Source organism: Semicossyphus pulcher, unplaced genomic scaffold, assembly GCF_022749685.1.
Source record: "Semicossyphus pulcher isolate SPU_LCO1_2020_fin unplaced genomic scaffold, fSemPul1.0.p SCAF_5, whole genome shotgun sequence".
Lineage (NCBI taxonomy): Eukaryota > Metazoa > Chordata > Actinopteri > Labriformes > Labridae > Semicossyphus > Semicossyphus pulcher.
The window spans coordinates 5172543-5244035 of NW_027211726.1; the positions used below are offsets into that span (position 1 = coordinate 5172543).

At 39.9% G+C, this 71493-nt stretch overlaps 4 protein-coding genes and 4 long non-coding RNA genes across 9 annotated transcripts in view; all 8 read right to left on the minus strand.

Moving 5' to 3' along the window:
- LOC138608658 (class I histocompatibility antigen, F10 alpha chain-like) overlaps positions 1 to 1063 on the minus strand; it is an 11994-nt gene extending 10931 nt beyond the window's left edge. The window contains exon 1 of the mRNA XM_069681220.1: positions 913 to 1063. Coding sequence (XP_069537321.1) covers positions 913 to 994 — 82 coding nt within the window. The 5' untranslated portion in view covers positions 995 to 1063. The remainder of the gene's footprint in view (positions 1 to 912) is intronic.
- A 12326-nt stretch (positions 1064 to 13389) lies between these two features.
- On the minus strand, positions 13390 to 26709 carry LOC138608659 (class I histocompatibility antigen, F10 alpha chain-like). The gene is made up of 6 exons (XM_069681221.1): positions 26586 to 26709; positions 19632 to 19898; positions 18607 to 18885; positions 17842 to 18171; positions 16992 to 17131; positions 13390 to 13575 (listed from the first exon to the last, which is right to left on the minus strand). Exons 1-6 carry the CDS (start codon positions 26665 to 26667, stop codon positions 13390 to 13392), a joined length of 1284 nt encoding a protein of 427 aa, XP_069537322.1. The 5' UTR covers positions 26668 to 26709.
- LOC138608416 (uncharacterized) lies at positions 22685 to 26541 on the minus strand. Of its 2 annotated transcripts, none has more exons than XR_011309442.1 (5): positions 26297 to 26541; positions 25555 to 25609; positions 23915 to 23984; positions 23524 to 23700; positions 22685 to 22910 (listed from the first exon to the last, which is right to left on the minus strand). It is a non-coding gene; the product is annotated as an uncharacterized lncRNA (long non-coding RNA). The 2 variants fall into 2 exon arrangements; XR_011309441.1 differs by having other exon boundaries at positions 25555 to 25618.
- An 8505-nt stretch (positions 26710 to 35214) lies between the features above and the next one.
- On the minus strand, positions 35215 to 36264 carry LOC138609223 (uncharacterized). Its single transcript, XR_011309467.1, has 2 exons — positions 36070 to 36264; positions 35215 to 35744 (listed from the first exon to the last, which is right to left on the minus strand). It is a non-coding gene; the product is annotated as an uncharacterized lncRNA (long non-coding RNA).
- A 215-nt stretch (positions 36265 to 36479) lies between these two features.
- Positions 36480 to 41431, minus strand: LOC138608660 (class I histocompatibility antigen, F10 alpha chain-like). Its single transcript, XM_069681222.1, has 5 exons — positions 41019 to 41431; positions 38633 to 38899; positions 37578 to 37856; positions 36799 to 37142; positions 36480 to 36548 (listed from the first exon to the last, which is right to left on the minus strand). The coding sequence occupies exons 1-5, from the start codon at positions 41074 to 41076 to the stop codon at positions 36480 to 36482; spliced, it is 1017 nt and encodes a 338-aa protein (XP_069537323.1). The 5' UTR covers positions 41077 to 41431.
- Positions 41432 to 53854: 12423 nt separating this feature from the next.
- Positions 53855 to 63143, minus strand: LOC138608661 (class I histocompatibility antigen, F10 alpha chain-like). The gene is made up of 7 exons (XM_069681223.1): positions 63049 to 63143; positions 57220 to 57486; positions 55940 to 56218; positions 55259 to 55561; positions 54420 to 54518; positions 54045 to 54062; positions 53855 to 53910 (listed from the first exon to the last, which is right to left on the minus strand). The coding sequence occupies exons 1-7, from the start codon at positions 63128 to 63130 to the stop codon at positions 53855 to 53857; spliced, it is 1104 nt and encodes a 367-aa protein (XP_069537324.1). The 5' UTR covers positions 63131 to 63143.
- Positions 59136 to 62909, minus strand: LOC138608501 (uncharacterized). Its single transcript, XR_011309447.1, has 5 exons — positions 62751 to 62909; positions 62008 to 62062; positions 60365 to 60434; positions 59975 to 60150; positions 59136 to 59361 (listed from the first exon to the last, which is right to left on the minus strand). It is a non-coding gene; the product is annotated as an uncharacterized lncRNA (long non-coding RNA).
- Positions 63144 to 70901: 7758 nt separating the features above from the next.
- The window catches only part of LOC138609186 (uncharacterized), a 1516-nt gene continuing 924 nt past the window's right edge, over positions 70902 to 71493 (minus strand). The window contains exon 2 of the long non-coding RNA XR_011309462.1: positions 70902 to 71431. This is a non-coding gene — a long non-coding RNA (uncharacterized lncRNA). The remainder of the gene's footprint in view (positions 71432 to 71493) is intronic.

Sequence of the window (71493 nt, forward strand, 5' to 3'; positions counted from 1 at the left end):
GTGCAGGAATAAATCTTTTTTGTTAATAAAATACCCAAAGATTATAGTCTGATTAATACTGTTCTTTGAGGCTGATGCTGTTTGGACACTTTCAGAGATCAAACTTTGTTTTTGTGGCCAAAATACAAACTGAGCCCATATTTCAGTTTCTAAATTAACTCGTCAGTGCCCTCTGGTGGACAAACTCTGTAATGGGAATGTTTCCAAACTACTTCAAACCTGCTTTAAGTTTACTGATACTTATCGACCAACGTACAAAGATACCAACAATAAAAATGACGAATGTCTGCGAAATAGCTTTAAGATTCATTTTAATGTAGTATAAGTTCAAATATATATTTCGAGGTAAAACTATATAACGAGGAAAATGTCATATTTAGGTTCAGTATGTTGTCGCTGATTGTGTTTCTATGTGCAACCTTTTTGAACATATGCAACATACATTTTTTTATTTGTTATAAATTCAGATGAAATATAGACACTATAAGACAATTATTATCATTATTAATTAATTTAAAAATATTAACTTTAGTTCTAAAATAAGTCATGATAAATAGCACTAAATTAACACTGTTTCTATAAAGAGGATATGAACAAGTTAAAGACTGAATATGAGAGCTCTATTTATAGTTTGTGAACAGAAACGCTTTGTTTTCTTTATTTATCTGTGACTGGTTCGTGATGCGTAGTTATGCTTCTCAGAAATAGACTTTTTTATAACTACTAGGAGGTAATGACATGAACAGACAAGACTTACTATCCTTACATGAGATGTTTACCTTTAACATTTCTATTATCTGCAAAAACCTCCTGAAACTAAACATAAAATACTATCATATGAACCTTAAATTGATACATTATACAAACATTTTTCTCTTTACAATCAATCGACTCAGATGATTCTTTACTCACCTGCCGTCGCGTCATGTAGAACTGTTCCCAGGAGAGTCAGGAGCATCAAAGTCTTCATTGTGACCTGTGACTTCTTCAACATAGATGAACTTAAAGCTAATAAGTCTCTTTGGTGAGCTAAAGACAAACCGTGCTACAAGCTCGAGCTCTGAGGGTGAAATGAGGCGAGAGAAAATGGAGCTCTTATATCGACCTCCGTCTAAAGCCAATAGGAATTTAGCCTGAGCATCAACGTCACTTGTAACTCGGTAAAACTGACCCAATGAGGTTATCAATGAAAGTGAAAGTAAAGTCTGTTTGTTCCAGCCCATCTGAAGACCCCTATTGCACCTGAAAGCATTGGGGGACGCGCGGGACTTTATTCTATCATCTTTGTTCACATGTGAAAGTCGTATTAAACCTCCTGCTGCTCAGATTTGCTATAATATTCAGTAGGTTAATGTGATGCTATGAGCACAAATGTTTTAACTTTCTGGGAGGTCAGAGGTCAGATACAGATCAAATGGAGTTTGTGAGGATGCATTCGGTCTTATTGTGCTTTTGTTCTGAGATTAAAAACAGCTCTGATCCAAATATAAACAACAAACAACAAGCGAAGTGTTGTTTCATACATGTTATAGAGAGTAAATGTGGGGAGGTGCTCCCCCTAGTGGCTCAAACCTGCAGTTGGTGTGCAGCAGAACCATTGTACTCATGAGGTCTGTTATTATCTGATATTTAAATACATCTGTGCACAATCATAACATTAAATGAGGTTATTAAATGTGATGGAGGGAGACATCTTATATTCTTTAAAGTCAATATCAAATGATTTACTTTTATATCTGTGTTGTGTGTAACATGTCAGTCGAGGCCTTCACACAGGTCTGAGCACAAACTAACTAACTGTCAGGACAATCATTACAATTTAACTAAAGATAGTTTAAATGAAACATTTTGACTCACAGTTTGTCTTTGAAAACAAGAACCAAAGCAGTAAACTGAAAGCAGAAAGAGAGTCAGAGAGCTTCTCAAACATCAGATCAGGTCAGCTCTGTCTGACAGGTTCAATGCTGCTGAAGTGATTTGGAGCTGTGTACGCTGAAAACTGCTCCAACAGGAGAAATGTGACACCTCTGCTGATGTTTGAACACCTGATGCTGGTTTTCATTTCTCTCTGGCTTTGACGCTGTAAACTCTGTTTCAATCCCCACTTTTGAATCATTAAATCAGTCGTTAACAGAACACACACAGATCAATATAAGTGTCACATCTTTTATCTAGATGTTACATTTATATTTTTGTGACATTGACACGTAAACTCTGGTTGACAGAAGCTCTTCATGCTCACTGCGGATCAACACCTGAGTTTATTATAAGCCTGTACATAAGAGGTGAACGTGGCCTTAACTTGAAGAAGTGAAGCCAGTTGTGGAGGAACCTTAAACCTGCATTCTTTCTTTTTTGAACAATATGTTTATTTCCTTTTATCAACATAGTTATAAGACATATCCTATACATAATATATACCTTACACTAACTTAATATCAACAGCGTAAATAATAGGCATAGAAAGGACAAAACGACAAATAAGAATAATAATAACGACAAAAACATAAAAACTGGAAATGAAGATGAAGAAACAAACAAACAGACAGACAAAAATAAATCAAATTAAATTAAAAAACAAAAAAAAAAAAACAATTTTGGGGCAGGGACAACAATTTCCCATGCAACGCACATAATCACATCACTAGAGGTACTTTAAAACGGACCACAGACGATCACCGGCAGAATGGATCTGTTCCAGTTATTCATTTTTAAATGTACATTTATTTGCTTATTGTTCATTGTTTATCAAAAATTCAAAATCTCAAAATCTTTGCCATGTCTGGGGTAGAGCAAAGGGAATGAAAAGTCAATGATCATGTGCAGTCCCCCACAGCTGTTGACCAGATCTCTCATGGATTCACATTGACATCCCTTTGTAGCAGACCTGACACACTAACATTCCCCAGTAGATGGGTGAAAGGGCCCCAAATTTTTTCAAAGGTTTCACCTTTCCTTTTCAGGATATAAGTTATCTTCTCCATAGCATAACAATGACTCATTTCTCTAAGCCACTGGCCCACCTGTGGCCTTTGAGTATTCTTCCAGGATAAGGCAATTGAACGTTTTGCTTGGAGTAAACACATATTCAAAAGAATTAGTTTATTTCTTGAAATGACTAGGGTGGGAGGATATAACCCTAAAATAAACATTTTAGGGTCAAGGGGTAGCTTTACAGCTAACATTTTATGTATTATTTGTGAAATCTCCCACCAAAAAGTTGCAATCTCTTTGCAATCCCACATGCAGTGAAATAGTGTGCCTTTAAACTGTTCGCATTTAACACAAATATCTGGAATATTATTATTGAACTGATGTAATTTGGCAGGAGTTAGGTAGGATCGCATCAGCCAATTATATTGTAGTAATCTTAATCTCATGTTTGCCGTTTGTCTATGTGCATTAAAACATATCACACCCCAGTCATCCAAGGAGATATCCTCCTGAATATCTTTCTTCCAGGCTTCAAGCCGGTCAGTAGAGGATTCAGGTGAGTTAGAAACCAACATATCATACAACACTGAAATACGCCCTTTGCTATGACAATTCCCAGAGATCAAACGTTCCATTTCAGAAAGAGGTGGAGGAGTTAATAACTGATCACGGGAAGCGGTTATAAAGCTTCTTACCTGCAAATATTTGAAAAAGTGGTTATTCAAAAGGTCATATTTAGTGCGTAGCTGTTCAAATGACATCAAATTTTCGTCTTGAAACATATCTCCTAGTTTAGTAAGACCTTTTGTGGCCCAAAGACGAAAGCCTTGGTCCGCTTTACCTGGTTTAAATTGGTCATTACCCCAAATTGGACTAAAATGGGATATTGAGGAGTTTTCTCCAAGGAGATCTCTAACATTGTACCAAACATTGATCATATTCAACACAAATGGGTTAGTTGTTTGTTCCCTAAGCTTTTTAATACTTGCAGAGTACATGTATGCGTTAAGTGTTAGTTTAGGTGTAAGTGAAAATGATTCGATGTCTACCCATGCTGGGGCTGACTCCGAGGAGAAGTAATACATTATAGTGCGCAACTGTGCGGCCCATTAATACCACTGGAAGTTTGGAAGTTTGAGTCCCCCCCTGTCATATGGCAAATATAATAATGTCAAACGTAGCCGGTGTCGTCTGTTATTCCAAATAAAATTCAGACATGTTTTCCTTAATTTAGAGAAGTAGGATACTGGCAGGGGTAGAGGTATATTTTGAAACAGGTACAATAGTTTTGGTAGAACATTCATTTTAAGTATGTCTATTCGCCCTATCAAAGAAATCGGCATATTAGACCATCTTTCTATTGATTTATAAATTGACTCCAGAGTAGGATTATAATTGGTTTGGACAATTTTCCTCACATCAGGAACTATGTGTACACCAAGATAGGTAAAATTATCTGTAGAGCTAAATGAGGAAATATAATCCATAGGGTTGTGCCTTTCTAGTTCATTCAATAACATTATAGAGGACTTTGTATTATTGACCTTATACCCTGATAATAATCCAAATGTCTTAATTACATCTTATAAGGCCGGGATTGAGTTTGATAGGTCCGTAAGGAATAGAATGACATCATCTGCAAAGAGAGCTATTCGATGATCTACCTGTCCTAGCCTGATCCCAGAAATATTCTCGTGTGCTCTAATTGCCGCGGCGAAGGGCTCTATAGCTAATGTAAATAAGAGGGGTGACAAGGGGCACCCCTGTCGAACCCCTCTGTTGATATTAAATGGTTGAGAAATAACTTTGTTAGTCAGAATTTCAGCAGTGGGACGAGTGTATAGTATCTTTACCCATTTACTGAAAGCTGACCCAAATCCAAACCGGTCCAGAGCCGCAAACAAAAAAGGCCATTCAATTCTATCAAACGCCTTTTCGGCATCGAGTGAAAGCAAAGCTGTATCAGGGGCATCTTTTTTTTCATGCAGTATATTTAACACCCTTTGACGTTATGAAAGCCTTGTCTCCCTTTAATAAACCCATTTTGATCCATCTCTATAATCTTTGGGAGTACAGACTCTAATCTACGTGCTAAAACCTTGCAAAGAATTTTTATGTCCGATTCCAAAATGAGATTGGGCGGTAAGATTGACATTTATGGGCCTGTTTGTTCGGTTTTAAAAGTAGAGTGATCATTGCTCCTGTCAATGAAGGAGGGAGTGAACCGTTGTTATAGGATTCCTGAAACATCTCCATAATTGGAGTTATAAGTTTAATTTTAAACTTTATAAACGTCAACTGGCAAGCCATCAGGGCCAGCTGCCTTACCGGCATTCATGGCATCAATTGCTTCTATAATTTCATTCATTGTCAAATTAGAATCTAGATTGGTTTTTGCTTCTTTTGAAATGTTTGGAAATTTCAAATTGTCTAAAAAAAATTTCTGTGTGTCCGAATTAGGAGGGTATTCTGAATGGTATAGAGATTCATAGAACTCTCTAAAGGTGTCATTTATCTCTTTAGGGTCCACAGTCATTTCACCCCTAATATTTTCAATTGCATTAATCGCTCTTTCCGATTGTAATTGTTTAATTTGCCAGGCTAGGAGCTTCCCTGGTTTCTCTCCTTGGTCATAAAAAGTCTGTTTCAGTCTCTGTAAGCTAGACATTTTGTTGTATTCAGCCTTAAGTAGTAATAGTTCCCGATGTGGGTCTGTTGAACCATCCAAAAACTCATCCCTCTCTAAGGAGTGATTTTAGAATCTAGCTGTTCTAGTTTTAGACGGGTGTGCTTTAATTTAGGAGAAGTAAAACTTATCATTTGTCCTCTTAAAAAGGCCTTAAAAGCTTCCCATTTAGTACAAGCCGAGGTCTGTGTTGTGTTAAATTCAAAAAACATATCTATTTGATTTCCAACAAAATCTGTAAAAGCAGCGTCCTTTAGCCACTTTATATGAAAACGCCATCTCGGAGGGCTATTAACCAACTTAGTATCAGAGTAAATAAAAGATATCGGCGCGTGGTCTGATATTAATATACTATCATATTTGCAGTCCTCAATTTTATATCTAATCTGTGTCGAGATTAAAAAATAATCTATTCGCGAATACGTTTTGTGTGTGCCAGAGTGACAAGAATATTCTATATTGTTTGAGTTCAGTTCACGCCAAATTTCAGATAAGCTTAGATCTTTCATGAAATTCAATATAGATTTTCTTGCTCTCGTGTGAGATGTATCAGAACCTGTAGACTTGTCTTTTAGTGGGTCTAGGGTGACATTGAAATCACCCCCTATGATGAAATTCCCTGGGAGTGTTGACAAGGTCAGGAATAGTTTATCAAAAAATGCAGGGTCATCCTCATTGGGACCATATACATTCACTAAGTTAAGTTTCTCGTACACTAAGATGCCCTGAAGAATAATGTATCTACCCTTGGAATCAGTTATTGAGTTAACTACCTGAAATGGAATAGTTGTATGGATTAAAATTAAGACGCCACGGGCGTGGGAACTATAGGAGGCCGAATACACTTGTCCCTGCCACCTTTTTTTAATTTTAGATACATCACATGGCATCATATGAGATTCCTGAAGAAAAACTATGTTTGAGTGTTTTTGTTTCAATCTATTGAGTACCTGTTTCACTTTAGTCAATTTTCCTAAACCCCTGCAGTTCCACGATGTCACCTTAACCTTCATAGAACCAGACATACCTCGATCTCACAAAGCTTTTTGTCCACTTTGTCGTCCTGTGACTGTGCACTATTTATAAGAATATTCATTACTGCCCTCACAAAAAACAAGTAAAAGTAGAAAGACACATATAATGACATACACATAGATCCCAAAACCTCTAACATACATTTCCCCCTGAGAACTACATCTCCCCACCCTTGTAACACCTCCGACATGGCCAACCGACCACTCGACCCACACATGTGAGGGGCCGTCTTATCACCTCCTGTGTCACCCCCACAGCAGGCTACAAACTCCCCTTGGCAGCTTAACAATTAAAGAACCCAGTTATCCCCACATATATCAATACCTCCCCCCCTCTTCTATGACACTGTTTCCCAAAAGTCTATAAAATATTATAACTTAACCAATCCTAATGACAGCAGGATATCTAATTCCTAACTCAGGCATGCGCAGGTATTATAAACTTCACATTCAGGTCCACAACGTACGATTTGGAATCAAATATAAACCAGTGTAAATTATGGCTTGTAAATTATAGAGAAAATGGAAACAAAATATAAAGCCATTTCTGCATTCCAAAATTCAAAATGAAAAATGTTTAAAAGAGAACAGAAATCTGAGACACAAAAATATGTCACTCATCATAAGGGATCCCTACAGATGGATGAGCTATTGGGTTTATAACTTAAATAGCAAACAGATTGGTATGGGGCAAGCCGCCCCATCTACCATCCATGAGGGTGTCTCACTTAGCAAAAGAGAAGGAGAATTAATAAAATAAAATAGAATAAAATAAAATAAAATACAATCAGAGCTATCCGCCCCACTGCTATGTCCAGGGGTGTCTCTTATTTATGGTCAATTCCCAGGCACGGTTTATAAAACATGACCAAACAAATAAACTAGTCAAGTTATCAGTGAGGTAGAGTGAGACATAACCGGGGCAAGACGCCCCGCCGCCTCTCACTTACGTCATCCTCCTACAATCAGCTGGCCGCCGGGCGACACGCAGAAAAAAAAAAGTTTTCACCTGGACACGGAGTGTGCTCAGATGTCATTCTCGCTGTCATCCTTCTTCTGCATCTTTGTGATGAAGATCTCTGCCTCCGATGGGTTGTCAAAAAAGTGAGATCGACCTTCATATGTGACCCTCAATCGTGCTGGAAAAACTATTCCATACTGGACGTTCATCCCTCGCAGCTTTCGTTTGACTCCATCGAATCGTCTGCGTTGTTTATGCAGCTCAGCAGAAACATCAGGGAACAGCATCACTTGACGATCTTTGTAAAGGACTTTACCCATTCGTCTTGCAGCATTCTGGACGCGGACTTTATCCTTGTAGTTTAAGAACTTCATGATAAGCGGTCTGGGAGGTCCATTTCCAACAGGTTTCGGGCCGGAGAGCCGGTGGGCGCGCTCGATAACCATAGGAGAAGCAAGCGGTGCCAGTCCTAAGGCTTCGGGTAGCCATGATTCCAGGAATGCACAAGCATCGCTTCCCTCTGCCGTCTCTGGGAGATTTATCAGCCGTAGATTGGATCTTCTGCTCCGATTCTCATAGCTGTCCAGTTTTGAGGTAAGAGTTGAGACTTTCTCTTCCAGATTCTTGGCTCTTCTCTGTAAGGACACAACGTCTTCGGTGGTGGATATGCGTTCCTCTGTCTCCGCGATTCTATTTTGACAGCTCGCCAAGTCGCTTTTAATGCTATTGATGGCTAAGAGTACCCCATCCAACTTGGATGAAAACTCCGTCTTCATGCCGTTGATTGCTTGCAAGATTGCGTTGCTTTCGTCGGGGCTAGCGTTAGCTGCTGAGCTATCCTCGTTGACCTTGCTAGCTTGGAAGTTCCACCTTGTAGCATGGCCTCGGCGCTTTCGTCTTCAGTTTGGATTCCCTCCTTTTTACCTCGTGTTCTCAGCGGCATGATGTGTATTTAGGGGTTAGAATAGCCAATTCGGCAACTTTAGGTGGGTTAAGATGTTTTAAAATAGGATTTACTTAGGAATTGTAGCCGAGCCGGGGAGCGTCAACCTCTCAGCTCAGCCTCATAACCGGAAGGCCATTAGAAACCTGCATTCTTTCTAATGGCCAGCAGGAGGCGACTCCACTGGCTGCAACATTTTATTGTGTGGAAGCAGATATGAACATGAGTAATGTTTCACCTGCTGCAATAACACTCATAAACAGTCCATAGGTTATCACTGAGTTCACCTTGACAGAGAAGTCAGCGATGTCACAGCGCCCCCTGTGGACGTTTATGTATCTGTCATTCAACTGCTAATCGGAAATCACCTGAGTATGTCAGTATGTTGGTGGAGATAGTGACAGTACATGATTCTACTCACATCACTGATCAGATGTAGAAGAATAGAAACAAACAGCGTCTCTGCTGCATGAAACCAAGAGATAGACTATCTTTGAGAGAGCTGAACTCCTGAGAAATCCTTTAAAGGGAAACTTCACTGAACCTCATGTCTTTCTGTCTGAGTTGGTATAAAGTGTGAAAAGTGTCTGAATGTGTTGCTTGTGTTCTCTGTGTTTCTGGGCTGCAGCTCTAAACAGCAGCATGCTCTGTTGTTACTCCGGCACCAGCTCCGTCAGCTGACGTAGTCTCTTCCCCTGAAAGATTTCAGGCTATTCCAGCTCAGACTTTTAGTCTCTCTTGTATTTCAAAACAAGCTGCAGAAAGCAAAAATGTAATCCCTAAATATGAGCACAAAGAATGTTACAGACACGCATTTACATACAATTTAATATGTAGGCGTATTTCTTTGAGCTGAGTATAACGCTGAAGACGGGCAGCAGAGTGAGGCCAAGGCTGTGGGTTCTGGCTCGCAATGCATCCTGGTACATGTAGGCACTGTCTGAACCACAGCATGAACAAGAGAACCAAGCTTTCTCTGTCAGTATAGTACACACTGAGGAATCTATTACTGCTATTAACTATTTACCATCAGCCTTACATCAGAGTGAACACCTTGAAATCTTCACCTTCACCTTTAAGCTTTCTAATAACCACTGTTGGAGCCACAATTAAGTTTTTATCTGTGTTGATTCTATCTTTGTATGAGCCACTCATTAATAAAGGCTGTTGTGTGTAAATATGTTTATAATTCTGTGAAGAAACACCTGATGAAGCCTTGGTTTAGACTGAGCATAAAGACAAGCTACAGGTAATTGCAGGCAGGTGTGTGAATTGGAGGCAAACTTTGACTGTGTCAGCGAGTTACCGTGAGTTTATCAGCTTTATGATTTATTTCATATTCATTAAATTAAACCTTTCAGTGAATTAAAAGAGAATTTTGCTGATATTAATATGAATTAAAGTGTAAATAAATTGATCCCTGTTGGGGTGTTGGTTTAGCTCAGCAGTTAAATCGTGCGTCCCATGTACAGAGGCTCAGTGTTCGACGCAGCGACCCCGGGCTTGACCCCGACCCTCGGCCCTTTGCTGCATGTCGTCCCCACTCTCTCTCCCCACATTTCTGACTCTATTCACTGTCCTGACTAATAAAAGCAAAGGCCAAAAACATCATCTTTAAAAAACACAACATAAAATAAATGGCTCACCTGTGTAATAAGTGACAGCACATTGGATATTGTTTTTATTGTTTCAACAAGAACAAGCGTCTAAACTTGCTCCAGTTCCCCCTCAGTGGCTTGTTTTAGATAAATGTAGTTGTATTGAAAATGAGTCACTACAACCACTGTTTCATTTCAAAGTTAAACTTTAAAGCTTCTCAAAGGTAGCAACCTCCTGGGCCGTGAGATGAAGAGCTAAAACTGCATTTCCTTGAACGTCCTCACCACTTGAGCCTATTTACAGCCTTTTATCTTAAAGCTACGACAAAGATTTCACCTTTAAAAAGAGTATAAATAATGTCTCTCTTTTGGTCTTAAATGACGTCTTTTCACATCCTTTGGGATCTTGAGGCTTCAGGAGACTTGAGTTACACTGGATGAGCTGTATGGAGCCATTTGTTTTTTTTCTGTTTCCCCAGCTGCTTCAGTTGTTTAGACGAATGCTCCAACGCTGTTTTTCTGTGAAGCTTCAGAAATGTTTTGGAGACAAGAAACGTCACCAGATTTTCCATCAGCATGTGGGTGAGCAGATAATGACTGAATTACTTTTAATTATTGGGTGAACTTTTCCTTTAAGACACAAAACCCGGGGGTTAAAGTTCATTACATGGTATCAAGCTGACAGTCCTAACAAAGAACTACACTTTTGTCATTTGACCTATAACTTAAAGATCATGAAACACTCATGGTCCTGCACTCATCTAACCCTGCGCTACACTCACCTGGATGTCCGTGGTTGAGGGTCTGACTCAGGACTTTGTGGGGGTGTCATCTGTTCAAGTCTCTGCCGTTTTGCTCGTCACCTCCGCCGCGCTTCTCTCCAATACCTGCGCGTGTCTTTGCTGCCACTCTGCCCGTCCGCCCTGCATTTTTCCTTCTGTGTCATCTACAGGTCAGCATCATGCGATGGCCTGTATTTTCATCGCCTCTCAGCTGCTGACAGCTTCATCTACCGAGAACAGAAATGATTACATTTCCTCAACCTGGAATGGTATACCACAGCTGTACTCTTTACAGTAAGAAGACACAGAAACTATAATCATTTTAAAATTGTGCAAAATCCTTAAATGTAGCTCAGCGTAAGTTCAAGAAGGAAGACTGTTTATACTCGGTCATTCATCCATTAGCCATCATTCACCATGTCTCGTTCTCTCTCTCTCTCCCTCTCTGTCTGGTGATCAGCTGATCATGGGCGTTTACAATCCGAGAACTAAATGTCATGAGTCATTCTAGTGTAGTTATGTTGTTGATCTGTATTTTGGTGTTTTGATATTATTTCCTTTTTTTTCCTCAGTCACTTTGTCTCTTGTTGTCATGAGTTCTTATTGTTTAGTTTGTATATTGTGTTCTGTCTTGGTTTAGTCTGGTTTAGTTGTGCATTTCATTGAGATTATTTCCTGTTTTACTTTGTAGTCCTGTCAGTCCTGAGTTTGGTTCCTAGTGTTTCCTGTTTTATTTTGTAGTTCTTGCCCCTTGTATGTCTCGTCTTCTTTTACTTCCCTCCGTTCTGTTTCCCACCTTTCAGATTGTTTTCACCTGCCCTTGATTGTCTCACCTGTGTCTAATTAGCTTCACCTCCCAAGTTTATTTAGTCTTTGTGCTCCCTTGTGTCATTGTCAGTTCGTCGTCAACTTTATCCCGGATCCTTGTCAGTGATCCTGTTACCCGAACCTGTACCTGGACTTTCTTGTGACTCCCAATGTTTCTGTTGGATTTTTGGTTTTACCTTTCAGTTGGATATTTTTGTTGGATTTCGACCTGGACTGTTTCACAGTAAGCTTTTGTTTGTTGCCCTTTTGTCTTTTGTTAATTAAACTTTTTGTTTTTGTCTGCACCTTGGGTCCTCTCCCTTTTTGTTTTAGTCCAAACCCTGACACTAAACCAACCAGAGTTAGCCTCCACGTCTGTCGACCAATCATCCCTCTGCTGTCAAATTTTAAAGCTGTTCTCTCCCGCAGACAGTTTGTCGTTTCAGCTCGATCTTTGCGACCCTCCTCCACTCTGTTCACCTCCAATCCATCTCATCAGCGTCCAAGTCCAGCTCCTCCGCTCATCCTGTCTTCACCATCATCACCACCACCAGTGTCGAGACTCCATCGGGGGGTATCCCATCCTGCTCTCAGCCTCTCTACTCCTTCAGGTACATGAAGGCATCACGATGGAGTCTAATCGCCAAAGACTTTGCACATTTCATTCTTTCCTAACTTATAAATAAATAATTGTTCAATCTTAATGACGTCTCTCCTGATTGAAATGTGATTAACATTTGACTCTATCAATCACGGTCAACGGCCAAAGACATTCAGTAATGGGTGGGATGGGAGTCATTTAATGAATATTTTATGTACACCAGCCATAACATTATGAACACCTGCTTAATATTGTGTAGCTCCCCTTTTGAAGCCAAAAACAGCCCTGACCCGTCGAGGCATGGACTCCCCTCGACCTCTGAAGGTGTGCTGAGGTATCTGGCACCACGACGTTAGCAGCAGATCCTTTAAGTCCTGTAAGTTGCGAGGTGGGGCCTCCATGGATCAGACCTGTTTGTCCAGCACATCCCACAGATGCTCGATTGAGATCTGGGGAATTTGGAGGCCAAGTCAACACCTTGAACTTGTCGTTGAACCATGTCTGCAGTGTGGCAGGGCGCATCATCCTGCTGAAAGAGGCCACTGCCATTAGGGAACACTGTTTACATAAACTTGGTCTGCAACAATGTTTAGGGAGGTGGTACGTGTCACAGTAACGTCTACATGAACGGCAGGACCCGAGGTTTCCCAGCAGAACATTGCCAAAGAGCATCACACTGCCTTCTTCCCATAGTGCATCCTGGTGCCATGTCTTCCCCAGGTAAGAGACACACACGCAGCCGGCCATCCACATGATGTAAAAGAAAACATGATTCATCAGACCAGGCCGCCTTCTTCCATCGCTCCATGGTCCAGTTCTGATGCTCACGTGCCCATTGTAGGCGCTTTAACAGGTGGACAGAGGTCAGCATGGGCACCCTGACCAGTCTGCAGCTACGCAGCTCCATACACAACAAACTGTGATGCTCTGTGTGTTCTGACACCTTTCCATCAGAACCTGCATCAACTCTCTGAGCAGTCTGAGCTACAGTAGCTCTTCTGCTGGATCAGACCACACGGGCCAGCCTTCGCTCCTCACATGCGTCAGTGAGCCTTGGTTGAAGAACCTGTCGCTGGTTCTTTGGACGTCTTTTGGTCGGTCCTGACCGCTGCAGCCCGGGAACACCCCACGAGAGCTGCAGTTGTGGAGATGCTCCGACCCAGTCGTCTAGCCATCACAGTCTGGCCCTTGTCAAAGTCGCTCACATCCTCATGCTTGCCCATTTTTTCCTGCTTCCAACACGTCAACTTCAAGGACAAAATGTTCACTTGCTGCCTAACATATCCCACCCACTGACAGGTGCCATGGTAACGAGATAATCAATGTAATTCACTTCACCTGTCGGTCGTCATAATGTAATGGCTGATCAGAGTATAAATTGTGTCAAAGATATGCATCAAAATTTACTATTAGTGGCAGAACATAGTTTATGTTTGCATCTAGGCTCCGCCCTCATCACTCCTCAGATTTATTTTACATGCAGAAATTTGAGGAGTGATGAGATAATATCTTAAACCTCTCTAGCCGGAGCCTGCAGGTGGATGCTGGGGTGGTGGTGGGGCTGAAAGTATGAGCGCAGTCCTGGTGCAGGGCAGCGATGGCAATGACAGAGCAGAGGGAGACACTGGAAATCTTACAGCTCAACTAGACATTGGGAAGAAGTGTTTGTCAGGTGACGCATGAACCAGCTCGCAGCCGTCGCTCCATTTAGTGTAATTATCGTGAACTGATTTAATAACGTTTTTTTAAATTACAAAAGGTTTATCTGGGAGACGCGAAACGTGCCCATAATTCTGGAATGAACCAGATGTAAGCCACGGTTGGAAGGATGAGTCTGCAAAGTCTCAAACTAATAAAAAAATAAAACAAAATAAAAACATGTTTACAGAACTAAGTTTCAATAAAGTTTAACATCTACAAGTCAGAACCACATTCATTCAGTGACTGTATGAGGCATTACAAAAAGACACATTTGGATTTTTAGGGGTTTTATTGAAAAGCAAGATTAAAGTACAAAAACAATCAAATTGACAGGCAACTTGTTTGCGATGTACACCCAACACAAGAAGTGATTGATGTTAAATTTCTGTGTTAACACAACTCAAGATAAAACGTTTCTTCTTCTGAATTGTAGAAAAAAACATTTACTGAAGCTTCCTAACAGCTCGCTGAGAAGATTTAAAAATCCCACAGCCCTTAAACATCTCGTCTGAAACTAAAATCAAAACATTACAATTTGATCACATCGTACTGAGATGCTATCATACCTCTGCATCCTTCATATTGAATTCAGATATTATGGAAAACAACAACAACATGGTCCTAATGAATCATGAAAAACCTTAAACACATAAATTATATTTAGCTCGAGCCTTATCAATCAAAACATTTCATCAGCTTTACAGAAACATACAAACAATATTTACACAACTGCAAAATAAATGTTTTTTTATTTTGTGTGTGTGTGTGTGTGTGTGTGTGTGTGTGTGTGTGTGTTCACTCATTCAGCATGTTTTTGGATGTTGCTGATTTATTTGTAGTTTTGCTACCACTGACCAAATACAACCAGAAAACCAAACAATGGCTTTTTTTGTATAAAAAGTAAAGACTATTTCCACCTATTCACAAATATCTGTATTGTTAATGTATATATTATGATATTATAGACCTTCTGAGTATTGATCTGAAAATAGGATGGTGTGTGAATGTGTGTGTGTTTATAAATGTAGAATAACGTGTGTTTTACCAACATCAATTTAAGCACAAAGCTCCCAAAACCAGAAGCTTCAAACTGTAACTACGGCGGATTTGTTTTAAAAGCACACAAAATATTTATAATGTAAATATGAAGAGAAGTGAGACGCTTTTATGGATTGATTGTTGTTGTTTAACTTCTCACCAAGAAAAAAATAATCACCCTCATTTCAATAACCAAAGTTAAAGCATCAAAAGAAAGGCCACTTTTTTTAAACGTCTTTTATGTTTGAGGAGATTTGTACAGCGTTGATCAACTAATTTTCAAACTTGTTTTCTCTGCATTTCAATCAATAAGCATCTAAATCCAGATTTCCAACCCTGATCAGCTCATTTCATGTGATGAATAACCAATAAATTCCCAGGACAATGTGCTGGAAGCGCTGCTTGTTCCAGTGCAAAACGTATCCATAAACCTGAAGAAGAAAAAACAAACACGAAATCAAAAACAAAATAACTTCATGAATGTTTGCAGAGTAAGTTTCCACAAAGCTGAATATTAAAAGTCATTGAGACCTAAAATATGTTTGCTTCAATCATCAATCGAAACTTCACAACATCACCGGAGTTTCATACCGCAGAGAGGAAGCGGACCTTAAAACAGACTTTACAGGGCGCCTTGAAACCGACAACGTCGGTATAATGAGTCGGTATTTGACAACCTGTGATCGTTAGAACGAAATATTGATCATAACTTGTCGTAAAATATATAAAATGCAGTGAATAACTGCAGATTTGATTTGTTTTCTGGGTCAACATCTGAGTAAAAATAAGTTAATTGTCTAAAAATCAAAAGTAGCAAAAACAGATTAATTTCTATTAAATTTAATAAATAAAAAATACCTGAAGTATTATAAAGTAAAATAATATAAAGACACAGTGCTGTAGGAAATGTCCGTATGGCTCTGCAGCAGGAACACAGACTGCAGCCTGTTCTTCATGTGCAGGTGTTTGTTAAACAGGTAACAGGTTACAGAGAGAAAACACTGTTACTGTGTCTGTTATTAGAATTAATACAGTGCACATGTGTGCAGACACAAACAGCTGTTAAAGCAGACTGACAGCTGATCCAGCGGTGATCAGCTGACGCGATCATCACAAACAGACGTCGCAGCACGTGACGCTTAATCAGAAAGGACGTCTCATGTCTCTTAAAAAACATTCCCTCGTTTCCTCTCTCCTCTCTTGGTTTCCTTGCGTCTCTCCATGCATCTCTGGTGGGAGGGACTAAGACGCAAGTGAACGACGCAAGTAAAGGAAACATGGATGCAATTTCAGAGACTTGGGAAGCAGCCATGCTGTGTTTCCAAATCCAAACTGTGACAATGTGATGCTACTCACTGTGTTCAGGGTGGTGTGTTTGTCTTTTAGGCATTTTGATTCTCAAGCATTTTTTCTTGCTCCACGACAGGGTTGTTCACAGCTGTGAGGTCAGAAGCACAATGTTAACAAGCAGCAGATATATAATATCACAACAGATAACACTCCAGAAAACCGCTTTAATACAAAGAGAGCGTTTCAGCTCAGAGTGAATAGAATAAAACAGGTTGTACTTACGAGATGGAGGGCGTTTGGCTGAAAATAAATACAAACACATTATTAAAGATGTAACCGTTAAATATTTCAGACAGTGTCACCTTCAGTCCAGTGATGATCCTCTCTAATACCAACTCACACTGATAAATAAATCCTTATGACTTTTGTTTAAATCTTACACTATTTCTTTTCTGATGGCCTCTTCCTTACATCATCGTGCTGCAGTCAAATTATAATTAAACTGTTTCTGGGTCTTACAGCGCTTAACGTTGATAAAAACACATTTTAAATGTTAAGAAGATCATTTGTTTCACTTTTGCAAACTGGACAGAAAAAAAGTCTAGAAAGAAAATACAGAAAATAAAATGACTTCATGTTTCTGCTTTGGTCTCTCACCATTCCTCTTCTTCAACATGAACACAACGGCAGCGATGAGGGCGAGAGCAAGAACAAGCACTGCAGCAATGATGCCGATGGTCACGTGCATGGAATTCCCTGTTGAGCAGAAAACAACAAAACACAGTCACAACCTGAGCAGGTGAAGCAGGTGAAAGAGAAGAACATCTGCCAGTCAGACCATAATCCTGAATATAAGCACAGTTTGTTTGTGCTGCTGATGTTAACTCTCATCCTGTCTGTAGATAATTACTGTATTGATGCTGAATCTTTGAACAAGTCCATGAACTCATCTCCTAAAACTGACATGAAGTAAAATACAGTGCCTATAATCTCTGAACATGTAAATGGTTACACAATGACTGAAAAAAAACATTCTAAACTTGTTTGAGTAAATTCTTTTTACAATAATCTTCAGACAACTTTCTAAAAAATGTCTTCTATTGGAGGTAAATAAAAAGAAGTCTTTATCAAAAATATAAACTGAACAAAAACACTTTTTTGTGTTTCATTATTGACATTTGTCTGTGTTGATCAAAGGTCAGTAAAGAGCGGACAGACAGCACAAACAGCTGCAGTCATCTATAATCCTTTGAAACAAATCATTTAAATCTGATAAAAGTTTCTTTTTATTCTTTTATTGTTTTGCTGTCAGGGTCCAGAGGTGGACACTTACATTGGTTTCATACTAATCTCAGCCTTCAGACTGTTTATTAAATGTATAAAAAACTTGATGAAAGTGAGTGAAAAACAATATAAGGAAACAAAACTTCCCTTCCAACACAGGACTGTTACAGTGAACTTCCCACTCTCATCCCCTCTGACTCCAGTCTTACCTTCGTTGGTCCTGATCGCTTTTGTGCCCAGCTTGGTGACGATGTCCTCCCTCACACCAGAGAGCTGAAACACACATTCGTACTTCCCCCAGTCTGCAGAGGACTCTGATGGAAGCTTCAGCTCGACACTCATCTGGAAGGATCCGTCGTGGTTGGGGAGGATCTCTCCTTGGTCCACGTCGTCATGAAGCTCCACTCCATCTTTCCTCCAGAACATCACGGCGCTGTTAGGGTAGAAACCTGTAGCGTGGCAGCTGACTGGAGAGGAGGAAGTCTTCTGGAGGAGAGACACTGAGGGGAGGTCTGGGGAGAGAGAGAAAGACAGATTATAGTTTCTTTATCATCATTTAATGTTAATTAATATCATAAATCCTGTTTGATGTTATGTATTTCAATGCCTTACTAACATCAAGATTATATTTATAGTACCTATGCAAAGAAAATGAAGCTCACTGGAGTGTAAATGATATAAATATGGGAGGGCAGAGGGAGGAAAAAGACAAAAGGAGACAAAAGAGTGAGAATAAAAAGTAGAGAGACAGAGAGAGAAATGTAGATGTACAGATATGCAGCCGAGAGAAAGAGATATAAAAAGTAGGAACAGAGAGAGAGAAGCAGAAAGATGAAGAGAGAGCAGGAGAGAAAGAGAAATGTGTGTAACATTTATTGTCATGTCAGGAAGAGAAGAGGTGTATGAACGTTGTGCTAATAAAAACACATCAGGTCATGTGATTCTACCTGTTCTCAGCAGAGAGCTCCTCCCATAGTCCACATACTTCTTCAGCCACTCAGGGCAAATCTGGGTGAGGTAGTTCTTTTCCTGTGCTATTTCAGCTGTTTTACTATCCCACTTGTGTTTGGTGATGACAGCCTGTGGTATTGGAGCGATCCATGTCAGCGTCTTCAGGTCTAATGCTATGAAGTCTTCTCCATCATAACTCTCCTGCCTGAAACCATAAACGTCTTGAGTCTCATCATCCCACTCACAGCCGTACGTCTTCTGGTTAATGTGGACACCTGAGAGAGAGAGAGAGAGAGAGAGAGAGAGAGAGAGAGAGAGAGAGAGAGAGAGAGAGAGAGAGAGAGAGAGGGAAAACAGAGTGACATCCTAACACAGTTCACATCCTGCTGTTCTAGAAGCTTCCACTGAAGGAGAGTCTCAGTCTGATCTGTGTTTCTGCTCTTTATATATCATGGACACAGTGTGGTCAGTGCAGCAGAGTCGAGCTGTTACACTTTTTAAACCTCTGATCACAATCACACATTCATCATGTCGTCCTGTCAGCCACCTTCATTAACACACGCTGCTCCTCCTCTCATGTGCGGACCCAGCACAAGCAGCCCGTGTCCCATTTACAGGCCTGCACCTTAGTTTTAGAAACCAGGCGCTGACGTTCCTCTATCAGCTGTGTGTTGTAGAGCTGTTGTGATCAACAGGTTTTCTACAGGAGAGTTCATATGGACCGACTGACTGTGGGCAGCCCAGTCGAGTTATTCTGGTCTAATCTAGTGGAGATAAAGGGTTAATAATCTCTGAAGGTTATTATGGGATGGACAGAAACGCTGCATCAGGGCAGTTTAGCAGCATCCAGCAGTCTGAGTGTCAGTGATGTTTCTGTGAGTCTGACTGTGTGTGAGAGAGAGAGGGCGAGAGTGTGTGTGTGTGTGTGTGTGTGTGTGTGTGTGTGTGGTCACATCTGTCTAAAATACAGGATGAAAATATAAACAACATTTCATCAGTAGAAAGTTAAACATGAACAAACCTCCAGTTTGGTTGAAGCGCTGTTTTGCAGTTTCTATGTTGACTTTGGAGGCCTGCTGTTGACCCTGACGGTACTCAGTCTCCCTCTGCCAGTAGTCGGCTATCTCTGCTGTGCCTCTGCTCATCCAGTCCTGTTTGGGTTCTGCTCTCCTGGTGTTGCTGTCATAGTGATCTATCTGAATGTCATCAACATACCCAACAGCTACAAACTGTGGGAAGTTTGGGACTCCAGAAGACCCAGTGAAGAAATACTTCAGAGAGTGAGGCACTGTAAGAAAAAGTTCATGTGATCATTTCAGGTTTTATTTGACACTTTAATGAATCACTGAACAATTTAATGATCCAGCACACAGAATCAAAAAGAACTACAGCACATTCAACACAAGCTCATCATCTCTTTGCAGTCAATAAACACTAAAACAATGTTTGTGTAGATTTAAAAACAAAGTTTCTCTTGAACTTTTTATTCTAATATTTCTGATGAATGTGTCTTCAAAATGTTTTTATTCTGAAAGGAAATATTTAACAAGTCATAAATTCAGCTCATGCAGTCGTGTACCTGACTTTCACTGACATCAAACAGTCTGTCATAAATCATCTTTTTATCTAGTGCTGGATATCTTAGTGTGAAGTGAAACTCCAGTTTGATTTCCAGTTTGTGTCTTCATTCAATCTTCAGGAAACTTCTTTAGCAGTTTACACTCGTTATCTTATTAGTTTGAAATCTGAAATCTCAAACCTCTGAACAAAATGTACACGTGATTCAATCTGATTTACATATTCAATAAATTAAACGTTATTTTCTATTTGATATTTTGGGTGATCTGATATTTTATACCATCAGTAGTGAGCAATGATAACTTCAATTTCTTCAGGTTTTTCTAATCTTTGGTTTAGAAGAAGGTTTTACTCTTTTCTTTTGTTATTGTTTTTTTATATCCAAAGAACGATTAGTTATATATCTTTATCTTAATATCAGGAGGTTTGTCGATGTCAAATTTATGGCTATAAATGTTTTTACTGAATTCGATCAATAAAAAAGTAAATGGACTCTTGTGTAACTCGCTTTAATGTAAATGTATTTGTTCAAATTAAAGTATTATATAATTAACTCTGTTAGTCTTTCATAAAAATATTATGTGTACGATTGAAATTTTCTGTTAATTATGACAATCTCAGAAAAATGTGAACGGACACACCTCTATATCTTTAATCAACATATTTATATTTCACATGTAGTGATTCTACACATTTTCTATTTGCAGAATTTTGTTTTTAAATAACTAATATTATTTATTAAATTCTAACATTCCCTCCACCATAAACTGAGCGTCTCTTAGTTCTGATTTAAATGTTTTTGTTCTAACAGGTTTCTGTGAGTTTTCATCATTTGCACACCTGTACAGTTTTTAATCACACCTGGGGTCCGTTTCACAAAGAAGGTTCAACAAACTCTGAGTCTAACCCTGGACTCTGAGTTGATCTACTCTGAGATAGGAAACTCTGAGTTTTCGGTTCCAGAACAGCTGATCAGAGTTAGTTCAATCAACTCTGAGTAGGTTCACCCAGAGTTAAGTGCGTGCACGCTGACTGTAAAAAGCCAGCATTAATGGAGCCCCGACACCACGATTCACCATGGCAACGGTACACAAAAAGATGTCCTCCTACGTCACACCAGCGGAGCTCGAAATCCTCATGCGGACGTTCAGCGAATACGAGCATGTTTTTAGAAAAATAAAGTAACACGGCTGCAGCTGCAAAAGAGAGAGAAGCGGCGTGGGAAGAAACTGCTGCTCGAGTAAATTTGCAAGTTTGAACTGGTCTATTTATTTAATACTTAATCACGACCGGAAGCTAAAATTTATATTAATTTAGGAGCAATCCAGCGGGAGAAAAACGTAAATGGAAGCACTTCAATCATATTTTCAATATTAAACAGATTAAATATCATTCAGTGGCTGTTTTAATGTGCATCAGCTTTATCCCTAACATGATGCTGACTTCACATACATTATAATTCATGTTGATTAAACTGAATGTGTTAGTTTAAAAAAAAAAAAATCCAATAACTAACGGCGTCTTATTTGAGCGCTCTCGGCAGTGGTGGTGGAAAATCTAAAAATGATGACTTTGACACAGATTTGTCTTTTGATTTTTTTAATCATAAATATAAAAGACTTTTGCAAAGCGGTCAGAGCAGCACAGAGACGCAACGTTTCTTCTTTTAATTCGGTAACCGCTCAAACACACGCGTGAGACGGGCTGAAAGAATGAGGAAGTCGAATGAGGGTTTTATATTCTAGAGGGAGGAGACGGAGCGAAACTCTGAGTTTCCTGAAGAAAACCTGCTCACGACCAGGTTAGGTTCATAGAGTCTGTTACTACAGTAACTGACCGAGAGCTTAAGTTACCTCTCTCTGTGAAACAGGCTAGAGTTACCCCTCTTTCTCTGGTTTGAGTTACCTCCCTTTGTGAAACGGAAAACTCAGAGTTTCCCTCATTTCAGGGTTAACAGACTCAGAGTTTTCAATAAACCTGCTTTGTGAAACGGACCCCTGTTCTATTTGCTATTTGTATTATACGTATTGCTTTTTATATTTTTATTCTTATTCCTATTTTTTTTATCTTATTCTATTTAAGTCTTTTACTTAGTTTTATTCTAGTTCTGTGTTAATTGTTCTGCACCAAAATCACCAAAACAAGTTCCTTGTATGTGTAAACCTACTTGGCAATAAACCCAGATTCTGATTCTGATTGAAAAATCTTGCTCTGTCGTCTGCTCTCTGAATGCATGTAGATCGGACTTCAGGATCAGCTACACACAAAGAGAGGTACTCTATCACAAGCTGTAATTAAGGCGTGGAAATAAAAAGTAAGTGTAAATATGATCTTGCTTTGGATACATCAACTGAGTCAGTATTTTGTCTTGTTTTTGATGAATGATGAAAACAACCATCTTGGTAGAGGACTCAGATTTCACACTGTATATTGTGAATAGCGATACAAAATGCTGTTGTCAAATTAAACCATCATCAAGAGTATCTTATTGTCAGTAGTAGAGTTAGGAACATGACCACAGGAACAGTTTGGGGGGAAAATTGCACTTTAATCTGCATTCAGGAGCCCTCTAAGCCAAACAGAGTCTAAAAAGTCCTTCAGAAAGGATGCAACACGGGGATTCAGGGCTGTGACCTTTCGCTGGACCGTCTTGCCACTCCTTCGGCTGACCTGGACCCTTGAGGTGCATTTGCTGTTGTCCTGGTTTATCCTCACAATAAACCTGTAAATACAAGAAATAGTCTGTTTAAATAGTCTGTATAGTAATATTCTATTTTCTTTGCGGTTATCATTGATAGGTGGCTGATTAGATGCCCAAGATGGTTGCTAGGTGGTAGCTAGGTTGTGGTGGCGCAGTGAGTAGCTGCAGTTTAAAAGCCTCTTTTTTAAAAATGGATAGTCATCCACCAATCGATCATAAAAAGTAATGATCCTGATTTGCATGCTGAGGCGATCCCCCATCATCAGATCACTCTGTCATGGAGTAGAATGGCTTGCCAACTCCAGAGGAAAGGCTTACACTAATAGCACACAACAAACAATACACACAACTGGTAAATAAAACCTTTTGTGCAAAATGTAAATAATTGCAAGTAGTTCATAACAATAGAAGTCTGCTTCCAGTTTTTCAGAAAAAGTACATGGTGGAAAGAAAACCTAGAATATCCTGAGGGGTCTTGGATAGTGGTCGAAGGAAAAAATGCTCAACCTTCTGTTAACAGGCTTGACATTATCCTGGCATTACAAAATAGTGGAGTATCCCTTTAAAGTCTGACAACGCTTCTGCTATGGTAATTTGGGGTGTAAACTAATAAATGACCGCATGATGTGCCTACCTCTGGATGAACTCCAAAGTCGTGGCTGCCTCTTGCTGCTGTTCTATGCTATGAGACATAGTAGCAGCTGAACAGGACAGCCAGTGCAGCAGAGAAGTCAGGTAGGTCAGTTTGCTGGATAAGGACTTTCCCTTTCCATCGTCAGCATCAGCTTCTTTGCATGCAGAATTGAATCTCCTGCAAAACATAAAAATTGCATGTATTTAGGCACACTTGTTGTAGGAGTGACTCTGAAAATGTAACAACTGGAATCATCACTAGAAAGATCCTGATTTGGCTGCATTTGTAATGTTTGAATTAATCTTGTTCCGGTGTAAGAGTTTTAAAACCAGTAGGACTTGTAAATACCCTGGTATACTGTGATACCGCCCAAACCTACTGATAGTCTTACCAAGAGCCACCAGCCCAGGGCTGCTTGGGAGTTAGAGCCTGGCTTCTGCATCTACCGGGGTCGTTGTGACCTTAATGAATACAGAAAGGTAGGAAAAGAAGACAGAAAGCAATGTTTACTTATACCAATATTAGTTGATGGTTGGTTGGTACCTTACACACAGGTCCCCAAGTAGGGGACACCCAACCAATTACTGCAAGCTGTACAGTATATATATATAGGAATATTGTTATATAAATATGTTACATGTATATGTATTTTATTACAGTTTTAAGTTTGAAGATTGAATCAGTATTTCAATTTTAAATTGAATGACAAAAGACCATCTGTACCTTGCTCATAATACTAAATAAAACAATATCAAAAATATGTCACACTACTGTAATTTATATTGGAAAAATCAAAAACAGTCAAACATTGTTTTACACAAAATTAAATATTTAAAAAATAGTGTGATATATTTTGACTGTGTTGCCAGGCCCTGTGTATCCTGCCCAAAAAACTAAAATCTTCCTCCCTGCAGAGTGAAATGAGTTATATGGGGTCAATAGAGGATCGATTATGAGGAGCAATTTCAGAGAGGGACATGTAAACACCCAGTAGTTTGCTACTGTGTAAGCTAAACTTGTGTAAGCTCGACGTGGTTGAATTTCGTATTAAAGTATGTCTTGCGTGTTTTATCAGACCTAAACACTCCCTCGTTATACATCTTCATCAGATTATCTTTGTTTGTCCACTTATGACTTCAGAAAGGTCATTTTCAGGCATTTTTAACTTTGTTAATTCCTCATGAAGTTTGGACATCACATGTGTCACTCCGTTACACTTCTTGGAACTCCTCAATTATAATCTGGATAGTACTGGCTGGTAAGAGCATTTAGCTTGCATCCTCAAGTAAAACAGTGCCAAGTTGGTGAGGAATTTATCCTGATCTATGTTATCAGGAAAGACGCAATCATGAACTTCAACATTATCACAGCCTTCAATGCTCACGTCATCATGCGGCCTATGACTGGAAACATCAATGTCAGGACTGACAGGAAATCAAATGAGTATTTGTGTTTTCTACTTAGGTGGGATGAGAAAGATGCCTTCACATGGAAGAATTCTTTACAATTAGGAAATGGGCATATAATGTTTTGTCCGTCTCTAATATGCCATTTAAGATGGCCACAGAGGCTGGATATATTCTGTGTTGTCATTGTGCACCTCTCTACCAGGCAAGTCCTCACATCGCTTTGCACGGGTCTGTTGACAGGTGTTGAGTCCCTTGTGTGTTTTCGGTGCATATGTGATTTAAGTGCAGAGAAGGTAGTACATTTGCATGGGCACCCAGCCAAACCACAAGGTTTCTATGCTCCTTCACGTGATGATACAATTTTGAAAGCGTCCCCGTGTAGAAAACACACTGCTTGCACTTGTATAGCAACACCATTGTGATGAATTGACTCGTGGAACGATATCCACCAACTAACGCAGCACGCTAGTAACGTTCGGTAAACACACGTTAGCTTCGCCTGACTTGCTAAAAACACCTGGCCACTTGCCAGTTAAATATCTTAAATCATGTAAAAACAACAAATATCAATTGCGCACACAGCAAACTTCACTTTATCCGTCGGGCGTCTAACGTTACTCACCAAACTCGTCGTTTTAGGCTGAACCCGGGCCGGCGTTGTCCGTCTTTCACCGCAGCTGTAAAATCTGAAAGCGAAAAAAAACAGACGACTTAAAAACGTTTACAAAAATGAGATCCACATCAAAAATGCATCTATATAAGACGACAATACGTCGTTAATATCCAACTCCTTCTGTTGTCTCCTAATAGGCTTACTAACTAGCTAACAGAGCATACCGTGCACAGCTTCCGGTTTGGCGTATCTCAATCTCCAACCATCGAATTTGTTTTGCTATAAATACAAATCTTGATCTTTGACACTCTTATAGGATTAAAATAGAGTCAAATGAAAATGTTGTCAAAACCGGGGTTTTATATTTGAGAAAATTTGCTTAAATTGACAGATGGCTAGAACCAGGGCAGATATGCATCAAGAAGCACACCGGAAAAGCTGTAGCTGAATCTCAAATCATTTAACTCCTTACGATAAATACAAATCTTGATGAAACCGTTTTTATTGAATTAGAATAGAGTCAGATAAAAATGGAATAAAAATTTGTGTTTTAAATTGAATAAAATGCGATTAAGTTTACAGATGGCTAGAGTCTCAGTTGGACTAACAACATTAGATAAGTTAGCTAGCAGTTAATGTTATAGATGTGAGGTTGGCAGTCTTGTTGAAAGATGACCTGGCTGAATTGTTTAAAACACTCAACTGAACTAAATCATATAAAACGTAATATGGAATAACATTTCTTACTTACATGTTTTTCGGTCAATGCTTTGCCTTCCCAAGAAGTGCTGTGTTCCCTCCAAAAAACTTTAAAACCAAGCTTTCACGTAATTGGTCCGTTTTTCGCGGGCAGAACAGTAACTGTTAGTGGATTTACAGTACACTCAAACAACTGTAATACCCACGCAGTCCGAAGATATTTACCCACAATGCACTGCAACTCACAGTACTGTGCAGTGTACCCCTTCTACAGTATAATACTCTTCATAATGTATAATACTGTGCAACTCAAAAAAGGGTTACAGTGATTCTTTCCTCACCTGCCGCCGTGTCATGTAGGACTGTTCCCAGGAGAGTCAGGAGCATCACAGTCTTCATTGGGACCTGTGACTTCTTCACCATTGATGAACTTAAAACTAATACGTTTCTTTGTAGAGCTTAAGACAAAACGTGCTGCTAGCTCGAGCTCTGAGGGTGAAATGAAGTGAGAGCAAATGGAGCACTGACTACTATGGAGGATTGAAACTGCCATAAATTACTTGCCTTAATAAATAAATAAATATCTCAAATAAATAAGTAAATCAAATAATAAATACAGAAATGCAGAAATAAATATAAATAAATTATCAAATAAATGTTCATATTCATTTAAAAATAAATAAATATATTCAGAAATATAAATTTAATATAATATAAATAATATAAAATTAATTAATTTAATGTTTTTATTTATTTGACAAATTCCTTACTTTTATATTCATTTATTTTCACATTTAATATTTCCCAATTTATTCTTTTCTGTTTACATTTATATCTGTTTTTCTTTATTTCCCTATTTATTTATTTCTGTATTTATTCATTTCTGTCTACATTTATTTGTGTATTTCTTCATCCATATGTAAATGAGTAGGCGTGTCTTGGCTATCCAGGTATTAGCAATCAAACCCACACACTACAGTACTGCGTGGATGTGACAAATTTGGCAACATTATCAAGGTAATATTGACAACAGCCTAGCAAGCTAACGCTATGTTAGGTAGCAAGCTGTCCTTGTAAACTTGATAATGGTTAAAACTAGGATATCGACAGTTACAGTGTTGGAGCTGAATTAATATTTCAGTTACATGGTAAGCGCTTCAACCAGTGCATGAGGATAACGTCATGTAATGTTTATGTTCATTGTCAAGTGTAGTCAGTAGTCGAGCCAAGCTCATGAACCAAAAACACTATTCATGTAAGACTATACTTCTCCCTCTAGATCTAGCATCTGATCAGATAGTTGCCAGACGCTCTGTTTCATAGCTCCTGCAAGAGGCAGCCGATCGCCTGGACGATCTAGAACAACGTAAGTATGAGCCATAACCAGAAATTAGACTGCAGTGTGGATTATTGTTCTCAGCCGGATATAACCAACATAACGTCTCTCTCCATCAGTGGTTTCGGATAACTCTATCAAATTTTCCAACTGTGCCTCAGCTCGAAATAGCATGAAGTTTGGAGAAGCATTTTCAGCTATGTCACCCTAAAGCCGCTTTACATCCATTGCTAGTTGCATATAGCTAGGCTAGCATTGCTTCTTCAAGTAATTTCCGGAAACTGTGGGGAGCTAGACGTATACAACCGATCTGTGGGCTCTCATATGATCAACCAATGGCTGTTAAGTGATACAATCAAGACACGCCTACTCATTTACATACGGATGAATAAATACAGAAATAAATGAATAAATAGGAAAATAAAGAAAAACAGATTGAAATGTAAACAGAAAGAATAGATTGATACAAAAATAAGGAATTTGTCAAATAAATAAAAACATTTAATTTATTTATTTTTATATTTCTGAATTTTTTTTTTTTTTTTTAAATGAACATGAACATTCATTTGATAATTGAGGCTTTATTTCTACATTTCTGTCTTTATTATTTGATTTACTTATTTATTTATTTTTGATTATGGCAGTTTCAGTCCTCCATAGCCATCAACCTCCATAACAGCCAATAGGAATTTAGCCTGAGCATCAACATCACGTGTAACTCGGTAAAACTGAGGTTATCAATGGAAGTGAAAGTAAAGTCAGTATGTTTCAGCCCATCTAAAAGCATTGTATTAGGAGACACAGGGGACTTTATTCTATTTTATCATCTTTGTTCACATGTGAAAGTCGTGTTAAATCTCCTGCTGCTCAGAATTTCTATAATATTTTGTAGGTTAATGTGATGCTATGAGCACAAATGTTTTAACTTTCTGGGAGGTCAGAGGTCAGATGCAGATCAAATGGAGTTCGTGAGGATGTAGTAGAGTCTTATTGTGCTTTTGTTCTGAGATTGAAAACAGCTCTGATCAAAATATAAATGACAGACAACAATCCATAGTGCAGTGATTGTCAACTGGCAGCCCGCGGTCATGTGAAGTCTGTCATGAAACATGACAATAATATATTTTCAACAAATAAAAAATATCACTGATTCATGATAACTGCGTCCCCTCAGTGCTTCAGCAATATGCTTAACCAGCCATCCAAACCATTATTGGTCATTTTGGCAAAGAAATTACCGGCGAGGATGCGTCAGCAGCACCAGATCCTCTCAGCAATGCCAAAGTGCACGAGATGCCAGCACTGTGATGCCAGCGCTCAGCGGCTATGGAGGCTGGAATATATCCACAGCCTGCAAAGTCCTCATCAGGGATTTCATTGGAATATAGGCTATCCCAATTCATATACATTCATTAATATTAGTTTGTATAACAAACTGCAGGCTGCATGGTGATGCAGTGGTTAGCGCTGTTGCCTCACAGCTGTAAGGTCACTGGTTCAAATCCCTTTTTGGACAAAGTTAGCCTTTCTTCGCTGAGTTTGCATGTTCTCCCCGTGCATGTGTGGGTTCCCTCCGGGGTCTCCGGCTTCCTCTCACAGTCCAAAGACATGCTCGTTAGGTTAATTGGTAACTCTAAATTGACTCAAATGTGGGTGTGAGTGAGAAAGATTGTCTGTCTCTATTTGTCAGCCCTGTGATTGACTGCCGACCAGGGTGTAACCCCGCCTTTCGCCCAATGACAGCTGGGATAGGCTCCAGCCCACCCGCGACCCTGAACAGGATAAGCGGTATAGATAATGGATGGATAACGAACAGCACACTCCCTCAGAGAGAGAGAGAGAGAGAGAGAGAGAGAGAGAGAGAGAGAGAGAGAGAGAGAGAGAGAGAGAGAGAGAGAGAGAGAGACGCAGCGCAGAAAGTGGTCATCTGAGCATGAGACATGTTGTTCCGTAAATTTCAGTGTGGTGAAGTTATTGAAGCAGAGTGCACCACATGGGCGTACTCCTGGCTGGGACAACAGAAAAAGGATATAAAAATAAATGAAACATTTAACTGAAATGTTGCTTTCAAGAGTCAGTCGAACGGAACATCAAAAAAACAAAGTAGCATGTCATTGAACAATGAATCCCTCAAATAAAAGGCTGAAATACTCACATTTGGTTCATGGGAGAAATTACATTTTCCCTCTGACACCAACTTCCTAACATCAGGCTTGACAGCTGTTAGGCTTATTCGCAAGCAGTCCTCCAAAGACTGGTTTGACAGTCGGTTCCTCTCATGGGTCTTGATAGTGTTCATCTTTGAGGACGCAGCTTCGCATGTATAGGTCGACCCGAACATGGTGAGCACATACATAGCCAACGCCTTCAGTGTGCCGTAGTCTTGGGGACAAGCCACCCAAAAAGTGCTCAAGCCTTCATCACCACGGAGAGCAGCTTTCATTTTGCTGGAGACCTGGATGTCAACAAGTTCACTTTGAATCATCGCTTCGTCCAACGGCATCACCTTCTTCACATCAGCGGAGAATTCTCCGCCTGGATGGTGAATGGGTCACGCACAAATTCAATGACACCCCTGGAAATGGCAAAGTCATCAAATCTGGCAGAGAAATTCTCCCTCAGCTGTGAGATGAATTTCTTCATATTCTCTGTGACGTGTTGAAGTGCAGCAGCCTCCCTGATAACAAATCAGCGTGGAATAGATCAAGTTTGTTTGTGAAAGTCTGGACCCCACAGTGTCTGCTTGGAAAAAATCTGGCCCTTGGACAAATCTAGTTGATGACCCCTGACATACACTCTGCTGTGTGGCAACGCCTCACACACACACCACGTACAGATGACTACATGCCTACAACTGATTTACATCGCACCTCACGCATTCATGAAGGTCCTGATAAACAGTATTAACACAGATGGTACAGACTTATGGAAAAGTTATGGTCAAGTTTAACTCGCATATACTGGACAAGTTCTTCTTTGGCGGCTGTTACTGTTTTCCCTCTCCACTTTGCAAAAGCGTGTTTTTGTCAGACAAATATACCACATGTACCTCTGGCTAAACCACACGACGGGAAGTGGCAAGATCGGGGACACTGGGTTCGTCAGAAGGCTGCTTGTCATGATTTTGTTCCCACAGAGGATCCTAAGACAGAATACAGCGTGCAAGGTGATGTATATCGTACGAGACTGACAACATCTGTACATGTGCACAGAACTGTCGGGTTGGTTGAGGACTCACCACGTGGTTTGCTCACTGATGTCTATGTAACCATGGCTTCACTGGAAATTCCACCTTATCTGTCGACAGTCCCAGAATGTCTCTGGGCCAAACATAAATATGATGTAGGTCAAATTCAGAACCTTTAATCATTCATCCAAAATCAGACTACAGGCCTGTTAAAACAATATCCTCTCAGAAAAGAAGCACTTGACGGCATTACGCCAGTTTTTGAGTCCCTTTAAAAGAGGGATCATTATACTTTGTGAAACATCTTCCAGTCAGAACTCTTATTTTTCCTGTAAAGAAAATTTGAAGATTTGTACAAGATCTGCAAGCAGTAAATGCTGCAGTTCACCCAAGAGTTCCCGAGGTACCAAATCCACACAATCTTGCTGCAAGTACAACCACAAGCTACTCTTTTTTTCTGTTGTCGACCTCACAAACGCGTTTTTTTCGGTCCCAGTACACCCCGATAGCCAGTACTGGCTCGTGTTCTCGTTTAAAGGTAAAACTTATACATGGACACGTTGCGTCTAAGTTTAGTCTCCCACGCACTTCCATCAACAGCTGACTTAAAATTTGCTAAACTTTTCCATCAGGCTCCACTCTCATTCAGTACATTCAATCTAACGGTGTGTAGCCCTTCAGCTGAAGCCTGTCAAGAAGACACACTCGCACTGCTGACGTTTCTAGCAGAAAACGGCCACAAAGCAAGTCTCTCTAACTAAAGTAACCTACCTGGGACATGTGATCACAGCAGAGGGTGAATCCCTCTCTCCCGAACACGTTCAGGCTACATTGGAGCTCCCCAAACCGCTAAAGAACAAACAAATGGTGAGTTTCCTTTGCATGACGTCATATTGCTGACAATGGATCCCTAACTACTCTGAACAACAAGCTCCTCTCTCATCTTTGATTGTCCACTACAACTAGCATGTATCTTTTGCCTCCAATTGGTTTTATCATGTCAACAAAATCCATAACCAATTCTCGCATGGGACCTGTCGGAGTTGGAATGTAACCAGGAGGAACTGTCACACCCCTCCGAACATTATTTTTTAGATAGATTGTACACCTGCCTATGACATGATCAATTTGTGCAAGCAAGTACGGTGCCCAAAAACCATACTCCTTCGTGATTTTTCTCCTAACTTCCCCCCTTGCAACATGGGCTAACCCATGTGCTTCTTGAATCATCAGACCTAGCTTTTTCGAGACTCTGTGTAGTCTCGAAGGGGGGAATTATGAAGTATCTGACCTGAGGTGGAAATGCTTACGTGGAGGATTCTGTAGAGTCCTGTGTAAGAGTCGTAAATATGTCCATGGGCTCTGTTTATACAATGATGTAAAGGAACATAATGTACACTGAGAGGAGGTTCACGCCTTATTAGGTGATGCATTTAACGACCCCCAGTCTGAGAGTCTGAGGGTCCTTGTCCTGTTATGGTAAAGAAGAAGAAACATATACACACCCCCAACATATATAAGTGCATGTAGAACTGTAATTCGGGGAGACACTATTCGGCCATGATGATCTCCCAGGTATTTATGAAACCTGTCTGATGCTGATTCTTTGTAATAAACCTATGCTTATACAAACAAGTCGGTGTCAACGGAAGTTCTTTTCATCCTGCAGAAAGCAGGATTAAATCGATACGTGGCAACTGCAGTAAATGATCCAGAGTTGTTTTCCATTAGTAGAGGTCGGATGTGGGGAGCACTTAAAGATACATTCCCAACAAATGTACACCCTGATAGTATTGTCATTGAGCCATTGGGATTACAGGAAAATCCACCTGAAGCCCAACAGGTTTTCACTGACTTAAAGTCTGCACTTACAAATGTTCCAACTCTAGGTTTACCTGACCCTGATAAACCTTTTGTATAGTTTGTAGATAACAAAGCATGCTAAAAGGAAGGAATCGATGGTTTGCTGTGGTTATACAACATGAAGTTGTGATATCAGGTAAATTACCCTCACACTATTCGGCTCAAGCAGCTGAACTTGTCGCCCTCACAGAAGCCTGTAAACAAGCTGCTGGTAAATCTGTTAACATCTACACTGACTCTCGATACGCATTTGGAGTAGTGCATCACTTTGGTGCCCTCTGGAGACACGGAGGATTTTTAACATCCTCAGGTGAACCTGTTTCTAACCATTTACTGGTCTCATCGCTGCTTAAAGCTGTTTTGCTCCCCTCAGCAGTTTTCCCCTCCAGCAAACAGGATTCAACAGCAGTGGCAAAAGCACTGCTCATGGAGGTGATTCCCCGGTGGGGGATCCCTGGTAAGATAAGCTGTGGTAATGGCCTTGCTGTCATTCATCAGGCCATCTGCGTCCATCTCCATCCACAATGTTTATTTTTATTACATTTATTAAGTATCTTTTAATGTGTTAGTTGTGATTTTAGTTTTATTTAGAAACTGATTTTGGCATTTTTATGTGCCTAACTGTGGTTTGATTTAAAACATCCCTGCTCCTATCAGCCACAGAGTGCAGGTGCGGTAGAGCGTGAAAATGGTTCCTTTAAAGCTAAATGCTGTGAGGATGCTGGACTTAGATGGGTAAAGATGTATCTGCTCATATTTTCACAGCCTTGATCCAACTGTCCATGCGCACAGACGGACCCCAGCCTGGTCCAGCCTGTGTGACGCGCTCCGCCTCCGGTGCACGGTTGAATTAACACTGTACACACACACAGTTCCAGAGAATCACACATCTCACAGAGACCTTGGGTCTCCAACGAGGGACAACGAAGGAACCTCCATGGCATCCTTTTAGACAACCAGGCCTCTGTGGCATCAGAGGGACAAGATGTTGTTTAACGTTTGTTATATTGATCATCACCTTTCCATTATTATGGTTTGAAATGCAACAACTGCCAACCAGAGTTGACAACCTGACTGCACACACATGACCGGACCAATAAAACACACACCAGACTAACGCGTGAGTTGACTAAACAGCTGACATTTAAAGCACTGATCCAAACTGACTCTGACCTCCCTGATGACCCCCCGCTCACCTGACCTCTTCCCTTTCCCCGACTATGACACAGACATGATATCACACATGGGTAAGTATTGACAATTCCCACAGAACAGCAGATATCACAATGATTTCTACATTGATTCTGTCATGGTTTCAATTTAAATAAAAAGGTGAGGACCCAGACGCAGCCTTTGATATAAGTTTAATAAACAAAAGGCAAAAAATGCAAAAACAAAATCTAAAATCTAACAAAAGACAAAAAAGGAAAATCAAAAGACAGAGCAAAAAACTTACAACAAAACCAGGAACAGGTAATCCAAGGGACACGAGGGGTCAGGGGAAGCACAAAGAAGATCCAGGTGAGGAAACACAAGGAACCAAGTGCAGGTCATGGACATAGATTAAACTCCAGAGGAAGGACGACAATGAACAGGCGACGTAGCAGGGGAGCACAAAGACTAAATACACTTAGGAGGTGAGGCTAATCAGACACAGGTGAGACAATCAAGGGGCAGGTGAAAACAATCAGGGCAGGGCACATAATCAAACAAGCGGGAAACACAAAGGCAGGAAGTGGACCAACACGAGAGACAAGGTGACAAAGTAAAACAGGAAATGATCTAACCAAAAAGACACAAGTGAAATACTTAACAAGACTAAACACTGACAAGAACACAGAATAAACTAAATACAAAACTAAACGATGAAAACTCATGACAAGGGACAAAGTGACAAGGTAAAACAAGAAATAATAACTAAACACCAAAATACAAGACAAAACCAGAACTAAACTAGAAACTCATGACAGATTCTTTTACTCCCCTTCTGTGTGACGAGTGTAATTAAACTGTAAAACAGGGTTTACATTCTGATGATGTTTAAGGCTTATATACTCATACTCATTTATTGTCAGTTAATGATAAAAAGTGGGGAGTTGTGAAGGACATTTTTATGTTAACCTGTTGAATCAAATGTTTAAATGTCTTTAGCGTTATAGACTCAATAATCATGGTATAATCAGCTAAGGTTAATTTAATGATGCATGCATCTGATTATTTTAGACATACAACACAAAAACTAAACTACTTAAAGCTCGGTGTCATTTATCAGAACATGGACGACATCCATAGACGCCTTTTCAAGCCAGTGCCAATTTTGTATTTGTATATTACGATAAAAAAGTTACTTCACAATTTCAGTCTTTTTTTCAAACAATTGTTTCAGATGTTTTGAGCCATGCATCATTTATATAAATGAACTAAAAGTCACAAGGTGTGAAGCACAAAGGGCAGAAAAAACAAGTTTATTCCACCAAATTGTAGCTGTAGATGTGTTATAGATGTGTGAGCCTATATATGTGTGAGCTATAGATGTGTCAGCGTTTAGTGTATACGTGTGTGTGGAACAACAGGAAGAGAGACATTTGGAGTATGAGGGACTTTTATTAAAAGCAAACTTACAGAACCAAAGGTGTGAAACAGCAGGTCAGCGGCATTCATTGACTTTAACACAAGAAGAGATTTTAAGCATCAATGTTCGGTTTCTGTGTGTTTCAAAACAAATCAAAAGAGATTTGATATGAAACAAAACAAAGAACATGATCCTGATTCATTAAGAAGACGGAAATTACTTTTTGCTCCAGTCTGGTAAAAAAACAACTAAATCTTTACATTTGATCAGTTTCATAGAAATAATCAAGCAAACTAGTGTGTGTGTGTGTGTGTGTGTGTGTGTAACCAGACTGATTGATTGTCCATGTCTTATGTACGAATAAAGATTCAGCACAGTGATAACACACAGACAAAGTCTATCCATCATTTCCTCCTGGCTCATCTGGCTGAGACTCACGGGGGACTGGAGAGTGCGAGAGGTGGACTCCAGTTCCTCACCAGGAGGGACACACAGAGACCACTGCTAGATTGATTGCGCGGGTGCAAAAAGGCTTTAGAAACCTGAAGAGATAAAAAAAAAAAGGTCAAATAGAACCATAAATTATCTTATAAATGTTTGGAAATATCAATTCACAGAGCAACATATGTACAGTCATTAAAACCCACAATATTTATAATTCAGTCATTTCAGTCTGAACATTTGGAAATCAAGTATTTATTAAATGTCATGTTTTTGAAGTTAGTTCAACACTTTTTAATACATTTGTTTTTCTGAGTTTGTTCTTGTGAAGGTTCATTTATGACATTTGAATTACACTGAGCTGCTGCTGAAGGTTCAGCTTTGTTAGCTGTGCGAATAGTCCATGTCCAATATGAAGAAACTCACGGTGTGCAGGGCGGCCTGTTTCTCATTTAGCTTCTGGATTCAGTTTCTGAGAGAGCTCAGAGTTGTCATCAGGGGATCGTTGAAGTCGGCTGAAACACAAAGCGAAGACAAGTCATTTTAGTTCTCACATGAACAAATATCTTTTCTCCTCTGTCCTCTGATCCTCTCTTCTAGTTTCTTTCTTAACTCCAGAATTCAAACCTTCAACTAACACATGTATCTTGTCCGAAGCACACAGCTCACTTTGTCTCTTGTACACGAATTAAACTTGACAAAACAAACATTATACCAAGAGAAAACACTGCCTTTAACCCTTTCCCCCTAAAATCCAAAACAATATCCACAATACAGTCGGAAACAGAGAAACTCCACCGTCTAACCACAAGCAACAAACTACCTTCAAGTGTTTGTTAAGGGCTGTAAAACTGCTCGTCAGTGTTACAGAGGCATGAATAAATCTGAGTGTGTTCACAGTATGTCTACACGTAGATGTAGAAGCGTACATGATGAAAGATTAACTTACAAATTATGAATGTTTAATTAAATCTGATAAAAGTTTCTTTTTATTCTTTTATTGTTTTGCTGTCAGGGTCCAGAGGTGGACACTTACATTGGTTTCATACTAATCTCAGCCTTCAAACTGTTTATTAAATGTATAAAAAACTTGATGAAAGTGAGTGAAAAACAATATAAGGAAACAAAACTTCCCTTCCAACACAGGACTGTTACAGTGAACTTCCCACTCTCATCCCCTCTGACTCCAGTCTTACCTTCGTTGGTCCTGATCGCGACTTTGTCCAGCTTGGTGACGATGTCCTCCTTCACACCAGAGAGCTGAAACACACATTCGTACTTCCCCCAGTCTGCAGAGGACTCTGATGGAAGCTTCAGCTCGACACTCATCTGGAAGGATCCGTCGTGGTTGGGGAGGATCTCTCCGTGGTCCACGTCGTCATGAAGCTCCACTCCATCTTTCCTCCAGAACATCACGGCGCTGTTAGGGTAGAAACCTGTAGCGTGGCAGCTGACTGGAGAGGAGGAAGTCTTCTGGAGGAGAGACACTGAGGGGAGGTCTGGAGAGAGAGAGAAAGACAGATTATAGTTTCTTTATCATCATTTACTGTTGATTAATATCACAATTCCTGTTAACTGTCATGTATTTAAATGCCTTACTAACATAAAGATTATATTTATAGTACCTATGCAAAGAAAATGAAGCTCACTGGAGTGTAAATGATATAAATATGGGAGGGCAGAGGAAGGAAAAAGACACAAGGAGACAAAAGAGTGAGAATAAAAAGTAGAGAGACAGAGAGAAAAATGTAGATGTACAGATATGCAGCAGAGAGAAAGAGATATAAAAAGTAGGAACAGAGAGAGAGAAGCAGAAAGATGAAGAGAGAGCAGGAGAGAAAGAGAAATGTGTGTAACATTTATTGTCATGTCAGGAAGAGAAGAGGTGTATGAACGTTGTGCTAATAAAAACACATCAGGTCATGTGATTCTACCTGTTCTCAGCAGAGAGCTCCTCCCATAGTCCACATACTTCTTCAGCCACTCAGGGCAAATCTGGGTGAGGTAGTTCTTGGTCTGTGCTATTTGAGCTCTGTTATTATCCCACTTGTGTTTGGTGATGACAGCCTGTGGTATTGGAGCGATCCATGTCTCTGTCCTCATGTCCAGCACTATGAAGTCTTCTCCATCATAACCAAACTGTTCATAACCATTAACTTCTCCAGTCTCATCATCCCACTCACAGCCGTACATCTGCTGGACAAGGTGGACACCTGAGAGAGAGAGAGAGAGAGAGAGAGAGAGAGAGAGAGCAGAGAGAGATCACAGCCCAGTCATCTATTATCAGTTGATTTCACATCTCCACCACAGACACACTGATCCACACACACCAGCACAGAGCACCTACACCTCCTGCTGTTATTGGCTGGATGGAAGACGCTCACAGCCAATCATCATGTGGACAGTGTGGACGGTTTAGAGAGAGAGAGAGCTGCTCTAGAAGCTTCCACTGAAGGAGAGTCTCAGTCCAGGATCAGTCTGTAGACTCCTCCTGCTCAGCCAGCACAGTGTTCAGCAGTGTGTTAGTACAACTGCTCACAATAAGGCAGAGACCACCAGGACCACTATGGAGACTGGGAGGCAGTCTGTGCGTCCTGATTGGTCCATCCATCAGTCAATCATTCGACACAACCGACAGCTGTTTCTACCTGCAGGCGTCGGCTTGATGCTGCCTGAGAGGACGAACCGACACACTGTGGTCAGCACAGTGGAGATAATCTGGTCTCATCTGTTTTCTACATTTTGAGAGAACAAACTAATCATGTTTGTCATGTTTGATTATGTTATGACTATTTTTTTAATTAATCAATAAATAGTTTAATCTGTTAAATGTCTTTAAAAAGTAAAATAAGTTCATCACAACGTCCCAGAGGCAAAAAGATCTTATTTCAATAGTATATTATGTCAGAGACACACTGAGGAGAGAGAGTGAGTGAGTGAGGATGAAAATATAAACATTTCATCAGTAGAAAGTTAAACATGAACAAACCTCCAGTTTGGTTGAAGCGCTGCTTTGCAATTTCTATGTTGGATTTGGAGGCCTGCTGTTGACCCACAGCGACCTCAGTCTCCCTCTCCCAGTAGTCAGCTTCGCCTTCTGTGACTCTGCTCATCCAGTCCTGTTTGGGTTCTGCTCTCCTGGTGTCACTGTCATAGTAATCTATCTGAATGTCATCAACATACCCAACAGTCACAAACTCTGGGAAGTTTGGGACTCCAGAAGACGCAGTGTAGAAATACTTCAGAGAGTGAGGAACTGTAAGAAAAAGTTCATGTGATCATTTCAGGTTTTATTTGACACTTTAATGAATCACTGAACAATTTAATGATCCAGCACACAGAATCAAAAAGAACTACAGCACATTCAACACAAGCTCATCATCTCTTTGTGGTCAATAAATAAAGTAAAAAAAGTTTCTCTTGAACTTTTTATTCTAATATAAACATTTTTTACTCAAGTGTAACTCGCTTTAATGTAAATATATTTGTACAAACTCAACAATTATTATATATTTAACTCCTTATTTCACTGATAAGATTATTTTATGTACAATTAAAATTTTCCGTTAATAATGACACACCTCTACATTTTTAATAAACATATTTTTTTATATTTTTAAATAACTAATATTATTCATTTAATTTTAACATTCCCTCCACCATAAACTGAGTGTCTCTTAGTCCTGATTTAAACGTTGTTTTTGTTCTAACAGGTTTCTGTGAGTTTTGCCAGTTAAATAATTGATCATTTCAGAATCCCGCACGTCGTCTGCTCTCTGAATTTGTGTAGATCATTTTCTGTGTTAAACTGCACTTTAAAAAAAATCACGCACTGCACACACTGAAAATGTTTTACAAATCTGTGCAGGATTAAATATAATCCCTGTTAATAAAATACCCAAACCTTATAGCCTGATCAATGCTGGGTTTTGAGGCTGATGATGATGTGAACACTTTCAGAGATTAAACTTGTTTTCGTGGCCAAAATCCAAACTGAGCCCATATTTCAGTTTCAAAATAAACTCGTCAGTGCCCTCTGGTGGACAAACTCGGTAATGGGAATGTTGCCAAACTACTTCAAACCTGTTTACTGATACTTGTCGACCAACATACAGATGCCAACACATCTGTAATAAGCTCACATCAGCAGATATATAGTGACTTTTTTGATCTGTCTCTGCTAAACAGCCTGTTATTGTACAAAGAGTGAATGTAATAACTGTCAGTGTGATGTGATCTGACAAAACCAACAAAACTCAATAAAGATGAGGATTATCTGGGGAATAGCTTCAAGGTTTATCTTAATATAGTATAAGGTAAAAATATATATTTAGAGGTAAAACAATATTACGAGGTAACCTTAATATTTAGGTTTAGTATTTTGTCAATGTGTTTCTATGTTCACTATTTGAGTTATTTGTTCACAGTTCTGATGAAATATAGACACCGTGAGACAATTATTATTGTAATAAATTAAAAATAGAAGCAATATTAATTTTAGTCCTAAAATAACAGTCATGTTTAATAGCACTAAATGAACAACACACTTTCTACAAAAGGCTCATGAAGTTAAAGACTGAATTTAAGAGCTCTATTTATAGTTTTTGAACAGAATCGCTTTGTTTTGACGCCTTTCTGCCTATTTTCTTTATCTATGTGTGTGTGACTGGTTCGTGCTGCGTAGCTACGCTGCAATTTTAGCATTTATGGCCGTCATGATATAAATTGGGCCGCAATAATATCTCGAGTTGCTCTTTTGTAGGAGAAGACAAATGTGCTTTCTTCAACACTTCCCAGATAAAGACTTTTCTTATAACTACTAGGCGGTAATGACAGGAACAGACACGATTTACTCACTTGAAATGAGATGTTTACCTTTAACATCTCTATGATCTGCAAAAAAAACCCTCCTGAAACTAAACATCAAATAATAATACGAATCTTAAATTGGGCTGCAGCGCTGTTGCCTCACAGCTAGAAGGTCACTGGTCCAAACCCCGGTTTGGACAAAGTTGGCCTTTCTGTGCGGGGTTTGCATGTTCTCCCCATGCACGCGTGAGTTCTCTCCGGGGTCTCCGGCTTCCTCCCACAGTCCAAAGACATGCTTGTTAGGTTAATTGGTGACTTTAGTTGACCATAGTGTGGGTGTGAATGAGAAAGTTTGTTTGTCTCTATGCGTCAGCCCTGTGATTGACTGGCGACCAGTCCAGGGTGTACCCCGCCTTTCGCCCGATGACAGCTGGGATAAGCTCCAGCACCCCCGCGACCCCGATCAGGATAAGCGGTATAGATAATGGATGGATGGATGGAATCTTAAACTGATATGTATATTATATAAAAATACGATCAATCGACTCAGATGATTCTTTACTCACATGCCGTCGTGTCATGTAGGACTGTTCCCAGGAGAGTCAGGAGCACCAAAGTCTTCATTGTGACCTGTGACTTCTTTAACTTTGATGAACTTTAAACTTATAAGTGTCTTTGTCCCGCTAGCTCGAGCTCTGAGGGTAAAATGAGGTGAGAGAAAATGGAGCACTGACATCAACCTCCGTAACAGCCACTAGAAATTTAGCCAGAGCATCAAAATCACTTGTAACTCGGTAAAACTGACCCACTGAGGTTATCAATGAAAGTGAAAGTACAGTCACTTTGTTTTAGCCCACCCGAGAGCATTGGGGGACGCGCGGGACTTTATTCTATGATCTTTGTTCACATGCCTCCTGCTGCTCAGATTTTCTGTAATATTATGCTAATGTGATGCTATGAGCACACATGATTTAACTTTCTGGGAGGTCAGAGGTCAGATACAGATGAAATGGAGTTTATGAGGATGTAGTAGAGTTTTATTGTGCTTTTGTTCTGAGACTGAAAACAGCTCTGATCCAAATATAAACAACAAAACAACAATCCAAAGTGTTCCATACATGGTATGGATATATTGTGAAGAAAGACAGCAGAGCTAGGCCAAGGCTGTGGGTTCTGGCTCGCAATGCATCCTGGTACATGTAGGCACTAAACTATAATCAAAACATTACAATTTGTTCACATCGTACTGAAATGCTATCATACCTCTGAATCCTTAATATTGACTTAACATATTATGGAAAACAACAACAACATAATCCTAATAAATAATGAAAAACCTTAAACACATAAATTATATTTAGCTCGAGCCTTATCAATCAAAACATTTCATCAGCTTTACAGAAATATACAAACAATATTTACACAACTGGAAATTAAATTTTGTTATTATGTTTTTATATTGTGTGTGTGTGTGTGTGTGTGTATCTATGTGTGTGCACAGGGACAGGCAACACTGTGCACATTAGGGTTAAGGTGGAATAAATTCCCAGGAGAACGTGTTGGAAGCGCTGCTTGTAACTTATCCATAAACCTGAAGAAGAAAAAACAGAGAAGAAAAAATAAACATGAAATCAAAATGTGGACAAATGTTTTAACTTTCTGGGAGGTCAGAGGTCAGATACAGATCAAATAGAGTTTGTGAGGATGCAGTCGGTCTTATTGTGCTTTTGTTCTGAGATTAAAAACAGCTCTGATCCAAATATAAACAACAAACAACAAGCGAAGTGTTGTTTCAGACGTGTTATAGAGAGTAAATGTGGGGAGGTGCTCCCCCTAGTGGCTCAAACCTGCAGTTGATGTGCAGCAGAACCATTGTACTCATGAGGTCTGTTATTATCTGATATTTAAATACATCTGTGCACAATCATAACATTAAATGAGGTTATTAAATGTGATGGAGGGAGACATCTTATATTCTTTAAAGTCAATATCAAGTGATTTACTTTTATATCTGTGTTGTGTGTAACATGTCAGTCGAGGCCTTCACACAGGTCTGAGCACAAACTAACTAACTGTCAGGACAATCATTACAATTTAACTAAAGATAGTTTAAATGAAACATTTTGACTCACAGTTTGTCTTTGAAAACAAGAACCAAAGCAGTAAACTGAAAGCAGAAAGAGAGTCAGAGAGCTTCTCAAACATCAGATCAGGTCAGCTCTGTCTGACAGGTTCAATGCTGCTGAAGTGATTTGGAGCTGTGTACGCTGAAAACTGCTCCAACAGGAGAAATGTGACACCTCTGCTGATGTTTGAACACCTGATGCTGGTTTTCATTTCTCTCTGGCTTTGACGCTGTAAACTCTGTTTCAATCCTCACTTTTGAATCATTAAATCAGTCGTTAACAGAACACAAACAGATCGATCAATATAAGTGTCACATCTTTTATCTAGTTACATGTTACATTTATATTTTTGTGACATTGACACGTAAACTCTGGTTGACAGAAGCTCTTCATGCTCACTGCGGATCAACACCTGAGTTTATTATAAGCCTGTACATAAGAGGTGAACGTGGCCTTAACTTGAAGAAGTGAAGCCAGTTGTGGAGGAACCTTAAACCTGCATTCTTTCTAATGGCCAGCAGGAGGCGACTCCACTGGCTGCAACATTTTATTATGTGGAAGCAGATACGAACATGAGTAATGTTTCACCTGCTGCAATAACACTCTTCAACAGTCCATAGGTTATCTCTGAGTTCACCTTGACAGAGATGTCAGTGATGTCACAGCGCCCCCTGTGGACGTTTATGTATCTGTCATTCAACTGCTAATTGGAAATCACCTGAGTATGTCATTTGAAGATAGTGACAGTACATGATTCTACTCACATCACTGATCAGATGTAGAAGAATAGAAACAAACAGCATCTCTGCTGCATGAAACCAAGAGAGAGACTATCTTTGAGAGAGCTGAACTCCTGAGAAATCCTTTAAAGGGAAACTTCACTGAACCTCATCTCTTTCTGTCTGAGTTGGTATAAAGTGTGAAAAGTGTCTGAATGTGTTGCTTGTGTTCTCTGTGTTTCTGGGCTGCAGCTCTAAACAGCAGCATGCTCTGTTGTTACTCCGGCACCAGCTCCGTCAGCTGACGTAGTCTCTTCCCCTGAAAGATTTCAGGCTATTCCAGCTCAGACTTTTAGTCTCTCTTGTATTTCAAAACAAGCTGCAGAAAGCAAAAATGTAATCCCTAAATATGAGCACAAAGAATGTTACAGACACAGATTTACATACAATTTAATATTTAGACGTATTTCTTTGAGGCTGTGGGTTCTGGCTCGCAATGCATCCTGGTACATGTAGGCACTGTCTGAACCACAGCATGAACAAGAGAACCAAGCTTTCTCTGTCAGTATAGTACACACTGAGGAATCTATTACTGCTATTAACTATTTACCATCAGCCTTACATCAGAGTGAACTTTCTCTATAATGTTTTGATGTTATTGAACTATGAACCTCCAACAGACAAATAAACACATAACTGTTTACTGTTGTTTTAGAAGAACTTAAAAATGAATGTGTACAAGTTTTAGTAAAAATAGGGACAGTTAAACTCTAAAGTAACGTCCTCAGTAACCATTAACACACACTCACACACACACACACACACACACACACGCACACACACACACACACACACACACACACACAAGCTGTAATGATGGAACATCTGAAAGAAAACTGACAATAAAAACACTTTAAAAGAAAAGAGGCCAAAACAATAAACAGTTTGGAGCTCCAGATTAATAAATTATCTTCAGCTTTTATATTTTACTCACTTATGAAATCTGACTGGTGCTGTTTTAAGAGAAGAACAAATAAGTTCACCACATAAAAAAAGCTTCTTCTGAACACTCCAAACATCTGCACAGACAGGAGATCCTCTCTTTAACAGAGATGTTGTGTTCGACCGAACAGGACACAGAGACACACCAGCATCCCACAACAACTGTGTTCAGAAAGAAAAGAGTGTCCAATGTTGTGAAGGAGGGTTTGATGATTTTAAATGATTCAGTGAAACATTAAAACACAACTAATGATACAATTAAAATTAGACACCTTGAAATCTTCACCTTTAACTTTAAGCTTTCTAATAACCACTGTTGGAGCCATAATGAAGTTTTTATTTGTGTTGATTCTATCTTTGTATGAGCCACTCATTAATAAAGGCTGTTGTGTGTAAATATGTATATAATTCTGTGAAGAAACACCTGATGAAGCCTTGGTTTAGACTGAGCATAAAGACAAGCTACAGGTAATTGCAGGCAGGTGTGTGAATTGGAGGCAAACTTTGACTGTGTCAGCGAGTTACCGTGAGTTTATCAGCTTTATGATTTATTTCATATTCATAAATTAAACCTTTTAGTGAATTCAAAGAGAATTTTGCTGATATTAATATGAATTAAAGTGTAAATAAATTGATCACTGTTGGGGTGTTGGTTTAGCTCAGCAGTTAAATCGTGCGTCCCATGTACAGAGGCTCAGTGTTCGACGCAGCGACCCCGGGCTTGACCCCGACCCTCGGCCCTTTGCTGCATGTCGTCCCCACTCTCTCTCCCCACATTTCTGACTCTATTCACTGTCCTGTCTAATAAAAGCAAAGGCCAAAAACATCATCTTTAAAAAACACAACATAAAATAAATGGCTCAGCTGTGTAATAAGTGACAGCACATTGGATATTGTTTTTATTGTTTCAACAAGAACAAGCGTCTAAACTTGCTCCAGTTCCCCTTCAGTGGCTTGTTTTAGATAAATGTAGTTGTATTGAAAATGAGTCACTACAACCACTGTTTCATTTCAAAGTTAAACTTTAAAGCTTCTCAAAGGTAGCAACCTCCTGGGCCGTGAGATGAAGAGCTAAAACTGCATTTCCTGAACGTCCTCACCACTTGAGCCTATTTACAGCCTTTTATCTTAAAGCTACGACAAAGATTTCACCTTTAAAAAGAGTATAAATAATGTCTCTCTTTTGGTCTTAAATAACGTCTTTTCACATCCTTTGGGATCTTGAGGCTTCAGGAGACTTGAGTTACACTGGATGAGCTGTATGGAGCCATTTGTTGTTTTTCTGTTTCCCCAGCTGCTTCAGTTGTTTAGACGAATGCTCCAACGCTGTTTTTCTGTGAAGCTTCAGAAATGTTTTGGAGACAAGAAACGTCACCAGATTTTCCATCAGCATGTGGGTGAGCAGATAATGACTGAATTACTTTTTATTATTGGGTGAATTTTTCCTTTAAGACACAAAACTCGGGGGTTAAAGTTCATTACATGGTATCAAGCTGACAGTCCTAACAAAGAACTACACTTTTGTCATTTGACCTATAACTTAAAGATCATGAAACACTCATGGTCCTGCACTCATCTAACCCTGCACTACACTCACCTGGATGTCCGTGGTTGAGGGTCTGACTCAGGACTTTGTGGGGGTGTCATCTGTACAAGTCTCTGCCTTTTTGCTCGTCACCTCCGCCGCGCTTCTCTCCAATACCTGCGCGTGTCTTTGCTGCCACTCTGCCCGTCCGCCCTGCATTTTTCCTTCTGTGTCATCTACAGGGGTCAGCATCATGCGATGGCCTGTATTTTCATCGCCTCTCAGCTGCTGACAGCTTCATCTACCGAGAACAGAAATGATTACATTTCCTCAACCTGGAATGGTATACCACAGCTGTACTCTTTACAGTAAGAAGACACAGAAACTGTAATCATTTTAAAATTGTGCAAAATCCTTAAATGTAGCTCAGCGTAAGTTCAAGAAGGAAGACTGTTTATACTCGTTCATTCATCCATTAGCCATCATTCAGCATGTCTCGTTCTCTCTCTCTCTCCCTCTCTGTCTGGTGATCAGCTGATCATGGGCGTTTACAATTGGAGGACTAAATGTCATGAGTCATTCTAGTGTAGTTATGTTGTTGATCTGTATTTTGGTGTTTTGATATTATTTCCTTTTTTTTCCTCAGTCACTTTGTCTCTTGTTGTCATGAGTTCTTATTGTTTAGTTTGTATATTGTGTTCTGTCTTGGTTTAGTCTGGTTTAGTTGTGCATTTCATTGAGATTATTTCCTGTTTTACTTTGTAGTCCTGTCAGTCCTGAGTTTGGTTCCTAGTGTTTCCTGTTTTATTTTGTAGTTCTTGCCCCTTGTATGTCATGTCTTGTTTTACTTCCCTCCGTTCTGTTTCCCACCTTTCAGATTGTTTTCACCTGCCCTTGATTGTCTCACCTGTGTCTAATTAGCTTCACCTCCCAAGTTTATTTAGTCTTTGTGCTCCCTTGTGTCATTGTCAGTTCGTCGTCAACTTTATCCCGGATCCTTGTCAGTGATCCTGTTACCCGAACCTGTACCTGGACTTTCTTGTGACTCCCGATGTTTCTGTTGGATTTTTGGTTTTACCTTTCAGTTGGATATTTTTGTTGGATTTCGACCTGGACTGTTTCACAGTAAGCTTTTGTTTGTTGCCCTTTTGTCTTTTGTTAATTAAACGTTTTGTTTTTGTCTGCACCTTGGGTCCTCTCCCTTTTTGTTTTAGTCCAAACCCTGACACTAAACCAACCAGAGTTAGCCTCCACGTCTGTTGACCAATCATCCCTCTGCTGTCAAATTTTAAAGCTGTTCTCTCCCGCAGACAGTTTGTCGTTGCAGCTCGATCATTGCGACCCTCCTCCACTCCGTTCACCTCCAATCCAGCTCCTCAGCTCATCCTGTCTTCACCATCATCACCACCACCAGTGTCGAGACTCCATCGGGTGGTGTCCCATCCTGCTCTCGGCCTCTCTACTCCTTCAAGTACATGAAGGCATCACGATGGAGTCTAATCGCCAAAGACTTTGCACATTTCATTCTTTCCAAACTTGTAAATAAATAATTGTTCAATCTTAATGACGTCTCTCCTGATTGAAATGTGATTAACATTTGACTCTATCAATCACGGTCAACGGCCAAAGACATTCAGTAATGGGTGGGATGGGAGTCATTTAATCAATATTTTATGTACACCAGCCATAACATTATGACCACCTGCTTAATATTGTGTAGCTCCCCTTTTGCCGCCAGAACAGCCCTGACCCGTCGAGGCATGGACTCCACTCGACCTCTGAAGGTGTGCTGAGGTATCTGGCACTGAGACGTCATCAGCAGATCCTTTAAGTCCTGTAAGCAGCGAGGTGGGGCCTCCATGGATCAGACTTGTTTGTCCAGCACATCCCACAGATGCTCGATTGAGATCTGGGGACTTTGGAGGCCAAGTCAACACCTTGAACTTGTCGTTGAACCATGTCTGCAGTGTGGCAGGGCGCATTATCCTGCTGAAAGAGGCCACTGCCATTAGGGAACACTGTTTCCATAAACTTGGTCTGCAACAATGTTTGGGGAGGTGGTACGTGTCAAAGTAACGTCTACATGAACGGCAGGACCTGAGGTTTCCCAGCAGAACATTGCCAAAGAGCATCACACTGCCTTCTTCCCATAGTGCATCCTGGTGCCATGTCTTCCCCAGGTAACAGACACACACGCAGCCGGCCATCCACATGATGTAAAAGAAAACATGATTCATCAGACCAGGCCGCCTTCTTCCATTGCTCCGTGGTCCAGTTCTGATGCTCACAAGCCCATTGTAGGTGCTTTAACAGGTGGACAGAGGTCAGCATGGGCACATGACCAGTCTGCAGATACGCAGCTCCATACACAACAAACTGTGATGCTCTGTGTGTTCTGACACCTTTCCATCAGAACCTGCATCAACTCTTTCAGCAGTCTGAGCTACAGTAGCTCTTCTGTTGGATCAGACCACACGGGCCAGCCTTCGCTCCTCACATGCGTCAGTGAGCCTTGGTTGTCCATGACCCTGTCGCTGGTTCACCAGTTTGGACGTCTTTTGGTCGGTCCTGACCGCTGCAGACCGGGAACACCCCACGAGAGCTGCAGTTGTGGAGATGCTCTGACCCAGTCGTCTAGCCATCACAGTCTGGCCCTTGTCAAAGTCGCTCACATCCTCATGCTTGCCCATTTTTTCCTGCTTCCAACACGTCAACTTCAAGGACAAAATGTTCACTTGCTGCCTAACATATCCCACCCACTGACAGGTTCCATGGTAACGAGATAATCAATGTAATCCACTTCACCTGTCGGTCGTCATAATGTAATGGCTGATCAGAGTATAAATTGTGTCACAGATATGCATCAAACTTTACTATTAGTGGCAGAACATAGTTTATGTTTGCATCTAGGCTCCGACCTCATCACTCCTCAGATTTATTTTACATGCAGAAATTTGAGGAGTGATGAGATAATATCTTAAACCTCTCTAGCCGGAGCCTGCAGGTGGATGCTGGGGTGGTGGTGGGGCTGAAAGTATGAGCGCAGTCCTGGTGCAGGGCAGCGGTGGCAATGACAGAGCAGAGGGAGACACTGGAAATCTTACAGCTCAACTAGACATTGGGAAGAAGTGTTTGTCAGGTGACGCATGAACTAGCTTGCAGCCGTCGCTCCATTTAGTGTAATTACCGTCAACTGATTTAATAACGTTTTTTTAAATTACAAAAGGTTTATCTGGGAGACGCGAAACGTGCCCATAATTCTGGAATGAACCAGATGTAAGCCACGGTTGGAAGGATGAGTCTGCAAAGTCTTAAACTAATAAAAAAATACAACCACAAACGCACAATGAAAAACAGGACATTATTCTAAGCTTTGATTTATTTGTGTGTAGACGTCTCTTGTTTGACAGCAGGAAACCATACAACAAGTTTCTTTAAAACAGGTGTCAATGAAAATCAGCTCGACCACTTTCTTTTCACCTGAAAAGTCCAGCTCACCTTATTATCTCTAAAAAAACATGTTTACAGAACAAAGTTTCAATAAAGTTTAACATCTACAAGTCAGAACCACATTCATTCAGTGACTGTATGAGGCATTACAAAAAGACACATTTGGATTTTTAGGGGTTTTATTGAAAAGCAAGATTAAAGTACAAAAACAATCAAATTGACAGGAAACTTGTTTGCGATGTACACCCAACACAAGAAGTGATGGATGTTAAATTTCTGAGTTAACACAACTCAAGATAAAACGTTTCTTCTTCTGAATTGTAGAAAAAAACATTTACTGAAGCTTCCTAACAGCTCGCTGAGAAGATTTAAAAATCCCACAGCCCTTAAACATCTCGTCTGAAACTACATAAACACATAACACATAAATTATATTTAGCTCGAGCCTTATCAATCAAAACATTTCATCAGAAATATACAAACAATATTTACACAACTGGAAAATAAATGTTTTTTTATTTTGTGTGTGTGTGTGTGTGTGTGTGTGTTCACTCATTCAGCATGTTTTTGGATGTTGCTGATTTATTTGTAGTTTTGCTACCACTGACCAAATACAACCAGAAAACCAAACAATGGCTTTTTTTGTATAAAAAGTAAAGACTATTTCCACTGATTCACAAATATCTGTATTGTTAATGTATATATTATGATATTATAGACCTTCTGAGTATTGATCTGAAAATAGGATGGCGTGTGGATGTGTGTGTTTATAAATGTAGAATAACGTGTGTTTTACCAACATCAATTTAAGCACAAAGCTCCCAAAACCAGAAGCATCAAACTGTAACTACGGCGGATTTGTTTTAAAAGCACACAAAATATTTAGAATGTAAATATGAAGAGAAGTGAGACGCTTTCATGGATTGATTGTTGTTGTTTAACTTCTCACCAAGAAAAAAATAATCATCCTCATTTCAACAACCAAAGTTAAAGCATCAAAAGAAAGGCCACTTTTTTTAAACTAACTTAACCAAACAATCTAATGTCGTCTTTTATGTTTGAGGAGATTTGTACAGCGTTGATCAACTAATTTTCAAACTTGTTTTCTCTGCATTTCAATCAATAAGCATCTAAATCGAGATTTCCAACCCTGATCAGCTCATTTCATGTGATGAATAACCAATAAATTCCCAGGACAATGTGCTGGAAGCGCTGCTTGTTCCAGTGCAAAACGTATCCATAAACCTGAAGAAGAAAAAACAAACACGAAATCAAAAACAAAATAACTTCATAAATGTTTGCAGAGTAAGTTTCCACAAAGCTGAATATTAAAAGTCATTGAGACCTAAAATATGTTTGCTTCAATCATCAATCGAAACTTCACAACATCACCAGAGTTTCATACGGCAGAGAGGAAGCGGACCTTAAAACAGACTTTACAGGGCGCCTTGAAACCGACAACGTCGGTATAATGAGTCGGTATTTGACAACCTGTGATCGTTAGAACGAAATATTGATCATAACTTGTCGTAAAATATATAAAATGCAGTGAATAACTGCAGATTTGATTTGTTTTCTGGGTCAACATCTGAGTAAAAATAAGTTAATTGTCTAAAAATCAAAAGTAGCAAAAACAGATTCATTTCTATTAAATTTAATAAATAAAAAATACCTGAAGTATTATAAAGTAAAATAATATAAAGACACAGTGCTGTAGGAAATGTCCGTATGGCTCTGCAGCAGGAACACAGACTGCAGCCTGTTCTTCATGTGCAGGTGTTTGTTACACAGGTAACAGGTTACAGAGAGAAAACACTGTTACTGTGTCTGTTATTAGAATTAATACAGTGCACATGTGTGCAGACACAAACAGCTGTTAAAGCAGACTGACAGCTGATCCAGCGGTGATCAGCTGACGCGATCATCACAAACGGACGTCGCAGCACGTGACGCTTAATCAGAAAGGACGTCTCATGTCTCTTACAGTTTTTTACGATTGAATAAACACTAAAATCAAAAGTATTACACAATTATCAAAACCTTACACTCAAGGAGCAAAACTCGGCCCAGATTTGCACCACTATAAGCACAATAAGTCAGCTCACACTTTTTGCAAAACAATACACACAGTGAATTGCAAAACACTAAACACACTTGTATGCATTACACACAGACGTACATCAAGATGTCACTTCCTTGCAATTCTAAAGCACTGACTGTCAAATTACCACACCTATGTGCCAATTGGTTAAACACAGCCATCAGGTGCGCAAACACAAGATTGCTTAATTGTAGACACACAAATCAGGTTTAAGCACTATAAATATGCAGCAGGTGAGTTCACCTATCTTCAACCAAAATGGAAGGAAGGAGAAGAGTGAGAGTAAGAGGGGGAATCGGAGGAGGAGGAGGAGGAGGAGGAAGAGGCAGAGGCCGTGCCAGAGGTAGAGGCCGAGGTGGAGGTAGAGGAAGAGGAAGAGGAAGACCTGCAGCAGGAGGAGGTGAAGCTGAAAGAAGAAGAGGATCAAATTTAAGCACCGAAATTCGTGCAACACTTGTGGACCATGTAGTGAACCATGGATTGACGCTGAGGGAGGCTGGACTGAGAGTTCAGCCAAATCTCAGCAGATACACAGTGGCATCTGTCATAAGGGCATTTAGACAAGAAAACAGGTAAAAAATAACCTGTTTACAGCTGCTTATTGTATGCACCATATCAGCACTTTTGACACCCCTTCCTGTGACATTTTACAGTAGGTTACATGTATTTTGTTCTACATAGGATTGAGGGTCGAGTACGACAAGGAGGAAGGGCGCCCATTTTTACACAACAGCAGGAGAGAGAGATTGTGAACATGGTTTTGGCAAATAATGCCATAAGGCTCCGTGAAATCCAGGCCGACATTATTGGAGACCAAACCATTTTTCATGATGTGAATCAGGTCTCTCTGTCCACAATAGCACGCATCCTGAAGACACATCAGGTGCAGATGAAGCAGATATATCGAGTGCCTTTTGAACGGAACTCGGAGAGGGTCAAACGGCTGCGGCATGAGTATGTGGAGGTATGTATTGTTCACTTTAGCACTCTGATGTTGCATACTGCACACATAACCTTTTTACATGTAAATGTACTGTACACTAAATCTATGCTGAACTACACAATCTTGTCTTTCACTGTATTTCAGAGAGTTTTACAAATGGATGCTGAGCCAATTCCACATGAATTCATATATATTGATGAGGCAGGGTTCAACCTCTCAAAGGTGAGAAGGAGAGGAAGAAACATAATTGGCCAGAGGGCAATTATCAGTGTCCCGGGGCAACGTGGGGGTAACATCACCCTTTGTGCTGCAATTACCCAGAATGGGGTCCTCCACCGTCATGCCAACATGGGTCCATACAGAACACCTAACATCCTCACATTTTTGGACAGATTATACAACCTCACAGCAGTTAACAACATGCACCAGATGCAATACGTTGTCATCTGGGACAATGTATCATTCCACTGCTCTGCTCTGGTCCAGAACTGGTTTCAGCAACATCCACATTTCACAGTCCTATTCCTGCCACCGTATTCTCCTTTTTTGAACCCAATTGAGGAGTTTTTCTCGGCATGGCGGTGGAGGGTTTATGATCTCCAGCCCCAGGCTCGGGTACCCCTCATTCAGGCCATGGAGGAGGCCTGTGACCAGATTGAGCCCACAGCCATACAAGGATGGATTCGGCACTCAAGACGATTCTTTCCACGCTGTCTTGTGAATGAGGATATTGCCTGCGATGTCGATGAAATTCTCTGGCCAGATCCAGCTAGGCGAGGAGACGACCTGTAGCAATTTCTGGACTGTGTTTTCTTTTTTTTTTTGGTACTCTTTTTTGTACTGGATAAAATGTTATGTTTGTCAGAGGCATGAAAACTGGGACATATTTTTTTGTTTTTTTTGAGTCTCCATGTTGACTAAATTGAGTATATGGAGAAAAATAAATTACATTTTCATCAGTCTGCAGCATTTGTCTTGTGTGGTGTCTAATGCATACAAGTGTGTTTAGTATTTTGCAAATCACTGTGTGTATTGTTCTGCTAAAAGTGTGAGCAGACATCGTGTTTATAGTGGTGCAAATCTGGGCGATGTTTTGCAAATTCACTGTGTACTTCACCTACACTACTCTATTCACTCAGAAGCAGAATTAGCTAGAATAAGTGTTTAAGGTTTTCAACAGCAGTGTGTAACTGGTACAAACAGAATTAAGTCATATGCAACGTGTGTGTTTCATATGGTAACAAAATATGGTTTTGATAAATTAGTGTTTAGTTTTTACAAGAGTGTTTCATTTTGCAAAGGATCTGAGGTGTTTAAGCAATCGAGAAAAACTGTAAAAAACATTCCCTCGTTTCCTCTCTCCTCTCTTGGTTTCCTTGCATCTCTCCATGCATCTCTGGTGGGAGGGACTAAGACGCAAGTGAAGGAAGCATGGATGCAATTTCAGAGACTTGGGAAGCAGCCATGCTGTGTTTCCAAATCCAAACTGTGACAATGTGATGCTACTCACTGTGTTCAGGGTGGTGCGTTTGTCTTTTAGGCCTTTTGATTCTCAAGCATTTTTTCTTGCTCCACGACAGGGTTGTTCACAGCTGAGAGGTCAGAAGCACAATGTTAACAAGCAGCAGATATATAATATCACAACAGATAACACTCCAGAAAACCGCTTTAATACAAAGAGAGCGTTTCAGCTCAGAGTGAATATAATAAAACAGGTTGTACTTACGAGATGGAGGGCGTTTGGCTGAAAATAAATACAAACACATTATTAAAGATGTAACCGTTAAATATTTCAGACAGTGTCACCTTCAGTCCAGTGATGATCCTCTCTAATACCAACTCAAACTGATAAATACATCCTTATGACTTTTGTTTAAATCTTACACTATTTCTTTTCTGATGGCCTCTTCCTTACATCATCGTGCTGCAGTCAAATTATAATTAAACTGTTTCTGGGTCTTACAGCACTTAACGTTGATAAAAACACATTTTAAATGTTAAGAAGATCATTTGTTTCACTTTTGAAAACTGGACAGAAAAAAAGTCTAGAAAGAAAATACAGAAAATAAAATGACTTCATGTTTCTGCTTTGGTCTCTCACCATTCCTCTTCTTCAACATGAATACGACGGCAGCGATGAGGGCGAGAGCAAGAACAAGCACTGCAGCAATGATGCCGATGATCACGTGCATGGAATTCCCTGTTGAGCAGAAAACAACAAAACACAGTCACAACCTGAGCAGGTGAAGCAGGTTAAAGAGAAGAACATCTGCCAGTCAGACCATAATCCTGAATATAAGCACAGTTTGTTTGTGCTGCTGATGTTAACTCTCATCCTGTCTGTAGATAATTCCTGTATTGATGCTGAATCTTTGAACAAGTCCATGAACTCATCTCCTAAAACTGACATGAAGTAAAATACAGTGCCTATAACCTCTGAACATGTAAATGGTTACACAATGACTGAAAAAAAAAACACTCTAAACTTGTTTGAGTAAATTCTTTTTACAATAATCTTCAGACAACTTTCTAAAAAATGTCTTCTATTGGAGGTAAATAAAAAGAAGTCTTTATCAAAAATATAAACTGAACAAAAATACTTTTTTTATTTTTCATTATTGACATTTGTCTGTGTTGATCAAAGGTCAGTAAAGAGCGGACAGACAGCACAAACAGCTGCAGTCATCTATAATCCTTTGAAACAAATCATTTAAATCTGATAAAAGTTTCTTTTTATTCTTTTATTGTTTTGCTGTCAGGGTCCAGAGGTGGACACTTACATTGGTTTCATACTAATCTCAGCCTTCAAACTGTTTATTAAATGTATAAAAAACTTGATGAAAGTGAGTGAAAAACAATATAAGGAAACAAAACTTCCCTTCCAACACAGGACTGTTACAGTGAACTTCCCACTCTCATCCCCTCTGACTCCAGTCTTACCTTCGTTGGTCCTGATCGTGACTTTGTCCAGCTTGGTGACGATGTCCTCCTTCACACCAGAGAGCTGAAACACACATTCGTACTTCCCCCAGTCTGCAGAGGACTCTGATGAAAGCTTCAGCTCGACACTCATCTGGAAGGATCCGTCGTGGTTGGGGAGGATCTCTCCGTGGTCCACGTCCTCATGAAGCTCCGCTCCATCTTTCCTCCAGAACATCACGGCGCTGTTAGGGTAGAAACCTGTAGCGTGGCAGCTGACTGGAGAGGAGGAAGTCTTCTGGAGGAGAGACACTGAGGGGAGGTCTGGAGAGAGAGAGAAAGACAGATTATAGTTTCTTAATTATCATTTACTGTTGATTACTATCATAGTTCCTGTTAACTGTCATGTATTTAAATGCCTGAATAACATCAAGATTATATTTATAGTACCTATGCAAAGAAAATGAAGCTCACTGGAGTGTAAATTATATAAATATGGGAGGGCAGAGGAAGGAAAAAGACACAAGGAGACAAAAGAGTGAGAAAGAGAGAAAAATGTAGAGGACAGAGAGAGAGAAGCAGAAAGATGAAGAGAGAGCAGGAGAGAAAGAGAAATGTGTGTAACATTTATTGTCATGTCAGGAAGAGAAGAGGTGTATGAACGTTGTGCTAATAAAAACACATCAGGTCATGTGATTCTACCTGTTCTCAGCAGAGAGCTCCTCCCATAGTCCACATACTTCTTCACCCACTCGGGGCAAATCTGGGTGAGGTAGTTCTTTTCCTGTGCTATTTCAGCTGTTTTACTATCCCACTTGTGTTTGGTGATGACAGCCTGTGGTATTGGAGCGATCCATGTCAGCGTCTTCAGGTCTAATGCTATGAAGTCTTCTCCATCATAACTCTCCTGCCTGAAACCATAAACGTCTTGAGTCTCATCATCCCACTCACAGCCGTACGTCTTCTGGTTAATGTGGACACCTGAGAGAGAGAGAGAGAGAGAGAGAGAGCAGAGTGAGATCACAGCCCAGTCATCTATTATCAGTTGATTTCACATCTCCACCACAGAGACCATTGATCCACACACACCAGCACAGAGCACCTACACCTCCTGCTGTTATTGGCTGGATGGAAGACGCTCACAGCCAATCATCATGTGGACAGTGTGGACGGTTTAGAGCGAGAGAGAGAGAGAGAGAGAGAGAGAGAGAGAGAGAGAGAGAGACTGCTGGGAAGCAGAGTGACATCCTAACACAGTTCACATCCTGCCGTTGTTTTATTACCACAGAGACACACTGAGACCAACACACACACACACACACACACACACACACACACACTCAAAACCCCGAGCTGCTCTAGAAGCTTCCACTGAAGGAGAGTCTCAGTCTGATCTGTGTTTCTGCTCTTTATATATCATGGACACAGTGTGGTCAGTGCAGCAGAGTCGAGCTGTTACACTTTTTAAACCTCTGATCACAATCACACATTCATCATGTCGTCCTGTCAGCCACGTTCATTAACACACGCTGCGCCTCCTCTCATGTGCGGACCCAGCACAAGCAGCCTGTGTCCCATTTACAGTCCTGCACCTTAGTTTTAGAAACCAGGCGCTGACGTTCCTCTATCAGCTGTGTGTTGTAGAGCTGTTGTGATCAACAGGTTTTCTACAGGAGAGTTCATATGGACCGACTGACTGTGGGCAGCCCAGTCGAGTTATTCTGGTCTAATCTAGTGGAGATAAAGGGTTAATAATCTCTGAAGGTTATTATGGGATGGACAGAAACGCTGCATCAGGGCAGTTTAGCAGCATCCAGCAGTCTGAGTGTCAGTGATGTTTCTGTGAGTCTGACTGTGTGTGAGAGAGAGAGGGCGAGAGTGTGTGTGTGTGTGTGTGTGTGTGTGTGTGGTCACATCTGTCTAAAATACAGGATGAAAATATAAACAACATTTCATCAGTAGAAAGTTAAACATGAACAAACCTCCAGTTTGGTTGAAGCGCTGCTTTGCAGTTTCTATGTTGACTTTGGAGGCCTGCTGTTGACCCTGACGGTACTCAGTCTCCCTCTGCCAGTAGTCGGCTATCTCTGCTGTGCCTGTTCTCATCCAGTCCTGTTTGGGTTCTGCTCTCCTGGTGTTGCTGTCATAGTGATCTATCTGAATGTCATCAACATACCCAACAGCTACAAACTGTGGGAAGTTTGGGACTCCAGAAGACCCAGTGAAGAAATACTTCAGAGAGTGAGTCACTGTAAGAAAAAGTTCATGTGATCATTTCAGGTTTCATTTGACACTTTAATGAATCACTGAACAATTTAATGATCCAGCACACAGAATCAAAAAGAACTACAGCACATTCAACACAAGCTCATCATCTCTTTGCAGTCAATAAACACTAAAACAATGTTTGTGTAGATTTAAAAACAAAGTTTCTCTTGAACTTTTTATTCTAATATTTCTGATGAATGTGTCTTCAAAATGTTTTTATTCTGAAAGGAAATATTTAACAAGTCATAAATTCAGCTCATGCAGTCGTGTACCTGACTTTCACTGACATCAAACAGTCTGTCATAAATCATCTTTTTATCTAGTGCTGGATATCTTAGTGTGAAGTGAAACTCCAGTTTGATTTCCAGTTTGTGTCTTCATTCAATCTTCAGGAAACTTCTTTAGCAGTTTACACTCGTTATCTTATTAGTTTGAAATCTGAAATCTCAAACCTCTGAACAAAATGTACACGTGATTCAATCTGATTTACATATTCAATAAATTAAATGTTATTTTCTATTTGATATTTTGGGTGATCTGATATTTTATACCATCAGTAGTGAGCAATGATAACTTCAATTTCTTCAGGTTTTTCTAATCTTTGGTTTAGAAGAAGGTTTTACTCTTTTCTTTTGTTATTGTTTTTTTATATCCAAAGAACGATTAGTTATATATCTTTATCTTAATATCAGGAGGTTTGTCGATGTCAATTTTATGGCTATAAATGTTTTTACTGAATTCGATCAATAAAAAAGAAAATGGACTCTTGTGTAACTCGCTTTAATGTAAATGTATTTGTTCAAATTAAAGTATTATATATTTAACTCTGTTAGTCTTTCATAAAAATATTATGTGTACGACTGAAATTTTCTGTTAATTATGAGAATCTCAGAAAAATGTGAATGGACACACCTCTATATCTTTAATCAACATATTTATATTTCACATGTAGTGATTCTACACATTTTCTATTTGCAGAATTTTGTTTTTAAATAACTAATATTATTTATTAAATTCTAACATTCCCTCCACCATAAACTGAGCGTCTCTTAGTCCTGATTTAAACGTTTTTGTTTAACAGGTTTCTGTGAGTTTTCATCATTTGCACACCTGTACAGCTTTTAATCACACCTGTTATATTTGCTATTTGTATTATACGTATTGCTTTTTATCTTTTTATTCTTATTCCAATTTTTTTTATCTTATTCTATTTAAGTCTTTTACTTAGTTTTATTCTAGTTCTGTGTTAATTGTTCTGCACCAAAATCACCAAAACAAGTTCCTTGTATGTGTAAACCTACTTGGCAATAAACCCAGATTCTGATTCTGACTGAAAAATCTTGCTCTGTCGTCTGCTCTCTGAATGCATGTAGATCAGACTTCAGGATCAGCTACACACAAAGAGAGGTACTCTATCACAAGCTGTAATTAAGGCGTGGAAATAAAAAATAAGTGAAAATATGATCTTGCTTTGGATACATCAACTGAGTCAGTATTTTGTCTTGTTTTTGATGAATGATGAAAACAACCATCTTGGTAGAGGACTCAGATTTCACACTGTATATTGTGAATAGCGATACAAAATGCTGTTGTCAAATTAAACCATCATCAAGAGTATCTTATTGTCAGTAGTAGAGTTAGGAACATGACCACAGGAACAGTTTGGGGGGAAAATTGCACTTTAATCTGCATTCAGGAGCCCTCTAAGCCAAACAGAGTCTAAAAAGTCCTTCAGAAAGGATGCAACACGGGGATTCAGGGCTGTGACCTTTCGCTGGACCGTCTTGCCACTCCTTCGGCTGACCTGGACCCTTGAGGTGCATTTGCTGTTGTCCTGGTTTATCCTCACAATAAACCTGTAAATACAAGAAATAGTCTGTTTAAATAGTCTGTATAGTAATATTCTATTTTCTTTGCTGTTATCATTGATAGGTGGCTGATTAGATGCCCAAGATGGTTGCTAGGTGGTAGCTAGGTTGTGGTGGCGCAGTGAGTAGCTGCAGTTTAAAAGCCTCTTTTTTAAAAATGGATAGTCATCCACCAATCGATCATAAAAAGTAATGATCCTGATTTGCATGCTGAGGCGATCCCCCATCATCAGATCACTCTCTCATGGAGTAGAATGGCTTGCCAACTCCAGAGGAAAGGCTTACACTAATAGCACACAACAAACAATACACACAACTGGTAAATAAAACCTTTTGTGCAAAATGTAAATAATTGCAATTAGTTCATAACAATAGAAGTCTGCTTCCAGTTTTTCAGAAAAAGTACATGGTGGAATGAAAACCTAGAATATCCTGAGGGGTCTTGGATAGTGGTCGAAGGAAAAAATGCTCAACCTTCTGTTAACAGGCTTGACATTATCCTGGCGTTACAAAATAGTGGAGTATCCCTTTAAAGTCTGACAACACTTCTGCTATGGTAATTTGGGGTGTAAACTAATAAATGACCGCATGATGTGCCTACCTCTGGATGAACTCCAAAGTCGTGGCTGCCTCTTGCTGCTGTTCTATGCTGGAGACATAGTAGCAGCTGAACAGGACAGCCAGTGCAGCAGAGAAGTCAGGTAGGTCAGTTTGCTGGATAAGGACTTTCCCTTTCCATCGTCAGCATCAGCTTCTTTGCATGCAGAATTGAATCTCCTGCAAAACATAAAAATTGCATGTATTTAGGCACACTTGTTGTAGGAGTGACTCTGAAAATGTAACAACTGGAATCATCACTAGAAAGATCCTGATTTGGCTGCATTTGTAATGTTTGAATTAATCTTGTTCCGGTGTAAGAGTTTTAAAACCAGTAGGACTTGTAAATACCCTGGTATACTGTAATACCGCCCAAACCTACTGATAGTCTTACCAAGAGCCACCAGCCCAGGGCTGCTTGGGAGTTAGAGCCTGGCTTCTGCATCTACCGGGGTCGTTGTGACCTTAATGAATACAGAAAGGTAGGAAAAGAAGACAGAAAGCAATGTTTACTTATACCAATATTAGTTGATGGTTGGTTGGTACCTTACACACAGGTCCCCAAGTAGGGGACACCCAACCAATTACTGCAAGCTGTACAGTATATATATATAGGAATATTGTTACATAAATATGTTACATGTATATGTATTTTATTACAGTTTTAAGTTTGAAGATTGAATCAGTATTTCAATTTTAAATTGAATGACAAAAGACCATCTGTACCTTGCTCATAATACTAAATAAAACAATATCAAAAATATGTCACACTACTGTAATTTATATTGGAAAAATCAAAAACAGTCAAACATTGTTTTACATAAAAAAAAAATTTTAAAAAATAGTGTGATATATTTTGACTGTGTTGCCAGGCCCTGTGTATCCTGCCCAAAAAACTAAAATCTTCCTCCCTGCAGAGTGAAATGAGTTATATGGGGTCAATAGAGGATCGATTATGAGGAGCAATTTCAGAGAGGGACATGTAAACACCCAGTAGTTTGCTACTGTGTAAGCTAAACTTGTGTAAGCTCGACGTAGTTGAATTTCGTATTAAAGTATGTCTTGCGTGTTTTATCAGACCTAAACACTCCCTCGTTAAACATCTTCATCAGATTATCTTTGTTTGTCCACTTATGACTTCAGAAAGGTCATTTTCAGGCATTTTTAACTTTGTTAATTCCTCATGAAGTTTGGACATCACACGTGTCACTCCGTTACACTTCTTGGAACTCCTCAATTATAATCTGGATAGTACTGGCTGGTAAGAGCATTTAGCTTGCATCCTCAAGTAAAACAGTGCCAAGTTGGTGAGGAATTTATCCTGATCTATGTTATCAGGAAAGACACAATCATGAACTTCAGCATTATCACAGCCTTCAATGCTCACGTCATCATGTGGCCTATGACTGGAAACATCAATGTCAGGACTGACAGGAAATCAAATGAGTATTTGTGTTTTCTACTTAGGTGGGATGAGAAAAAAGCCTTCACATGGAATAATTCTTTACAATTAGGAAATGGGCATATAATGTTTTGTCCGTCTCTAATATGCCATTTAAGATGGTCACAGAGGCTGGATATATTCTGTGTTGTCATTGTGCACCTCTCTACCAGGCAAGTCCTCACATCGCTTTGCACGGGTCTGTTGACAGGTGTTGAGTCCCTTGTGTGTTTTCAGTGCAAATGTGATTTAAGTGCAAAGAAGGTAGTAAATTTGCATGGGCACCCAGCCAAACCACAAGGTTTCTATGCTCCTTCACGTGATGATAAAATTTTGAAAGCGTCCCCGTGTAGAAAACACACTGCTTGCACTTGTATAGCAACACCATTGTGATGAATTGACTCGTGTAACGATAACCACCAACTAACGCAGCACGCTAGTAACGTTCGGTAAACACACGTTAGCTTCGCCTGACTTGCGAAAAACACCTGGCCACTTGCCAGTTAAATATCTTAAATCATGTAAAAAAAAAAACAAATATTAATTGCGCACACAGCAAACTTCACTTTATCCGTCGGGTGTCTAACGTTACTCACCAAACTCGTCGTTTTAGGCTGAACCCGGGCCGGCGTTGTCCGTCTTTCATCGCAGCTGTAAAATCCGAAAGCGAAAAAAAACAGACGACTTAAAAACGTTTACAAAAATGAGATCCACATCAAAAATGCATCTATATAGGACGACAATGCGTCGTTAATATCCAACTCCTTCTGTTGTCTCCTAATAGGCTTACTAACTAGCTAACAGAGCATACCGTGCACAGCTTCCGGTTTGGCGTATCTCAATCTCCAACCATCGAATTTGTTTTACTATAAATACAAATCTTGATCTTTGACACTCTTATAGGATTAAAATAGAGTCAAATGAAAATGTTGTCAAAACCGGGGTTTTATATTTGAGAAAATTTGCTTAAATTGACAGATGGCTAGAACCAGGGCAGATATGCATCAAGAAGCACACCGGAAAAGCTGTAGCTGAATCTCAAATCATTTAACTCCTTACGATAAATACAAATCTTGATGAAACCGTTTTTATTGAATTAGAATAGAGTCAGATAAAAATGGAATAAAAATTGGTGTTTTAAATTGAATAAAATGCGATTAAGTTTACAGATGGCTAGAGTCTCAGTTGGACTAACAACATTAGATAAGTTAGCTAGCAGTTAATGTTATAGATGTGAGGTTGGCAGTCTTGTTGAAAGATGACCTGGCTGAATTGTTTAAAACACTCAACTGAACTAAATCATATAAAACGTAATATGGAAATAACATTTCTTACTTACATGTTTTTCGGTCAATGCTTTGCCTTCCCAAGAAGTGCTGTGTTCCCTCCAAAAAACTTTAAAACCAAGCTTTCACGTAATTGGTCCGTTTTTCGCGGGCAGAACAGTTACTGTAAGTGGATTTACAGTACACTCAAACAACTGTAATACCCACGCAGTCCGAAGATATTTACCCACAATGCACTGCAACTTACAGTACTGTGCAGTGTACCCCTTCTACTGTATAATACTCTTCATAATAATGTATAATACTGACTGTGCAACTCAAAAAAAAGGGTTACAGTGATTCTTTCCTCACCTGCCGCCGTGTCATGTAGGACTGTTCCCAGGAGAGTCAGGAGCATCACAGTCTTCATTGGGACCTGTGACTTCTTCAACATTGATGAACTTAAAACTAATACGTTTCTTTGTAGAGCTTAAGACAAAACGTGCTGCTAGCTCGAGCTCTGAGGGTGAAATGAAGTGAGAGCAAATGGAGCACTGACTACTATGGAGGATTGAAACTGCCATAAATTACTTGCCTTAATAAATAAATAAATATCTCAAATAAATAAGTAAATAAAATAATAAAGACAGAAATGTAGAAATAAAAGCCTCAATTATCAAATAAATGTTCATATTCATTTAAAAATAAATAAACATATTCAGATATATAAAAATTAATTAATTAAATTTTTTTATTTATTTGACAAATTCCTTATTTTTGTATTCATTTATTTTCATATTTAATATTTCCCAATTTATTCTTTTCTGTTTACATTTATATCTGTTTTTCTTAATTTCCCTATTTATTTATTTCTGTATTTATTCATTTCTGTCTACATTTATTTGTGTATTTCTTCATCCGTATGTAAATGAGTAGGCGTGTCTTGGCTATCCAGGCATTAGCAATCAAACCCACACACTACAGTACTGCGTGGATGTGACGAGGTCTGTGCCCAGAGCTGCGAATATGGTGGTACTGTCAGTAGTTGGTGAGGGCTGTGTAGAAAAACGCCACAACTGAGGAAATTTGGCAACATTATCAAGATAATATTGACAACAGCCTAGCAAGCTAACGCTATGTTAGGTAGCAAGCTGTCCTTGTAAACTTGATAATGGTTAAAACTAGGATATCAACAGTTACAGTGTTGGAGCTGAATTAATATTTCAGTTACATGGTAAGCGCTTCAACCAGTGCATGAGGATAACGTCATGTAATGTTTATGTTCACTGTCAAGTGTAGTCAGTAGTCGACCCTAGCTCATGAACCAAACACACCAATCATGTAAGACTATACTTCTCCCTCTAGATCTAGCATCTGATCAGATAGTTGCCAGATGCTCTGTTTCATAGCTCCTGCAAGAGGCAGCCGATCACCTGGACGATCAAGAACAACGTAAGTATGAGCCATAACCAGAAATTAGACTGCAGTGTGGATTATTGTTCTCAGCCGGATATAACCAACATAACGTCTCTCTCCGTCAGTGGTTTCGGATAACTCTATCAAATTTTCCAACTGTGCCTCAGCTCGAAATAGCATGAAGTTTGGAGAAGCATTTTCAGCTATGTCACCCAAAAGCCGCTTTACATCCATTGCTAGTTGCATATAGCTAGGCTAGCATTGCTTCTTCAAGTAATTTCCAGAAAGTGTGGGGAGCTAGACGTATACAACCGATCTGTGGGCTCTCATATGATCAACCAATGGCTGTTAAGTGATACAATCAAGACACGCCTACTCATTTACATACGGAAAATAAATACAGAAATAAATGTAGACAGAAATGAATAAATACAGAAATAAAATAAATAAATAGGAAAATAAAGAAAAACAGATTGAAATGTAAACAGAAAGAATAGATTGATACTAAAATAAGGAATTTGTCAAATAAATAAAAACATCTAATTCATTTATTTTTATATTTCTGAATATATATATTTTTTTAAATGAACATGAACATTCATTTGATAATTGAGGCTTTATTTCTACATTTCTGTCTTTATTATTTGATTTACTTATTTATTTGAGATATTTATTTATTTATTTTTGATTATGGCAGTTTCAGTCCTCCATAGCCATCAACCTCCATAACAGCCAATAGGAATTTAGCCTGAGCATCAACATCACGTGTAACTCGGTAAAACTGAGGTTATCAATGGAAGTGAAAGTAAAGTCAGTATGTTTCAGCCCATCTAAAAGCATTGTATTAGGAGACACAGGGGACTTTATTCTATTTTATCATCTTTGTTCACATGTGAAAGTCGTGTTAAATCTCCTGCTGCTCAGAATTTCTATAATATTTTGTAGGTTAATGTGATGCTATGAGCACAAATGTTTTAACTTTCTGGGAGGTCAGATGCAGATCAAATGGAGTTTGTGAGGATGTAGTAGAGTCTTATTGTGCTTTTGTTCTGAGATTGAAAACAGCTCTGATCCAAATATAAACGACAGACAACAATCCATAGTGCAGTGATTGTCAACTGGCAGCCCGCGGTCATGTGAAGTCTGTCATGAAACATGACAATAATATATTTTCAACAAATAAAAAATATCACTGATTCATGATAACTGCGTCCCCTCAGTGCTTCAGCAATATGCTAAACCAGCCATCCAAACCATTATTGGTCATTTTGGCAAAGAAATTACCGGCGAGGACGCGTCAGCAGCACCAGATCCTCTCAGCAATGCCAAAGTGCACGAGATGCCAGCACTGTGATGCCAGCGCTCAGCGGCTAAGGAGGCTGGAATTTATCCACAGCCTGCAAAGTCCTCATCAGGGATTTCATTGGAATATAGGCTATCCCAATTCATATACATTCATTAATATTAGTTTGTATAACAAACTGCAGGCTGCATGGTGATGCAGTGGTTAGTGCTGTCGCCTCACAGCTGTAAGGTCACTGGGTCAAATCCTTTTTTGGACAAAGTTAGCCTTTCTGTGTGGACTTTGCATGTTCTCCCCGTGCATGTGTGGGTTCTCTCCGCAGTCTCCGGCTTCCTCTCACAGTCCAAAGACATGCTCGTTAGGTTAATTGGTAACTCTAAATTGACTCAAATGTGGGTGTGAGTGTGAAAGGTTGTCTGTCTCTATTTGTCAGCCCTGTGATTGACTGGCGACCAGTCCAGGGTGTAACCCCGCCTTTCGCCCAATGACAGCTGGGATAGGCTCCAGCCCACCCGCGACCCTGAACAGGATAAGCGGTATAGATAATGGATGGATAACGAACAGCACTCCCTCAGAGAGAGAGAGAGAGAGAGAGAGAGAGAGAGACGCAGCGCAGAAAGTGGTCATCTGAGCATGAGACATGTTGTTCCGTAAATTTCAGTTTGGTGAAGTTATTGAAGCAGAGTGCACCACATGGGCGTACGCCTGGCTGGGACAACAGAAAAAGGATATAAAAATAAATAAAACATTTAACTGAAATGTTGCTTTCAAGAGTCAGTCGAACGGAACATCAAAAAAACAAAGTAGCTTGTCATTGAACAATGAATCCCTCAAATAAAAGGCTGAAATACTCACATTTGGTTCATGGGAGAAATTACATTTTCCCTCTGACACCAACTTCCTAACATCAGGCTTGACAGCTGTTAGGCTTATTCGCAAGCAGTCCTCCAAAGACTGGTTTGACAGTCGGTTCCTCTCATGGGTCTTGATAGTGTTCATCTTTGAGGACGCAGCTTCGCATGTATAGGTCGACCCGAACATGGTGAGCACATACATAGCCAACGCCTTCAGTGTGCCGTAGTCTTGGGGACAAGCCACCCAAAAAGTGCTCAAGCCTTCATCACCACGGAGAGCAGCTTTCATTTTGCTGGAGACCTGGATGTCAACGAGTTCACTTTGAATCACCGCTTCGTCCAACGGCATCACCTTCTTCACATCAGCGGAGAATTCTCCGCCTGGATGGTGAATGGGTCACGCACAAATTCAATGACACCCCTGGAAATGGCAAAGTCATCAAATCTGGCAGAGAAATTCTCCCTCAGCTGTGAGATGAATTTCTTCATATTCTCTGTGACGTGTTGAAGTGCAGCAGCCTCCCTGATAACAAATCAGCGTGGAATAGATCAAGTTTGTTTGTGAAAGTCTGGACCCCACAGTGTCTGCTTGGAAAAAATCTGGCCCTTGGACAAATCTAGTTGATGACCCCTGACATAAACTCTGCTGTATGCCTATGTATGGCAACGCCTCACACACACACCACGTACAGATGACTACATGCCTACAACTGATTTACATCGCACCTCACGCATTCATGAAGGTCCTGATAAACAGTATTAAGACAGATGGTACAGACTTATGGAAAAGTTATGGTCAAGTTTAACTCGCATATACTGGACAAGTTCTTCTTTGGCGGCTGTTACTGTTTTCCCTCTCCACTTTGCAAAAGCGTGTTTTTGTCAGACAAATATACCACATGTACCTCTGGCTAAACCCCACGACGGGAAGTGGCAAGATCGGGGACACTGGGTTCGGCAGAAGGCTGCTTGTCATGATTTTGTTCCCACAGAGGATCCTAAGACAGAATACAGCGTGCAAGGTGATGTATATCGTACGAGACTGACAACATCTGTACATGTGCACAGAACTGTCGGGTTGGTTGAGGACTCACCACGTGGTTTGCTCACTGATGTCTATGTAACCATGGCTTCACTGGAAATTCCACCTTATCTGTCGACAGTCCCAGAATGTCTCTGGGCCAAACATAAATATGATGTAGGTCAAATTCAGAACCTTTAATCATTCATCCAAAATCAGACTACAGGCCTGTTAAAACAATATCCTCTCAGAAAAGAAGCATTTGACGGCATTACGCCAGTTTTTGAGTCCCTTTAAAAGAGGGATCATTATACTTTGTGAAACATCTTCCAGTCAGAACTCTTATTTTTCCTGTAAAGAAAATTTGAAGATTTGTACAAGATCTGCAAGCAGTAAATGCTGCAGTTCACCCAAGAGTTCCCGAGGTACCAAATCCACACAATCTTGCTGCAAGTACAACCACAAGCTACTCTTTTTTCTGTTGTCGACCTCGCAAACGCGTTTTTTTCGGTCCCAGTACACCCCGATAGCCAGTACTGGCTCGCGTTCTCGTTTTAAGGTAAAACTTATACATGGACACGTTGCGTCTAAGTTTAGTCTCCCACGCACTTCATCAACAGCTGACTTAAAATTTGCTAAACTTTTCCATCAGGCTCCACTCTCATTCAGTACATTCAATCTAACGGTGTGTAGCCCTTCAGCTGAAGCCTGTCAAGAAGACACACTCGCACTGCTGACGTTTCTAGCAGAAAACGGCCACAAAGCAAGTCTCTCTAACTAAAGTAACCTACCTGGGACATGTGATCACAGCAGAGGGTGAATCCCTCTCTCCCGAACACGTTCAGGCTACACTGGAGCTCCCCAAACCGTTAAAGAACAAACAAATGGTGAGTTTCCTTTGCATGACGTCATATTGCTGACAATGGATCCCTAACTACTCTGAACAACAAGCTCCTCTCTCATCTTTGATTCATGACAACAGCTCTCTGCCCATGATAAGATCACATGGACACCTGAAGCCCAACAGGTTTTCACTGACTTAAAGTCTGCACTTACAAATGTTCCAACTCTAGGTTTACCTGACCCTGATAAACCTTTTGTGTAGTTCGTAGATAACAAAGCATGCTAAAAGGAAGGAATCGAGGGTTTGCTGTGGTTATACAACATGAAGTTGTGATATCAGGTAAATTACCCTCACACTATTCGGCTCAAGCAGCTGAACTTGTCGCCCTCACAGAAGCCTGTAAACAAGCTGCTGGTAAATCTGTTAACATCTACACTGACTCTCGATACGCATTTGGAGTAGTGCATCACTTTGGTGCCCTCTGGAGACACAGAGGATTTTTAACATCCTCAGGTGAACCTGTTTCTAACCATTTACTGGTCTCATCACTGCTTAAAGCTGTTTTGCTCCCCTCAGCAGTTTTCCCCTCCAGCAAACAGGATTCAACAGCAGTGGCAAAAGCACTGCTCATGGAAGTGATTCCCCGGTGGGGGATCCCTGGTAAGATAAGCTGTGGTAATGGCCTTGCTGTCATTTATCAGGCCATCTGCGTCCATCTCCATCCACAATGTTTATTTTTATGACATTTATTAAGTATCTTTTAATGTGTTAGTTGTGATTTTAGTTTTATTTAGAAACTGATTTTGGCATTTTTATGTGCCTAACTGTGGTTTGATTTAAAACATCCCTGCTCCTATCAGCCACAGAGTGCAGGTGCGGTAGAGCGTGAAAATGGTTCCTTTAAAGCTAAATGCTGTGAGGATGCTGGACTTAGATGGGTAAAGATGTATCTGCTCATATTTTCACAGCCTTGATCCAACTGTCCATGCACACAGACGGACCCCAGCCTGGTCCAGCCTGTGTGACGCGCTCCGCCTCCGGTGCACTGTTGAATTAACACTGTACACACACACAGTTCCAGAGAATCACACATCTCACAGAGACCTTGGGTCTCCAACGAGGGACAACGAAGGAACCTCCATGGCATCCTTTTAGACAACCAGGCCTCTGTGGCATCAGAGGGACAAGATGTTGTTTAACGTTTGTTATATTGATCATCACCTTTCCATTATTATGGTTTGAAATGCAACAACTGCCAACCAGAGTTGACAACCTGACTGCACACACATGACCGGACCAATAAAACACGCACCAGACTAACGCGTGAGTTGACTAAACAGCTGACATTTAAAGCACTGATCCAAACTGACTCTGACCTCCCTGATGACCCCCCGCTCACCTGACCTCTTCCCTTTCCCCGACTATGACACAGACATGATATCACACATGGGTAAGTATTGACAATTCCCACAGAACAGCAGATATCACAATGATTTCTACATTGATTCTGTCATGGTTTCAATTTAAACAAAAAGGTGAGGACCCAGATGCAGCCTTTGATATAAGTTTGATAAACAAAAGGCAAAAAATGCAAAAACAAAATCTAAAATCCAACAAAAGACAAAAAAGGAAAATCAAAAGACAGAGCAAAAAACGTACAACAAAACCAGGAACAGGTAATCCAAGGGACACGAGGGGTCAGGGGAAGCACAAAGAAGATCCAGGGAAGGAAACACAAGGAACCAAGTGCAGGTCATGGACATAGATTAAACTCCAGAGGAAGGACGACAATGAACAGGCAACGTAGCAGGGGAGCACAAAGACTAAATACACTTAGGAGGTGAGGCTAATCAGACACAGGTGAGACAATCAAGGGGCAGGTGAAAACAATCAGGGCAGGGCACATAATCAAACATGCGGGAAACACAAAGGCAGGAAGTGGACCAACACGAGAGACAAGGTGACAAAGTAAAACAGGAAGTGATCTAATCAAAAAGACACAAGTGAAATACTTAACAAGACTAAACACTGACAAGAACACAGAATAAACTAAATACAAAACTAAACGATGAAAACTCATGACAAGGGACAAAGTGACAAGGTAAAACAAGAAATAATAACTAAACACCAAAATACAAGACAAAACCAGAACTAAACTAGAAACTCATGACAGATTCTTTTACTCCCCTTCTGTGTGACGAGTGTAATTAAACTGTAAAACAGGGTTTACATTCTGATGATGTTTAAGGCTTATATACTCATACTCATTTATTGTCAGTTAATGATAAAAAGTGGGGAGTTGTGAAGGACATTTTTATGTTAACCTGTTGAATCAAATGTTTAAATGTCTTTAGCGTTATAGACTCAATAATCATGGTATAATCAGCTAAGGTTAATTTAATGATGCATGCATCTGATTATTTTAGACATACAACACAAAAACTAAACTACTTAAAGTTCGGTGTCATTTATCAGAACATGGACGACATCCATAGACGCCTTTTCAAGCCAGTGCCAATTTTGTATTTGTATATTACGATAAAAAAGTTACTTCACAATTTCAGTCTTTTTTTCAAACAATTGTTTCAGATGTTTTGAGCCATGCATCATTTATATAAATGAACTAAAAATCACAAGGTGTGAAGCACAAAGGGCAGAAAAAACAAGTTTATTCCACCAAATTGTAGCTGTAGATGTGTTATAGATGTGTGAGCCTATATATGTGTGAGCTATAGATGTGTCAGCGTTTAGTGTATACGTGTGTGTGGAACAACAGGAAGAGAGACATTTGGAGTATGAGGGACTTTTATTAAAAGCAAACTTACAGAACCAAAGGTGTGAAACAGCAGGTCAGCGGCATTCATTGACTTTAACACAAGAAGAGATTTTAAGCATCAATGTTCGGTTTCTGTGTGTTTCAAAACAGATCAAAAGAGATTTGATATGAAACAAAACAAAGAACATGATCCTGATTCATTCAGAAGACGGAAATTACTTTTTGCTCCAGTCTGGTAAAAAAACAACTAAATCTTTACATTTGATCAGTTTCATAGAAATAATCAAGCAAACTAGTGTGTGTGTGTGTGTGTGTGTGTGTGTAACCAGACTGATTGATTGTCCATGTCTTATGTACGAATAAAGATTCAGCACAGTGATAACACACAGACAAAGTCTATCCATCATTTCCTCCTGGCTCATCTGGCTGAGACTCACGGGGGACTGGAGAGTGCGAGAGGTGGACTCCAGTTCATCACCAGGAGGGACACACAGAGACCACTGCTAGATTGATTGCGCGGGTGCAAAAAGGCTTTAGAAACCTGAAGAGATAAAAAAAAAAAGGTCAAATAGAACCATAAATTATCTTATAAATGTTTGGAAA

What these genes read in the sequence shown, in the direction of transcription:
- LOC138608659 (XM_069681221.1), bottom strand. Translation starts at nt 26,667, where the DNA reads ATGGTGAAGAAGTCACAGGTCCCAATGAAGACTGTGATGCTCCTGACT. An exon ending in CCTACATGACACGGCGGCAG is followed by an intron (nt 19,899 to 26,585) that starts GTGAGGAAAGAA and finishes TTTTTCTTACAG; the next exon opens with TGCCTCACTCTCTGAAGTAT. An exon ending in ATGAAGTCATTTTATTTTCT is followed by an intron (nt 13,576 to 16,991) that starts GTATTTTCTTTC and finishes TGTTGGAAGCAG; the next exon opens with GAAAAAATGGGCAAGCATGA.
- LOC138608660 (XM_069681222.1), bottom strand. Translation starts at nt 41,076, where the DNA reads ATGAAGACTTTGGTGCTCCTGACTCTCCTGGGAACAGTCCTACATGAC. An exon ending in GCGCTTCAACCAAACTGGAG is followed by an intron (nt 37,857 to 38,632) that starts GTTTGTTCATGT and finishes TCTCTCTCTCAG; the next exon opens with GTGTCCACCTTGTCCAGCAG. An exon ending in GAGCTCTCTGCTGAGAACAG is followed by an intron (nt 37,143 to 37,577) that starts GTAGAATCACAT and finishes CTCTCTCTCCAG; the next exon opens with ACCTCCCCTCAGTGTCTCTC.
- LOC138608661 (XM_069681223.1), bottom strand. Translation starts at nt 63,130, where the DNA reads ATGTTGAAGAAGTCACAGGTCCCAATGAAGACTGTGATGCTCCTGACT. An exon ending in GCGCTTCAACCAAACTGGAG is followed by an intron (nt 56,219 to 57,219) that starts GTTTGTTCATGT and finishes TCTCTCTCTCAG; the next exon opens with GTGTCCACATTAACCAGAAG. An exon ending in GAGCTCTCTGCTGAGAACAG is followed by an intron (nt 55,562 to 55,939) that starts GTAGAATCACAT and finishes CTCTCTCTCCAG; the next exon opens with ACCTCCCCTCAGTGTCTCTC.